Raw genomic sequence first — 68,552 nt, forward strand, 5'->3', positions numbered from 1 at the left:
GCTATACGTATAGTTTTCACCCTACAGGGATTGTACACCTAGACCCACTCGAATAGGAGCTAGCCGGGGAACAGCCAACTGGACGACGAGACGTCGGTCTACTAAAACAGAAACTAGTAGCCTCAGTACCATCCGGCTTTCCCGGATCTTGGGCGCATCCTTCTGCAAGAGGTCGTCCCGGGACTGTGAAGCCTCCTTGCGTCTTGGGGGATGTGAGGTCAGTACCTCCTCCCCCTGCACCGATACTCGATACTCCTACTAGCTTGGTACCGTACTTGCTAGCCCCGGACCGGACCCACCCGCATAATGGGTAAGTGGTGTGCACTCTTAACATAGTTCCACTTATCATAGTTACCCTCAACCGGTCCTCATATGTCGGAGTGAGCAGCTTCGTCACATGCATATTCACCGCAGTGGTCCGCTACTGCACCCATTATGGGTGCCTCCAACTCCTCGACCAAGTATCTACAAAAGATGCACCCGCCACAAGTGCTCCATAGAGTATGCCAAGATACACACTCCTAGCCCTGGATCCCTGCTAAATGCCCTATTTACCAACTCCTCAATAGTGGTTCTCCATTCATGCCAAGACTATCCATCAATTTCCACACATACACATGCAAGTATAGCAAGGCTGTCGGTGTTTAACTGGCTGCCCACCGAAGGATATACCCAAGATGGTAAGTTTTGGGTGAGGAGACGCCGAGATCAAGAACTCGAAGGTGCAAGGAACACAAGACTTTTAGACAGGTTCGGGCCGTACGGGGCATAACACCCTACGTCCTGTATGGTGGTTTGTATTCCCTTTGGTGTAGAATGACCTAATGATCTTCTGTTTTGAGAGGGGTCCCTGACCTCCCTTATATACCCGAGAGGCCAGAGTTACAAAGATGCCAACCAACCTCCGCTGAGGGATCATACCAGAACATATCTCGAGTAGATCCCCTCCGTGTTGGTTAGCTCTATCTCCTATTTAAACGGGATAAACAAGAGATAAACAAAATGAATAAGAGATAAGACGAACTCAATCTCTTAAACCTCTTTAAACTACGCTACGCGCCCAACCCGGTGGCCCCAGGTCTGACAAGCCCCCGAGCTCTTCGTAGTTGAGTACCGCAGGCTTATCGAGTACTTTCGAAGCAGTCTTCGACTTCTTCCGAAGCTTCGTCTTGAAGTCCATCTTCGAGTACTTGCTTGGCTGCATCGAAGCTATGAGGTGCTCATGCTCCGAACTTTGTTATGGTGTGCGATTTAAAAATCGCACTCCATATGAAGTAGCCCCCGAGCCTTAGGTTGAATCGGAGAATCAGGCTGAGGGTCCCATTTGTCTGTAATCCTACTTATCCTTCAAAAAATTTGAAAAATAAGTAGCCGATGCCACGTATCCCGCAGCCCCCGAGCCTTGAATCCAAATCCCACAAAATTTGGAGATAAGGATCCGAAAGTCGTGGCATGCAGTATTACTCTGAAATTCCAAAAAAAAAACTCTTCGCCTTCTGCATAGTGAAATTAAGCCTCCCGCTGGTTTATTTAACCGCGCGGTGACTTAAGGTTTCTTCTGCACTCTCAGTATTCATATGAGTCGTCTTCGAGTAGTTTTGCGGCGTCCAGCCCCCGAGCTTACGAGCCAGGAGAGCCAAAGGAATCATGTCGAGTAGTGCGCATCACCCAGCCCCCAAGCCTGGGAACTAGCGGAACTGTGATGGCACGCCCTGCTGCCTGGAGGGTTGTTGCCGAAACTTGATCTGAAAAAAGACAATGCATGCATTATGTAGCATAATGCGAAGATACCGAGTAGTACTCAGTAATAATATGAAGGAACCAAAATTTATTCGGTGTAAAAATTTCGTATCTTGCTCTTGCTAGGCCATGTAATTTCCCCGGGCAGTTAGCCTGTTACGTTTAATCACCTGATCCCTGATGGCCGTAGACCATAGCATAGGGAACTTTGTCGCATGCACGCGTAGAAGCATAGGCTTACAGAAGAGTCGAGGTTTCACGGATTAAGGCGTGTGCTACCCGAGTACTTTAGCAACCGTTAAGAGAAGACAAAGAAGTCGTCATGCGACAAAGAGGATGCGCGGTGCGCATAAAGTAGTCGGCGATGTGTAGCTCTGGAGGGTTTCGTACCCATCGAGAGACATACACGCATAAGTAGTCGGCGAGTGCGTGTGTGGCAACACGCAAAGATCTATAGTTCCATAGGGTGTAGTCCCATGAAGCCTCCAGCACTCAGAACACAACCTTGTGGCGTAGCCTCCGTAGTCAGTGTCCTAAGGCCGTGGCAAAGCCGCCAGCACTCGGTGCATTAAGTCTGTGACAGAGCCTCCAGTACTCGGTGCACCAAAGCTGTGGCTGTCGGTCTAACATCCCAGGAGTAGTCGATCAGGGCGTAGCCTCCGAGGGTTTCATGCCCATCGAGAGGCGTACCCGAAAGGGTAGCCGATTCTGTGGAGAACAAGTCGGAAAAGGTAAAAATCACTTAGCTGGATTCGTGGATGAATATCGACGAAGCCGAGGAGCTCGTTAATGGAGCTGCGACGGTTTGTTGATGAAGCTCGACTAGTCGGAGTCGATTCCGACTAGTTTTCAAGTCGAGACGAGTAGTTGAAGTAATCGTCGGCGAGCTGCCGATCGTCCTCGCGAAGTCGAAGTAGTCGAACCCGTCGCTGCTGCGCGCGGATACTGCGGCACAAGCCGAAGTTGAACCGGGTTGTCGAGGTCGACGGCCACGGTGCATCGACGTTGCAGCGCAAGGCGAAGTCGAGCCGAGTAGTCGAGGTCGATGTAGCCGTTCGCTAAAGGATCCGATCTCGAACTCGATAAATCGATCCACCGATGCACATGCATGAAGGTAGCAATCCGCCACCTGGTGAACTAGAAAGATGCCATCGAGTTCTCCAGCGGATCTTCGACGCGCCCCCTATCTGGCGCGCCAGCTGTCGGTGTTTAACCGGCTGCCCACCGAAGGATATACCCAAGGTGGTAAGTTTTGGGTGAGGAGACGCCGAGATCAAGAACTCGAAGGTGCAAGGAACACAAGACTTTTAGACAGGTTCGGGCCGCACGGGGCGTAACACCCTACGTCCTGTATGGTGGTTTGTATTCCCTTTGATGTAGAATGACCTAATGATCTTCTATTTTGAGAGGGGTCCCTGACCTCCCTTATATACCCGAGAGGCCAGAGTTACAAAGATGCCAACCAACCTCCGCTGAGGGATCATACCAGAACATATCTCGAGTAGATCCCCTCCGTGTTGGTTAGCTCTATCTCCTATTTAAACGGGATAAACAAGAGATAAACAAAATGAATAAGAGATAAGACGAACTCAATCTCTTAAACCTCTTTAAACTACGCTACGCGCCCAGCCCGGTGGCCCCAGGTCTGACAAAGGCATCTCATATTTATCAAGTGTATAGGATAGCATGGAATTCAGGTAACTAAATAGGCTATGCAGGTTTATTTTATCACAACACATCAGGAAGCAATAGCATATCTAGCAAGCAATGCCTAATAGGTATTTGAATCGAAGATGGGTGTGAACCTGGCGGCTCTCCATAATCCTTGTGGGCCTCCGGATAGTCCTGGCCGTCGGTCAGCTCCTCGTAGTCAGAGCCTATTCGTAAATATAAGTAAATACAGGGGTCAAAGTGCAAAAGTGCACAAAAGTATCAAATAAGATTCAAATTACAGCAAAACCTACTCTAGTGTGTAGATCATGATTTTAGAAGAATTATGAAACTGGTTTCATAATTTTCGGAGGTCCAGTTAATTTGTTATGAATTTTCTAAGGAAAAAATGTATTTCTAAAATTGTTAAAAGATTATCGGAAAAAGAAAATACACCGCAGTGACATGTGGCAACACCAGAGCGTGCCACCTGGCATACTGACATCATGCTGATGTCAGCATGACGTCACCAGGGGGTCAGGTCGGTTGACGTCAGCAGTGGGCGCTACTGACGTCAGCGTTGATAGGTCAATGTTGACTGGTCAATGGGTCAAGGCGGGTCCACGGTCAGTGGTCCTAGAGGATGACAGGCGGGACCCGTGTCTCAGACGGGTTAAAAAGCGAAAAAGGAAAAAGGGAAGGCGGCTCAGATTTCTGGGCTTAAAGTCGTTGGGCCGGCTCAGTGGCCCAACTTGGTTCAACTTGGCTATGCAGGCCGACTTGGCTTCGGCTCGACTAGCAGCGTCACGGCCTGGCTCGGTTCATGGCTCGTTAAACAGGCCGACTCGACCTGTGGCTCTGCAGACCGGCTCGGGCTTTGGCAGGCCGGCTTGGTTCGCGGCTTGGCGGGCCAGCTCCTTGGCCCGTTCACTTCTGGTCCTCCTCTCCTCCTTCCACCGACAGGCTGGGTCCACGCGCCGGCCTCAGCCGGATCCGGTGTGGCAGCGCACGGATCCAGTGCGGTAGCTACGTGGGCGTGTGTGCGTGTGTGTGCAGCGGGTGTGTGCGTGGTGGCCGCACCCGGAGTGCTCGGCGAAATGCCCCCAAGGGCTAGCTGCGACGCGGGTGCGACGTCGTGGGGCCGTCACATGGTCCTTGGCTGGCTATTGGAAGGTTCATCAGCCGAGGCCGGCAGCACAGAGGAGGGGGACGAGACATGGCGGCCTACCGGCTAGGTCGAAGAAGAACGGGGTGAGGCAGGGACGTATCGAGGCTGTGTCGTGCCGAGCTGTGGCGACGATGTCGTCATACGGGACGCAGGCACGGCGAAGCTTTGGTGGCCGGTCCTCCTCCTCGAGCTCCTTCTCCTCCTCCTTCTCTCCTCCCTCCTGGCTTCTCCCCCCCTCGGGTTGTGGCGGCGGACAAGGGGAAACCCTAAGGGCTAGGGTTTGCGCGGCGCTCGGGGCTCTTATAGGCGAGGCAGGGGCTAGGGTTTAGCGCAGGTCGAGGTGAGAGGAATGTCAGCGATTATCGGTGTCCGTGCCACGAACGCATGGCACGCATGGCGAGGTGCTCGGCTAGGGTTCGCGGGTACGCTGGGTGGTCAAGGGTGAGGGCGCGGGGTCACGGGGGCTGTGGCGGCGCGGGGCAAGGCTGTTGCGCCTGTTTTCGCAGAGCGGGGGCAGCGTGGCTAGCGCAGGCGCCGCGGGGTAGAGGCGAGGCTGGGGCGGAGAGGTGAGAGGTGGGAGGAAAAGCTGACGAGCGGGGTCTGCTCGTCAATGACGGGTGTGGGAGGCGGTGTTGGGCTGGGCCGGCGCATCAACGGGCCGTGCGCACGGAGGTGGTGTGCGAGTTAGGTTGGCTGGCTTGGAGCGGGCGCTAGCGGGCCGGTGTGGGCTGTGTCGGCTTGGGCCGGTGCTGGGTTGGCATGGGGGTGTAGGCCGAAAATGGCCAGGCTGGGCTGGCTGTGTGGGTTGGGCTGTGAGCGGGGTAGGGTAGGATAGGTTAGCATTTGAATTCGAATTTGAAGGGCACACTTCGAATTGAATTCCACCCAATTTCAATCAATCGAAACAAATCCAAACAACACCAACATATTCAAATAAACAAATTCAAAGAAACTTGAATAACTTCAAAATAAATTCACACTACCATTTACGATCCTTATCTCAAATTTATTCAATATTACTTGGAATTAAGGATAGGAAGAGTCCAAGCTTATATGAGATTCTAGCTATTAGCACATGCACGAAATAGTTTTTGAAATTCACGATTTTTCAACTTATAACATTCTGGAAAAAAAATTCGGGGATGTTACACATCTTATATGCAAGATCACTCCTCCCATGCTAATAAAAAATTACTCATCTAGAACGAAATATTCTCCCGGATCAAGACAATTTGCGGTTGAAGAAAACTGACAATTACAATCATCTCGTTGACCGTAGAGTAGTATGTTTTATAATATAGAGTAGTATTTTTTGTGCTTTATAGTAGTTTATAACTTGTGAATCATGCAACCGTGAGGTTACTGCATCTTCTATGTTTGCAAATGATTATTACGGTTGCCGCATCAATCCAACGCGTTTTTACGGCCACAAGCGCTCGTCGTAGCTCTGCATGCAACTTTAATCCCATCGCGGGATACGCCCAAAATATCTCGTGGCACCAGCAAATCAAAAGGGCATTAAAATGGGTGCGTAATATAGGTTGGATTCGATTTTAACTACCGCTTATGAAAATGGAGTAATTTTGCTGCCAGAATGCTCATCGGAATTCAGGTGGAGCTCCACCAAATAATACGTGCTAAATAATATTTAGCTCATAGTCTCTCTCTATGTATATGGAAGCTAAACCGGTTTAGGGTTTAGATTTCCATATCTCGTAGACTTAGAGACTAAGTCACCGAAAAATAAAACTGCAAAACAAAGCCGCGCCCGCGCAAGGTGAGAGGCTGGATTTCGGCGGGCCATTCATGCAGGTGCCACACGCCCGTCGCCCCGCCCCGGCGAGGCGTCGCATGCTCGCACGTGTGCTGTTTCTCTTTTCTCCCCCATCACATAGTTTGGAGGAGCAGAGACAACCTCCATATTTATGTTGGCCATCCTACTTCTCCATTAGCAAAGTAGGATTAAACTTGCACCACTTTCTCTTGCATACATGAGCCTTTGAGATTTATAGGAATTTCTGAAATTTTTAATGGGCCAAGCCCACTTAACAGCTCAAATTCCAGCATATTTTGCATTTTCTTGTTAGTTGTCAGGCACAGATAGTCAAGTAACCATCTCCTAATACTTAGCAGAGCGAATGAGCAATAGCTCTCAATTTCACAATACACATCTTCATTTCACTCCCGACGACAGAGATCATATGTGTGCTTAGACTCACTGGATAGAAATAAAACCAGGGAACAGCAAGGCACAAGCTAGTAAAAACTAACAAAAACAACATTTCCTGTCTTCCTGCGCCGTTCTCAACCCAACCATGGATGTAAAATAGAGTTAATTTGGAATATACAGATTAACCGGATCTGTATGACTGAAAATTTAAAATAAATGAAAGAGAAGGACCTTTGCAAGTGGATCTGTATACATAAGTAAATCCAATGCACTTGCTTATTTCATCTTACCTAGATAATTCTTATCTTAACATATAAGAAGCATCCATATACTGCGGTGAGACCACCTGTGAACCATATACTGATATTGAATATGTTGTGAAAAAACGAATTCTTAGAATGAAGATGGGAAAAGTCATTGCGCATCACTAGCATGATTGAACTCTTTGTGACAATGAAGAAGACAGTGGAAACTGCGCAACAAATAATATCGGCTTGGTATGCATTGTAAATGCATACATTACTAATCGAACACCTTGTATTATGCAATATAAATGTAAGCACTAATAACTGAATATTGTGTAGGTTGCACGATAAGAGTCTGAATACAAAAGACCTGAACTCGTTTGTACGCATATTTTTCGGGCCCCTGCATCGCTCCTCGCACGGGCGACTCGGGCGGTGGCCAAACCTAGCCGCCACCACCCTTTCTTCCCCTCCCAGCCGCCGCCGGAGCCAGCCGCCGGAAGCCCGCACAGCTTGCTAGGATGGCGGCGGCGAGGCCAAATCATGCGGATCTGGCCGCACGCCTTCGGTGTTGCATAGGCAGCAGAGCGTGGGCGGCCGCAGCAGCGCTCGCGCAGTGAGACGCGTCTGGGGGTTGCGTGAGGCCGGCTTGCGGCGGAGGTGGTGGCCCCCTCATCATCGATGTCCGCATGCACGGGCGGGCTGGCGCCCGGATCTGTGAGGTGCCGGCGTCTGGTGGCCACGATAGGGTGGCACAGCGGCGCGGCCACCGGCTCCATCAAGCGCCAGGGCGTAATTGAAGGTGGAGAGCACCATGGATCTGCTGGCGGCGGCGGCGGTGTTTGTGGGCGGTCGTGGGGCTGCTTAGCCCCAGGAGGGGAGATGGCAGGGAATAGCGGCTGGTACAAGGGAGGCTGGGAGCTAACTGCACGAGCAGGTGCAGCGGTGGTGACAGCGGCGCCTGGCTTGAACGGCTGGCGCGCGAGCTTGACCGCGTGGCTGTGTGTCCGGGCGACGGTGTACGCAAGTACGTGCTCGGGGAGGCTCCTCACGTGCCGAAGTGGAGATGGCGGGTGCATCCATGGTGGCTCTAGTGGGTCGGAGACAGAGACAGTGACAACATGACGATGACCGACTTTGGGTATTGCGGACGGTAACGGCGGTGGCCTTCTAATCAAGCAGATGGGATGGATGGGGGTCTTGCTGGTGGTGGCTTGCGAGAGGTTGGCGATAGCTGGTTGGCTGCGGTCTACTTGGACCAGCACCGTGGCAACGGGTCATGCGTGCCAATGACCAATGACCAGTTTGCTGGGGCTGCAACAATCTGCTAGAGGTGGCTCTTTGCCGGCGTCGACTGTGCGGGAGTGCCGATGGCAAGGACTTGAAGCTTGCTGGTTGGTCAAGTGTATTGGTGGCAGAGGCGACTGTTGTCACTATACAGCAACTCGGTGGGATGATCTACAGAGGCCGGATTTGGCGGGTTGGAGGCGACCTGTGGGGGTCGGCGCAATGGTGATAGGTTACGCATGTCTGTGACCTGATCGGTATGGCAGCGATGGCCCGCTGGCGGCGGCTCTCTGTGGGCGTTGTTCATGGCAGCTGATCTCGCGCTGCAACGCTCAGTTCGGTGTGGCAGCGTTGCCCATGGTGGGGTTGGGGTTGTGGTGCTTTCGAGCGAAGGTCTTGCTCGGTGTCCTACCCTGACCAACATTGGTGACGCCTTTGGCGCCACGAACTCGTTGGAGGCTATGTCGTGAAGCCCTCTCAAAGTTTTTCGGTTGGCGTTGTTGACGGCGTCTGTGGACATAGTTTCTCCTCCTTGGAGGCATCTGTCCGTGTTTAACCGGCTGCCCACCGAAGGATATACCCAAGGTGGTAAGTTTTGGGTGAGGAGACGCCGAGATCAAGAACTCGAAGGTGCAAGGAACACAAGACTTTTAGACAGGTTCGGGCCGTACGGGGCGTAACACCCTACGTCCTGTATGGTGGTTTGTATTCCCTTTGGTGTAGAATGACCTAATGATCTTCTGTTTTGAGAGGGGTCCCTGACATCCCTTATATACCCGAGAGGCCAGAGTTACAAAGATGCCAACCAACCTCCGCTGAGGGATCATACCAGAACATATCTCGAGTAGATCCCCTCCGTGTTGGTTAGCTCTATCTCCTATTTAAACGGGATAAACAAGAGATAAACAAAATGAATAAGAGATAAGACGAACTCAATCTCTTAAACCTCTTTAAACTACGCTACGCGCCCAACCCGGTGGCCCCAGGTCTGACAAGCCCCCGAGCTCTTCGTAGTTGAGTACCGCAGGCTTATCGAGTACTTTCGAAGCAGTCTTCGACTTCTTCCGAAGCTTCGTCTTGAAGTCCATCTTCGAGTACTTGCTTGGCTGCATCGAAGCTATGAGGTGCTCATGCTCCGAACTTTGTTATGGTGTGCGATTTAAAAATCGCACTCCATATGAAGTAGCCCCCGAGCCTTAGGTTGAATCGGAGAATCAGGCTGAGGGTCCCATTTGTCTGTAATCCTACTTATCCTTCAAAAAATTTGAAAAATAAGTAGCCGATGCCACGTATCCCGCAGCCCCCGAGCCTTGAATCCAAATCCCACAAAATTTGGAGATAAGGATCCGAAAGTCGTGGCATGCAGTATTACTCTGAAATTCCAAAAAAAAAACTCTTCGCCTTCTGCATAGTGAAATTAAGCCTCCCGCTGGTTTATTTAACCGCGCGGTGACTTAAGGTTTCTTCTGCACTCTCAGTATTCATATGAGTCGTCTTCGAGTAGTTTTGCGGCGTCCAGCCCCCGAGCTTACGAGCCAGGAGAGCCAAAGGAATCATGTCGAGTAGTGCGCATCACCCAGCCCCCAAGCCTGGGAACTAGCGGAACTGTGATGGCACGCCCTGCTGCCTGGAGGGTTGTTGCCGAAACTTGATCTGAAAAAAGACAATGCATGCATTATGTAGCATAATGCGAAGATACCGAGTAGTACTCAGTAATAATATGAAGGAACCAAAATTTATTCGGTGTAAAAATTTCGTATCTTGCTCTTGCTAGGCCATGTAATTTCCCCGGGCAGTTAGCCTGTTACGTTTAATCACCTGATCCCTGATGGCCGTAGACCATAGCGTAGGGAACTTTGTCGCATGCACGCGTAGAAGCATAGGCTTACAGAAGAGTCGAGGTTTCACGGATTAAGGCGTGTGCTACCCGAGTACTTTAGCAACCGTTAAGAGAAGACAAAGAAGTCGTCATGCGACAAAGAGGATGCGCGGTGCGCATAAAGTAGTCGGCGATGTGTAGCTCTGGAGGGTTTCGTACCCATCGAGAGACATACACGCATAAGTAGTCGGCGAGTGCGTGTGTGGCAACACGCAAAGATCTATAGTTCCATAGGGTGTAGTCCCATGAAGCCTCCAGCACTCAGAACACAACCTTGTGGCGTAGCCTCCGTAGTCAGTGTCCTAAGGCCGTGGCAAAGCCGCCAGCACTCGGTGCATTAAGTCTGTGACAGAGCCTCCAGTACTCGGTGCACCAAAGCTGTGGCTGTCGGTCTAACATCCCAGGAGTAGTCGATCAGGGCGTAGCCTCCGAGGGTTTCATGCCCATCGAGAGGCGTACCCGAAAGGGTAGCCGATTCTGTGGAGAACAAGTCGGAAAAGGTAAAAATCACTTAGCTGGATTCGTGGATGAATATCGACGAAGCCGAGGAGCTCGTTAATGGAGCTGCGACGGTTTGTTGATGAAGCTCGACTAGTCGGAGTCGATTCCGACTAGTTTTCAAGTCGAGACGAGTAGTTGAAGTAATCGTCGGCGAGCTGCCGATCGTCCTCGCGAAGTCGAAGTAGTCGAACCCGTCGCTGCTGCGCGCGGATACTGCGGCACAAGCCGAAGTTGAACCGGGTTGTCGAGGTCGACGGCCACGGTGCATCGACGTTGCAGCGCAAGGCGAAGTCGAGCCGAGTAGTCGAGGTCGATGTAGCCGTTCGCTGAAGGATCCGATCTCGAACTCGATAAATCGATCCACCGATGCACATGCATGAAGGTAGCAATCCGCCACCTGGTGAACTAGAAAGATGCCATCGAGTTCTCCAGCGGATCTTCGACGCGCCCCCTATCTGGCGCGCCAGTTGTCGGTGTTTAACCGGCTGCCTACCGAAGGATATATCCAAGGTGGTAAGTTTTGGGTGAGGAGACGCCGAGATCAAGAACTCGAAGGTGCAAGGAACACAAGACTTTTAGACAGGTTCGGGCCGCACGGGGCGTAACACCCTACGTCCTGTATGGTGGTTTGTATTTCTTTTGGTGTAGAATGACCTAATGATCTTCTGTTTTGAGTGGGGTCCCTGACCTCCCTTATATACCCGAGAGGCCAGAGTTACAAAGATGCCAACCAACCTCCGCTGAGGGATTATATCAGAACATATCTCGAGTAGATCCTCTCCGTGTTGGTTAGCTCTATCTCCTATTTAAACGGATAAATAAGAGATAAACAAAATGAATAAGAGATAAAACGAACTCAATCTCTTAAACCTCTTTAAACTACGCTACGCGCCCAGCCCGGTGGCCCCGGGTCTGACAGCATCGTCATGGAGAACACCCCATTTCGCTGTGGTTGTTTCGTGTTTATTGGCATGCCGATGCAGTGTTGGTTTTGCTGGCAGTTTTAGTCATGGTTGTTGTGTGGTCACCTTTGTTGTCTTCTTTGGTGGTGGTGGTTGTTGTTTTTGGGTGTGTGTTGTTTTTGTATTTTCCCCTTCTCTACCAGCGTTGTTCAAAAAAGAACTAGTTTAGATCATTGAAGTTAGATTTAGCAGAAAAATTCAGGGAGTCCAGGTTCAGGAGAGAAAGCACAGATGTTTTTCCCCATCTTTATCTGAATAAAAGCATATATGCGAGATTTTTCATCCGGATCAATTAGAGAGTACAAAAAGGGAAAACCTAGGTTCTTTATTTTTTCAGTTAATTCAATATATGCCAACATACGGCCTTGCAATTGAGAAAATTGAATTTTTGCCATCACAAACGTTGGGCTTCGCAAATTTGGCACTTAAAACATTGACAACTTGATTTTCCTACCCTTATCCCTTATTTCCTGTTTTTTAATTCCTTCTCTATTTCCCAGGCCATCATATGGACGAAAATGCCCTTGTCGTATCCGCTCAGCAGCTGCATCCTTGTTGTTCGGTCTTGGCAGTACGAGGCTTGACAGCCCGCCTCTCCTGGCACCGTCACGCACCTCTCCCCTCGCCGTCGCGCATGTATCCCCACGTCGCGGCCGCTGCTTACCTCTCCACCTGCCGGTCTGTCTCCCGGGTGCGGCGGTGATGCGTGCATGGAGGCATCGCCACATGCGGCAGAGCACCTGCCGGAGACGTCCCCCAGGGAGGCACTCGACGTGGAGGAGCCGTGTCCCCGATGAGCACCTGCTGGTCTGTCTCCCGGGTGCGGCGGCGACCGGCGATGGGGAGCTCCTGTGCAGGTGCTGTTGTAGTTGGAGAGAAAGTGAATTGAGGTGCTTGTGCAGGTGCCGAAGAGTAGCAGTGCTGAAGAAGCCCAGTGAATTCATATTAGAAAATATTGACAATGGAATTTTGAGGATTGTTGCCATTTTGCTACAATGCAAGTGGAAAAGTACAGGATAACCAAGGGCATTTTCGTCCATTTGGGTGCTTGGAAAATGGAGAAGGAATTAGAAAACAGGAAATAAGGGATACGGGTAGGAAAATCAAGTTGTCAATGTTTTAAGTGGTAAATTTGCGAAGCCAATGTTTATGATGACACATTTGCAAAGCTAATGTTTATGATGGTAAATTTGCGAAGCCCGACGTTTGTCATGGCAAAAATCCAATTTTCTCCACACATGTTTGTATGTCAGATGAGATGAGGGCCTTCCTATAGCTGCAGAAGTTTCCACACCCATCATACGCGAGAATAACCCGCATCCTATGACCCGCCGCTAATCACGACTTCCTTCTCTATGACTCATGTTTGTCTTGTCTCTTTCACCGATTGCAGTTTTTTTTTTCTTGATAAGGACCGATTGCAGTTTCTTAGCTATCTTTTTCCATCTCGCTATGAGAGTTCCTCCCTACCTGTATTTCGTAATTATTGCTTAGGTTTGCATTACAATTTCTGAACCAAAAGGCATATCGTTTATGAGTCTTTTTTTTCAAAAAAAAATATTCAAGGATACTTGTGTCTGACGTGGCTCGCTACAGAGCTAAATCTGTATGACGTGGCCTGGGCAGCCTCGTCATTTCGCAGCGGTAAATGGCAGGCGGCGGCGGGGCGGCGCACCCTACGGCCCTACCCAACCAGCCCCGTTTCTGGGCCGCTCCTCCACTCGACCCCAGTCGACCGTTGGGCTCGCCAACGTTCCAAATGTCACGTGATCTCCCCTCTCCCTTTCCCACCTCCTCTTCTCTCACCTCGCGCTCCTCCCCCCCCCCCCCCCCTCCTCGTAGATTACCGTTGGGGCGAGTGCGGCGCAGCCAAACCCAGCTGCTAAACCCGCGACAAGGACAAACAGCTCAGAGTTGCCTCGCCTCGTCCAGCTTGATCGCACTCGACGACCACACCACTCGCTCGCGCCGCCGGGGATTGTTCTTGGAGATCGATCGGCCGATTTGGTTTCCGTCGGCATCGGGAGGGCGCTCCCTTCTTGTCTTGCCCACGCCGCAGGTAAGTTCAATCTCTCCTCGCTGTTTTCGGATCGCTTCTCAGTTCCGTCGGAACGATCCTTGCGGTTTGTCTTTCGTTGCCTTGCCTGGGTTCTTCTTGATGCCAAAGGTTGATTCTGTTGGAAGTTTCCTCGAGACGAATCCTCGCGATTCTAGTTCTTTCGGTGCGAAATTGGCTCCGGTTCGATCGGGCAATTCCGTTCGATTTCGTTTTGTTTCGTTTCATCAACGATACGTCGATACCTCGAACTGAATTTCTTGCTCTTGTTTGGGGGAAGAAAAAAAAGCCCTGTTCGATTTCACCAAGAACAGCGTTTGCGAGGGGAATTCATTCTGTAATCGCCTGAAACTAGATGTGCTGTAGTTCTAATTCCTCTCTTGAGTTCTGATTAATCGATCTCCACTGCCAAGTTAAGGTTTCCGGCCGCGGATCAAAAGTTCAAACATGACGACGCTGTCGTCCGGCGTCCTCCTCAAGCTCCTGGACGGCATGAAGACCGGCGCCTCCAAGCCCGTGGGCGAGCACCGGACGGCGGTGCTGCAGGTGACGGACATCGTGCCGGCGGAGCTGGACGAGAAGGACCTGTTCCCCAAGCACGGCAAGTTCTACGTCAAGGTCTCCGACGCCTCGCACTCCATCTATGCCACGCTCCCGCTGGCGCAGGCCGACCTCGTCCTCTCCAACAAGCTCCACCTCGGCCAGTTCGTCCACGTCGACCGCCTCGACCCGGCCTCCCCCGTCCCCGTCATCGTCGGCGCCAAGCCGCTCCCGGGCCGCCACCCGCTCGTCGTCGGCACGCCGGACCCCGGCGCCAAAGCCAAGCCCGCCGCGCCGCGCAGGGGGTCCTGGGGCCCCGAGCAGAACGCCAGCATCAAGCCCACCACGCTCAACTTCGACGCCGAGAAGACGCCGGTCAAGGAGCGGCCGGCCTTGTCCGCGGCGACTCCTGTCAGGGAGCGTGTGGGCGCGGCGACTCCTGTCAGGGAGCGCGGGGTCGCCGCCACGCCTGCTAGGGAGCGCGTCACGGCTTCGCCGTCCCTGAGCTCTGCATCGGTGAGGAAGAGCAGCAGCGTGGTGCCAAGACTGCTGACCAGGAGCAAGAGCTTCGTCGCAGACAGGGACCAGCATCCCAAGATCCCCAAGAGCCCATTCCCCACGGTACGGTCAATCTCAACTGAAAATATTGGGGGGCAAATTGCGCCCTTGATTACTTTTGGACGCGCAATTCAATCTTGATTTCTGACAGTGAGCTGCAATGTGCATTGCGCAGGAGAAGAGCTCCGTGAGCTGCACAACCTCGCGGGCGACGAGGAGAGTGGCGAAGGTGGAAGAGCCCTCCTCGCCTCCTTCCGATGATGAGCTCCGCAGCTCGGCGACGTCCTCCAAGAAGCGACCGTCGACGGCTGCTCGCGTGCCGGTGCCAGGGAAGCTCAGTTTACTTGGGAAGGTACGATCGGATCGAGCAGCAAAGTAGCACATCATGGCCATGAAATCGAGTCATGTTTGTCTGAATTGGTTGCTTTCCGCTGTATTCAGGACGCCATTGAGCAGAGGGAGCAGGCGCAGAAGGCCGCTCTCGAGGCGCTGCGCAATGCCTCTGCCACCGACAACGTAGTCAGGATCTACAAGTACGTGTGATTTCTCATGGCGATCTGGTAGTGATTGCGCGTGTACAATGCAGTGCTGGATGAGTTTGGTGGCCAAAGCTTGATCTGACGATACCCTTTGCTGTTGCTGAACAACATTGCAGGATCTTCTCTGAGCTGAGCAAGACGGCGAGACCGGACACGCCGGCCTCCTGCTTCGACAGCTTTCTCAGCTTCCACCAGGAGGCCGTGCAGGCCGTCACCGACATCGAGGCGATCCAGGCGGCCACCTCGATGGCCGCGGCCGTGGCGAGCGACGAGCTGCCCGAGGATGCGCCGCCGGTCCTGCAGGAGATAGCCCAGAACAGTGCGGTCGTGCGGCGGAGAGGCATAGGCGGCGGTGGCGGCGTGTCCAAGTCCGTGTCGTTCGCGCCCGGCACGTTGGACCCGAGGCAGGATGACGGCGGCGGCAAGACCGGCCGAAGCTCGAGTGCCAGCAGAAAGTGCCTCTCCATGGACAAGATCGGCGAGGACGGCGGCGACGAGAAGAGATCGTCGTCTTCTTCTGCTCCTCCCTCTGCCACCACCACTGCCCACTCTGCTCTGGGCTCCTCGCTGAAGCTGGCGAAGCAGATACAGGCCGAGGCGGGGAGCTGGTTCATGGAGTTCTTGGAGGCCGCACTGGAGACCGGGCTCAAGAAGAGCAAGGCGTCGGCGACGGGGGACGGGCGGAAGCAGAACAGCTGCTGCTGCCCGCAGTCGCTGATGCTGCGGGTGATCAACTGGGTGGAGATGGAGCAAAGCGGCGGCGACAGCAGCGGCAGGAGGCCCGCCCACCCCAGGGCGGCCGCCATTGCACGGAAGCTCAGAATAAAGGCAAAGAACCCTTGATGCCCTGCTAACTAGTAATCAGTGTTGCTCTGATTCTTCTAGAACGGTAGCTGCTTGTGCTAGAAACTGTAGAAGGCAGCTGCCTCCATTTTTTAGGATTGTTTCAAGTGTTCTTGAAGTAGGATGACCAGCTCTCAGCCGCAGAAACAAACGCCTACTCCTGCAGCAGGTGGCCAGGGGTTGTATTCAAAGTACAGTATTGATTGTGCGTTCATTTATTATTCATTCTTATTGCTTAAGTCAGTGTCTATATTGCCATATTATCAAAACATCTCCTTTAGAGCAGTTCCAAACAAAAACTATGCAGTAGTATCTATAATATGCGCTAGATATCACTTAAGAAACTATATTTATAGTTCCTAATGCTAATGCGTAATTTATAGTTCCCAATGCGTAATTTGTAATTGTGGTTATAAAATAAATTCCTCCAATGACCTTTGTTCTCTCTACCAATTCTTTTCCTTCCCACTTTTTAATTTTATCTTGATATCTGCGATATCCATCGCAATGGGTATCGTGTAGTTTCTTAGACTTCGATTTTTTGCAAAAAAATATTTCTTACATAAGATCCACTTTCTTGGCCTTTTCCTCTCCTCATTTTTAATTACATTACTAAATTAGCAAAACATTCTACATGGCATCATATTAGATGATATGGAAACCATCCTAGTCAATGTATTGGAATTTCCTTAAAAACTCATAATATCTTGGTGTGGATTTCTGTTAAACTTACTCTCTTTTCTCCACCTATTATATTTGTTCTCCATTTATTACGAAGACACCAGCTCACTCCCAATGCACTTGTATTCTCTAGCGTATTGGTTTACGTGTTGATATTGGATCCCACATGAGATCCAGTTTCTTTCTCTCTCTTATTTATTTATTATAGTGCCACGTAAGCCAAAAGTTCTATAACAGTATAAGTAATACAATGTACCTCTGTTGCAAACAGACCTTGCAATGTGGTGGTCCTTGTGCAATAAACTTTCGGTCGGCCACAAAATCTTATTGTGTCCTTATATCTGCCGAATGAAATTTTGATTAAAAGTCTGCTAAATGGTCTTTGTTCACTGCACATCTTTTCAACATCGGTCTTTTCCTATCCAAATCAACAGCCGCCTCTAGTTGTTTACACTGCTGCACTCCTTTTACATGCTACCACACATTGCATACGTACTCGTTTCTCCTTAGCACCATCTTCTTTGTCGTCTTCCATGAGCGCCCCCATCCCGTTTCCTCTCCTCCGTTTCAATAGCCATCCACCCACCTCTGCGTGAACAACTCTCAGTGTTTATCGGACCCACTAATCCTGCACAACCTGCCCTCCACCGTCATTGTGTTCACCCCCAAACCATGATTTTCTTGACGATCACTATGCATTTGAAAAAAAAAACCCTATGGATTCCTAGATTCCTAACCCAAACCTGGACGAACTCGTTGGAGCTAGAACCTTCGCTATAGAAGATTAGCAGATTTCAAAGAAAACCATTGTGCGAATCAATCTCCGATCATCCTAAGATCTTTGAGAGATTTTGCTCGCGGAATCTGTCGGTGGATAAATAAGATCGTGCGCTCTTTCGATTCTCAAACAAAAGGGAAGATGTTGCTACCTCTGTGCCGTTCCTCCGGTGAGCTCGCCTGACGGAAGATACGTTTGGAAACAGGACCACCACAGGTTCTGCCCAGCCGTCCAGGTCAGCCATCACCCGCCACCTCAGCGAGCACGCCTGGCCTTAATGCCGCCAGGTGAGCAGCACACGTGGCCCTGTACGCCAGCTGTAAGACGATGTGGCAAAACTTTGCGTTTAAATGAAGGAAAACAGTGGGTCCCACAGACAGGATTGTGGAACGGAATATACTTCCCCCAATGTAGCCCCCCTCCTCCCTCCTCGCGGTTCGGTTCCCCCACTTCCCCTTCCATACCTACAGCACGGCAGCTCACGTCACTGACTGCCAGGTGGCCCGCGAGAACCTTGGACCCACATGGCATCCCGATTCCGGGAAACAAGCGAGTCGCACGACTACCGGAGCCCTTTTGTCACGGCACGTCCCGGCGGCGAGGCGAGGCGGAGGAGCGAAGCAACCGAAGGGAATGCCCGTGCCCGGCCCCACGCGCCGCCGCCTAATCAAAACGGAAATTAGTAAATCCCGTTTAATCGAGCTTCTGTAACCTCCAGAATCGATCTGAAGTTCTTCATTCCGTCCCGCGCCGAGGATCACGAACAGCATGGAGTAACCGCCCCCCATGGGCCAGCTTCCGTTCCGTTAAATCCGAAACCCTCTCGCTACGCGGCCGGCCTCACCCTTTTCATGTCCTCCCCGCTTCCTCGCCCGTTCCAGCTTTCCATCCCCCCACACCCACCTCCGAAAAGCGCAAGCCCCACCCGCTCGCTCGCCCGCAACGCGCCCCACGCAGCACGAGCGCGCGCGCGCGCTCCGAACCTTCGGGAACCCCGGAGGCGGCGGCGGGAGAGGAGAACCGAGCAACCGCGGCGACATGGGCGAGTACTGCGCCTCCCCGGAGGGGGACTCCGCGCTGGCGGCGGCGGCGGCGTCCCTGACGTTTCCCTCTCCCTCCCCTGCGGCGGCGGTTGCCAGGCCGCGGTACGGGAGCTGCGACCGCCGGTACGTGAAGCAGGTGTTCGACAACCTGCACGGGAGCATCTCGCTCGACCCGGTGCGTCTCCGCTGCCTCCTTCCTTCCCCGCCCCGCCTCTCCTGACTCGTTGCTCGCCGCGGATTGATTGATGATCCTTGCTTCGCCCTTGCTGTTCGGGTGTGGTGGAAATCGGTGGATGATGCGTTCGTTGCTGTTATCTGTCGGTTCGGTTGCGTATTGCGTTGCCCCCACAATCCGCATTCCTTGTTATTTGGTGGTCGCCGTGCAGGATTGTGCGAAGCTTTCGTTATGCGTCTGTTATGTTTGATTCTACTTTTTCTACTGCCTGCCGATGCCGTTATTTTGGTCGTGTGAAAGCAATAATCTGCCACTCTGGAAGGGTTTGCTCCGCTCCTTCGATTTATCGTGCCAACTGCCCTCATACAATCGAACAGAGAAGCTTCCCATCTCCACATGTGTTTCTAGTAGTTACCCATGTGCCAATTTATTTTTAAGGTTTTATTTAGTATTTGGGCCTGTTGGTAGTGTTGCATGTTGTGATGATGTTGGTGTGGCGCATGGATTCTCATTGCATGATTAACTGTGCATGTGGCGTCTTGTTCCTTTTTCCAAATAATAAATTCAACGGGGTAACGTCTTACGCCCATGCTGAAACTGCGCGTTACATGCCTATTTTAATCTAGGAGTAACTGAAGAATAATACTCCACTAAGGCTACCTTGACAGCGAGAGGTATTATTTTTGTTGACTTATTGGGTCATAAGTAAGTCTCAGGCGGCTAGTTTAATTGTGCTTTGACTGTTACATACTTACATGTGACTTAGTAATGGCTTGTTATGGGAGGATCTGACATGAGGTGTTGTATGGGCAATTAAAATTCGAGACAGTGTTGGCATTTCAATTCTCTATTTTTGGGTGGGTAGGCAGTTTCATCTATGCACTAACTAGTATTGATTCCACTGTGGTGAAGACTGAAGAGCAACCGTAGGTGTACATGGAAAGTCTATTTTGACCCCCCTTTTTATGTGGTTCATAGCTACTGTACATCGTTGCATTTATGCTTGGAGCATTTTACTTTCTATTGTAGATAGCCACTTCATATTCCAACTCTTAATTTCAGTGTTTTTAATAGTCATGCACCCAATGTTCTCTAAACAGCGTTACTGCATTAGCACTGGGACCATTTCCAGTAATAAGTAAAAACTATGATGATTCATATGTCTTATTCATCTTTTAGGAAATTTGCCTTTGCAGACTTCACCATTGTTTCTGTTATATAGTCGCTAGGGCTGTTCAAAAACAGGTTGGCATTAATTGTCCAACTAATACTAGATGAGCATCCTGCATGCATGCTACTAAAGTTTGCATTCATGCATTTGTTTGTAACCAGTTTGACCCGGATTGCATACCCCTAATAGTCATGCCTGGTACCCATGTTTTCACATTTCTGGCAAATTGATTTACCATTTTAAGGTTTAATGATTTGCATTTGTATTAAGGCTACCTTGGGTTTGATGTGTTAAACTGACGTCTGACATATAATTGTATCCTCTAACTTGTTATAGCATTATTCAAGTAATTTCTACTGCTCAAAACATCCTTGTATATGAAATAATAATAATTATTACAACCTCTGCTTTGCAGCTTGCTCTGCAGTTTGTGGACACCGAAGAGTTTCAGAGGTGAGTATGGTTTTCCTTAATTACTTCCGCTGATTTATCTGTTTGATGGCCTGATCATTATTTGGTTTTGATGCATCGTGACATTTAGGTTGCGGGACCTAAAACAACTTGGTGAGTTCAGTCGCTCTCTTGCTCCCTGAAATCTTGGTAGTTACTTGATAGAAATTTTGAAAACAAATGGAGTTCCATTGTCTGTTATTTGTTGTTTGTCATCCTTGTGAAGATATATTTGGATTTTACTAGACAAAACTGGGTTTTCATAATGTTTAGTGCTGTACATGATAACTATATGTCCAACAACTTTCATATCTGTTGCAAGTTTAGCCATGCTAGGCATAGTTGACTGTTTACATTTGTGCAATGCCTTGCTCTGTTTTATCATTTGCACGGACATTGAGATGTTTTAAGAACACATCTGAGAGCTCTTTCTTTATTTGTGAAATCCAGTTTAGGTCTACTTTACATTATCATTTGTACTTAGATTAGATGTTTACATAACATGCTTTCAATAATTTATCAGGTCTTACATATCTGGTCTATCCTGGAGCTGTTCACACACGCTTTGAACATTCATTAGGAGTTTATTCATTAGCTGGGAAGGCAATGAACAATCTTAAAATGTATCAGGTGTGTACAATAACAATTTCAAATTGATTGAAATGCTGCAGTTTTATAGCTGAATAATTAAGGGGGTACTGTTTTCTTTTGACAGGGAGAAGAGCTTGGTATTGATCGTATTGACATGCAAACTGTGAAGCTTGCAGGTTGGTGCACTCACCTGTGTCTCCATTAATTATTGAATATCTTTATGATCTTTGTCATAATCTTATTCAGGCCTCTTGCATGATATTGGACATGGCCCCTTCAGTCATTTGTTTGAGCATGAGTTTCTTCCTCGTGTTGATCCTGGCTCCACCTGGTGATTCTCTTTCAGCATTTGGCACGTTTCATATATGCTTTTAATTATTTTCAAATTTTCTACTTTCACTGTCCTTTAGTTATGGTTAGATACTTAGATTCCATGGCTCGAAAGACAGGGCCTAAGGTTACTCTACTGGCATAGCTGTTTCATGTGTATGCATGTATATATTCCCTTATCTGGTGGCCGTCTTTGTAGTGAATTTTGTTTTGATGCTACTTTAATTGTTATGCATTATGCCTTTTGACCTCCTGATATTAGTTTCCCTTGCTCATCGTGCATGCTTGTTGGCATGATGATATAGTGTGGCCATTCCACCATTTATGTAGACATGCATGTTGCAATGTTAAATCTACCTGGGACTCTGGTTGGTCTCTTAATTACTTCTTTACGCTTTTTTTTTTTCAGGTCCCACGAAAATATGTCAGTGCTGCTGTTGGACAGTATTGTTGACAAACATGCAATAGATATAGAAGATGATTATCTGAAAATGGTCAAGGTAAGCTTCTTCTTTCTTTCAGCCATTGTGCGGTGCACACTAATTACCACCACTTAGGAAATTCTCCTTTTTCTTCATTAACATAGGATGTTTGAAGTCTCTCAGCATGTCAATATTGATGAATTCAGTTTAACATGTTATGTGACCTATCTGTTCTCTTTATATATGGAGTAAGCAGGGGATTACATGAAAAAAGTAAAATCAGTGCATACAGCTTGTTTACTGATCACAATGTGCATGTAGAAGCTACCAACCAACAATGTTAATTCTGAAATGTTTTGCAGGAGATGATAATTGCCAGCTCTAAGTCTGCCACCACAAAAGTATGTATCTTGTTCTCTGTTACCAGCTTAATTATCTATCCATGTTGGAAATGCATTGCTTACTTTGTATGAATTTTGAAACCTATTTCTTCAGAGTGCAAAGGATAAACATTTTCTTTATGACATTGTTGCTAATGGGCGCAATGGTATAGATGTTGACAAGTAAGGGCCAACTTTCTATTGAACTCATGACATTTCCTACTATACGCCTGCATTGGTTTATGCTATCATTTGGTTATGTTATAAGACAAGAGTAACTGCGCAGGTTCGACTACATTGACCGTGATTGCAGAGCATGTGGTCTTGGATCTAATTTCCAGTACTGGAGGTACATTTCGTTTCTGTTGTTCTACCTGTGCTAAATTCCTGTTTTCGGCCCTGCTTGTTGAGAATATGAATTTATATAACCAAGCTTTGTACAATATTTCACCTCCATGTAATCTAGGGTGCTTCTTTTTATATTCCCATTAAGGTGCTTATTTTTTCCTTAAATTTTATATGATCAAATTTCCCCATGACAATTGCAGCATTCTTTTCAGGTGACTTCATTTATTATAGGTTAAAATGACTATATAAATAAAGTACTATGATTATATGAATGAATGAGCATAGCAGTCAAACTGAAAACATGTTAGAAAATAGGTTTCCTTTTCTTGCTTTGCCATGATTCTTTCCATGTCTGTTCCCTTTGACATTCCACTGAGCAACACTTGAAGTGTATGCCACTTGTATCTGCACAGAGAAATGAATCTTGATTAGTTTCTCCATTGATAATTTTATAGCTTGGGTTAGTCGTACACTACAATTCAGACGAGCCCTTGGTAACTTTTATTGTCAAGTATACTTGTCTTGCAAGCGTCGTATTAGTCTTGGTTAATAATTTAAGAAACTTACAGGTGTTTAGATATATGACACGTCCCTACAGGTGTTTGTAGGGAAAACCTCGTATTGACCTTTTGTTTACTGCTTTTGTACTGCAAGTCATCGTTGCATCTTGCAAATTATATTGCCTTTTCCATGCAGGTTGATGGAGGGCATGCGAGTGATGGGTGACGAAATTTGCTACCCTGCCAAAGATTGTAGGTGTTTTATATATAGTCCTCACCTGCTTAAATTTGATCTGGTCTATTTTTCCATTATATTAAGACATCAAAATGTGACTTTTCATATCTCCACTGGGAATTATAGACTTGAGCATCCATAAATTGTTTTCAACACGTGCTGATCTGCACCGGACTGTCTACACCCACGCCAAAGTAAAGGTATGGATGATTATATTGCATTACCTATTGTTTGTTTCGACGTAGCTTTGTTTTATTTACTATGAAATATATAAAAAAACATGTTTACATCATCTTGCAACACCAAGGTAAAAAACTATGAATTAGTCCAGCATGGAGACAATATTTCTGTGACTTCTAAATCAATCAGGATTCAGGTAAGGTCCTGACTGGATTTCCTGTTACCACTGTTACATGATTGATTCAAAGGTTTTCTTTCGATTCTTACAGTGAGGCCCATATAGTGTTATATCATAAAAGGTGATAGATGAAGCCTAGTAGAGTCTTTTGATTGGCCTTCCGTTGAGCTTTAAGTAAACGAGTGACGAGTCTCATGTTTCCAAAAGTTAAATTTGTCGTTTTGTAGACATTTTAGTTGCTGGTGCCTTTTAAGTTATTACACTTATTAATTTTTTTTATGCATCAGAGTTTACATTCTTGTTATGGTATATTCTGGTTCATTCTCTAACAGTACTAACTTTAGGCTGTTGAACTCATGCTCGTGGACGCACTCATCGCGGCTAATGATTACTTGGGAATATCATTGCACGCAAATGATCCAGAAGATTTTTGGAAGGTTTGGTGCCAGTAATTGTTACTTTATTGTGTTCATAGTTGTTTTCCAGTATATCCATATTACTTCGCCTGAAATTCCAGTTGGATGACACAATCATTAAAAGCATTGAAACTGCCCCCAATAATGAACTGAAGAAAGCGAAAGAAATCATTCAACGTATTCGCCGAAGAGAACTCTACAAGGTAGTATGATTTTTGTCAATGTACTGCTTCTATATAAGTGCTATTTGTCATGTCATTTGTCACGTGGTTGCATTTGTACTTTAGGAGAACCTGTTTCTTTTACACATTCAGTTGTGTCTATGTCCATGGAATTAATTTGAATTAATGAACTCTGCTCAATCTTATACGTTGAAATCCTGCATACTTTATATCACAGCTTTGTTAGAGAGTTTTATGTTGTAAATATGGTAATTCTGGCCTGTTTCATCAAATCATTGCTGCTATAAAGTATACTCAAAGACGTAAGGTTGTTTTCATTTTGGGAGATCTGAATGATAATGCCTACATGAAGAAATATACAGCTACTGTAACCTGTCTATGCATCATGTAGACTGCTGTAGTATAGCAATTCTGCTCTTTACTAGATAGGTTATTGACATTTTTGCTTGAGTGATTTTGAGAACTACTTTTCTGTTGAATAATTGCATAATATGTAGCATCAGTGCTGTACTGATGTACTTATTACTTAAGCTAAGCTTCCTGTTTGTAGAAGTATTAAGTTATTCTATTTTGTTGAGTTGCAGTTTTGCAATCAGTATTCAGTTCCAAAGGACAAACTGGAGCATTTCAAAAATATAACTTCACAGGACATAGTTTGTTCACAGGTCTGCATCTACTTTTGCTCGTTATTAAGTTGGCTGCAGTAACTGACCTCTGAAGAATCCACACTTCCATTTTCTAATGTTGATGCTACTGTCTTTAGAAATCTTCTGGGGTGCTGCTGAAGGAAGAGGACGTTGCTGTCAGCAATGTTAAGATTGATCTTACTCGTGGAAGAGATAACCCTCTTGAAAGGTTTTTGATATTTGAATGCTACTTAGTTTCTTTTATTGATTTAATAGGACATATCAAACTTCTGACCCGTTACTTTCCTTGGTGTGCATAACAACCATTCTCCAGCATCAAGTTCTTTAAGGTAAATAGCTTGCTTTTGGATAAACTCTTCATGTCTTTGATTGGTAGAGCTGTTAATTTAATAACTACTATGTTCTTGCAAAATCATGAATATATGCCACCTTCCATCCTTTATTATTTGTTTTTTCTGTAAATCTCAAATACTAGTCAGCGATTGTTATTTGATGGAATCAAGTCTCACTACTCACCCTTTTTTGGCTACTACCTCCTTTTTTAAAATATATGCTGTTCTAAACGTCATCTATTTAAAAATGGAGTACTATTTTGTAGCTGCTGACAGAATATAGTGTATTAAGCCATTGGGTATATATACATATAAAGTCGTGAGCACAATACATTTTTACTATGGTCGCATATTTTCTGTAAAGGCTGAAGCATAGCTCTCGGATGTTGAAAGTGAACCAGGTTGAGGCGTAAGATCTATGCCTGTTTTTTGTATTGTCTTAGCTACACGATTCATAACTATAAATGACACATGATACATGCCCTGTAGGAATGCTCTGAATTAAGATATCTCCTAGTTTCCCATTTGTCTTGAGCAGAATTTTTTGTTGCACCAGGATTTTGGATGCGATGAGAAGTTCCCCATCACAGATGACCGGGTCAGCCACTTGCTACCTGCCTACAATGAAGATAGAATTGTGAGGGTCTATGCTAAGAAGCCTGAGCTGGTCAGTGAACATTCATTCATTTGGTTCCAACCAATTACAACCAGTTTCATGATGTTGGCGAACACGTTGGTTACAGGTGGAAGCGGTGTCAGAAGCCTTTGAGAACCTCCAACTGAGAATGTATGGCGAGAAGACTCAAGTGCACGAGACACCCAAGAAGAAGCGGATGAGATCCCTTTAGCAAGTTGGATTTTTCAAATATCAGTCTTTAGATAGTATACGACACAAGAATATAGCTTTGACAAACGAGAAGAAAGTAACCTCTATAGCTAAAACATCCCACTATTCACAGGTTTTAGATGGTAGTCTGCACTGGGAAGGTGTGGATATTTTGTACAGGTGACATGCATACAGGCAGAACCTTTGTCTGAAGTGCTACCTTATGCTGGCACAGGATGGGTAGCTAGCCTAACACTGAATGCTATGCGGCTCTTCCTTTTTAAGCTTACTCCATGGTGAATTGTTGATCGAATTCGTTAAGACTTGGAAGAGCTGGCAGTGTACAGCCATCGCAAAATGGGAAACACTACCATATTATTGTTTAGGCCCTGTTTGCATATGAAGTTTTCCGAAGTTATATAAAAATGGAATGTTTAGCATTGGAAAACTATGAGGTGTTTGGAAGCAATATGAATCTTGCAGTTTTGAAAACCATAGTATTGTTAAATCTGCAGCAGTTTTCAGTTTTGGCAGACTTGGGGTGGGGATCGGTTCTCTTTGTTGCTTCTCGTCTTCCTTCCTTGCTTTGCGCACCTGCCTGCCAGCTTCTCAGGTAGCAGCATTTTTGTGTATTCGGAACTTGAAATGCCTGTCTCAAAAGCCCATCCCCTTTGATTAGATACATTCTCGGGTTCAGGTCCATTATGGCATCTGTCAATATCGGTTTTTGGTCTGTTCGTACAGGAAGAGTTGACGGGCGTGTTTGTTCATGGCCGAAAAATACCACGCCACCCGGTAGGTCACAATTTTTAAGCGGTTATTTGGTTCTTAATCACATGTGGCTTGTCATATTTTTAGCCCACTTACCATATACTTATTCCTTTTCTAAACCATGCCTTAGATACAATTTGACTAAAAGGTGTTACAGTATTTGCCTATTTAGCTATCATTCAAGCACGCCTGGTCTATCATGCGGACAAACAGTTCAGCAGATGCGGTTAGATAGGGACACTACGCGCGGCCCTCCCATAATAAAACCAAAGTAAAATAAACGAGATCCGTCCTTATTGGTTTCGTTGGATAAACCCAACCCAAACCATATAAACATAGGTTATAAAGAATCTTATGAAAAGATAGAAGAAGTGTGCTTTTTCATTCAGATGAAACTTGGTACATAGTGGCCTATACCTTGGAAATGAAATAAATCCCACTATGAGCAAATTGTTTCATAAAAAAATAAATTGTGCATTATATTATTGTTTCATTTATCAACCAAAACATCTTTAGAAGATGTAGAACTTTTAGAAAACCGCGAGATAAACCCCCAATAGAAATGACCTAATTACTCATGTTAGTAGTGTTTAAAAATTGTAATATATGGTTGGTCCTCTAGATCTTAAATAAATGTGCATGTGGTAGAATCAGAAAAGTAGCGTCAATTAATTATTTGATTGGCGTCATGCATTTGTCTGTATTGTATTTTCTATTGATGCTTGTGTTACTTTTATTAGATGTGCCCACTTCACTGCTTCGGAAACTAAAAGTACTTATTTTGAGATGGAGAGAATACTCATTAGCAATTATTCTATCTCTTTTAAAGGTGGAGGGAATACTCATATAAGCAAAAGTTAGATTTAGACATATTTAGCAGCTAAGGTATATTGATGGGAAAAAAAGTATTATACTCCTCATTTCCAAAATAAGTGTACTGTTAGCTATATCTTACATAAATCTATTCTAAATTTAATCAAATTTATAAAAAAATGTACCACGTCCATTATGAAATATATTTTTGTAATATACCTATTTAGCATTATAATGTTAATACTCTTCTCCATAAATATAGTTAAACTTCAAAATAGATTGACTTGGAATAAAATTAGAAGTGCACTTATTTTGGGGCGAAGCAAGTAGATATCTTGGGATTTAAAAGCAGCCAATTAAGAAAATATTATAGATATTTTGGGCAATTAAAGCGGGTAAAATACTGCATCTTATTTTGAAAAGCATAGTATATACAATCACATACCCAATAAAAGCAGATACACCTACTCTTTTGATCATCTTCGATAGACTTCGATGGACTGACTAGTAGATGTTGAGATTGATGAAATCACTATAGCCGTCTCACTTAGTCGATGATTTAAATCTAGATGGTCAAATCGAATTTTGACTAGAACTTTCATATGCTTATTTTGAATTTTTTACTAGAATGGTTTTGGAATTGCAACAAGTTAAAGAGGAATAAATATCTCTAAATTCTGTTAGACCGGCAAGGCAGTGATATAATGGCCTAAGTGGCAAAGAGTGAAAGTTTCTAATTTCCAATGGATAACGTTTGACACTCCATCGAGTAACGGCAAATGATGGGCTTGTCAACGAATTCAGCGCGAAGAAAAAGCCGGGAAGCGGAGAAGCGTTCGCACCCGCACGGCTGATTCGCGGGGTTATGCTGCGAGATGGATATTCAAGTTGGCAATATTTACCTGCACTTGCCAGTGCTATGATCCCCTCCCTCCCTCTCCCCGTTCGGTCCTCTCCCCTGGCCGACTCCTCTCACCCGCACCGCAGAAACCCAACCGCTAGGGTTTCGCGAAGCGGCCCCCGGCGGACGGGGATCCCACCGGCTTCATTTCCGCCCGCGCGGATCTGACCTCGTTCTTCCCTCCTCCCTTCCGACGGGCGCCGCCTCCTCAACAGTGTCGCGGCTCCTCCCGGGCCTGCGCCACTCGTCCTGCCCGGCAACGCCGTGCCTCGGAGGCTCCGACCTCCTGGGCTCTGTGGCCTCGACCCGTCGCCGTGGCACCCCGTCCCATTCAGCTCCTCCGTTCCCCTAGTGCCCGGCTCTTCTCCATCCCAAGCAGAACCTGTCCATCCGCGACGCCCCCTGCTCAAGGTAGAAGCGAGTTGCCCTCTGCATGTCTGTGCAATTAACCGATTTCTACGTGTGTGCGTATGTGCCTGCCAGCCTCTGTGTGCATAGCTAATATTTGTTTGTGAGTCAGTTTGGGACAGCAATGTTGGGGATCGGGGATGTGTCTGTGGGTAATTTCGTTTGCATGTGGGGTTTTTGGGGGCAGGTTTAGTCACCGATGTCCGTCGTTTTGGTTATCGAAGGTGTTTGGAGAAGGGAACAGGTCGTGTTCCCGGACGTTGATTTCATTTTTCTCGTGCTGCCAATTACTAGCTACGAGCACCGTTTCTGTTTGGTTGGGAGGCTTTCCTAGGATCCTTCAGTATTCTATTGACAAAGCTCTGAGATTTGTGCTAGTCTCCTGGAGACATGTGCCTCTTCGCTGATGGATGCGAAAGGTTGCCTGTGCTTCTGGTGTCACAGAGTGTGCATATGTAGTGTAGCTGCATAGTTGTGTTTGTGTGGATGGGTGTGTGGTTGCAAGAACATCCATGTGTATTTGATGACTCAAGAGTGCCTTTTGCACTGTTGAATATGATTTGCCTTTGAAGATCAATTTTCAGTTATTGGTCAGGTTCCTACACTGTACCATGATATCTGAAATTGTTTTGTATTTTTTTATTCAAAGAAAAACTGTGCTATGATTCATGGAGTAGTGATATTTGAACAAACATTGACAATGCATTTTTATGCAGGCAAGCTTGTGTTGTCTGCATGGAGTGACGAACTAATGATTATATGTGATGACATGTAAGTTTTCCTCTTGACATTTTAAAACCATTGTACACTTGCTCATGCTTTGTTCTCTTATAATTAATCATCGTTGCTAAATTAAAAAATTATATATGTATATCCATGAATCTATTTATTTGGCGTTGCTGCATGAATTTTTTCCCCACTTCATGCTGGATGACAAGAGTGCCTGTGGGCAGGGGTGACGGCGTGCTGGAATATTTTCCACTAACTAGGCTCATAATCACCATATACTTCCTGCAAAATTATACAAGTTCCTTGAGCAATGCACCGTGTTCCGTTTAGCACTAGCTTTGCCCCTGCCTGTGGGTGACTAGAACAGGGTATTATTGTATGGGATCATGTGTTTGAACTGTGGATGTGTCATAGATGTCAATATGTCATCAGTCATCACTTGTAATGCTGTTAATACTGTAATGTGTAAGTATTTTGCACTTTCCTTGCAAGATATGCTTGTTATTGTGCTTTCCCACATATTTGTGCAATGTTTAAATCTGTAGGTGAATTATTTTAGGAAAAATTATGTGCGACTCTGTGAGCCAGATAATAATACAATCTCTTGAACCTTTGCTTATGCACTTGTTGAAACTGGAGTTACCCCTGATCAGATTCTTAGGATGCATTTTTAGTGTGCAGCAAGGAAATATTGACGTATGTTAAGTAGTGAATATATAATGCTTTTCTCCTTAATCCATGGTAGATCTACTCATTTTTCCATTGTATCACCAATATTGAAAATTTGCTGATTTTGAATCTAGTGAGCACCAATGACATCTTGTACTTCTTAGAGTTTAGAATCGATCTTGTTGCTGTCTCGTTTTTGGTGCCATGTCAAAATGATTATAGATACAGTAGAGTAATAATATCCCTCCTCTTTGTTCCAGGGAGTTTAAATTGACCTCTTGGTATAAATTATGCTGACATGTTTTTATTAACTACATTGTTATTTGTTGCAGAAATTTGCTGTTGATTTTTGTTTGTGTATGACCATGCACCGTCAAGATTTCTGCAAACTAAATTCCACGTCCTGTTCTTAGAGAACTACTGCAGTGGTCACTGATATACTGTGCACTAGCCACTCCATAATTTAACATTTCTGCCACGGGACCAACTACTCTCTTGTTTTCATGGAGTGCAACAAAGATGAGGCTGCTAGAGCAAAAGCTCTGGCAGAAAGAAAAATGCTGGAAAAGGACTTTGCTGGCGCAAAAAAGATGATTATCAAAGTGCAGAAACTTTCCAAAGAAGTGGATGACATTGACATTTCAAAAATGTTAACTGTTTGTGATGTTCACTGTGCTGCTGGAGCAAAGGTAAATGCTGAGATTGACTGGTATGGAGTACTGCAAGTACCTGTAGATGCTGATGATGTCCTGATAAAGAAACAATATCGTAAACTTGCCCTTTTGCTACATCCTGACAAGAACAAGTTTGGAGGTGCAGAGGCAGCATTCAAATTAGTTGGAGAAGCAAATATAACTCTTACAGACAAGTCAAAACGTGAAATGTATAACATGAAAAGAAACATCTTTAGAGGCGTTGCAGCCAGACCCCCTCATCAGCATTCAAGAAGAACTGCACCTGCTAGACCTAGTTCTACTCCTGTGAATCTCCATAATAAGCATCAGCAGCAGCAGCAGCAGCAGCAGCAGCAGGCCACAAATCCTGCAGGGCCACAAACCACATTTTGGACAATCTGTCCATCTTGTGGCATGAGATATCAGTACTACCTTTCAATCTTGAAGAAGGCTTTGCGCTGTCAGAATTGTTTGAAGCCATTTATCGCGCATGATTTGAAGGAACAAGCTATTCCTTCTGGGGCAAATCAGCGATCTGCTGGGGTTTGGAAAAATGCAGGCACGCCACAGAACTTTCCAGGTCCTCAAACAAATGTCACTGGTCAGAAAGCTTGGTCAACCACTCCAGGAGTTCATGTCAACATCGGTTCTCATCATTCTGATGTAAATACAAAGAGGGAAACTGATGGGAACACAGGTGGGCTAAAAAACAAAATGAAATCTGACCAGACCAACAGAAAACATTCAAAAGCTAAATCATCTTCAGGATTGAAAAGGGGCAGGAGAGCTGTGATTGAATCAAGTGAATCAAGCATGTCAGAAACTAGCAGTGACAGCGAGGAAGAGATTCTTGAACATGGTCCTGCTGCAAATAGTGCCGGGCTAGGTCAACAAACCCGCAGATCAAGCAGGCAGAAGCAAGAAGTTAAGTATAATGAAGATAGTGATGATGAAGATATTGAAGATGACACTAAGAAGGTTGATGATGATTTTGTGAATTCTCCTGTTTTAAAGAGGTTAAGGAAAAGTGGTGTGTTCCATGGTGATCACAGCAATACAACGGCAAAGCTGAACAAAGACATAGCTGGTCATAATGGTCCAAGAAATGGTGTTAAAGAATGCAGTAACACAGTAGATGAAAAGAAAGGTGGCACATCATGTGGAGAGAAGACATTCAATGGAATCGAGCAAATGAAGAGAGGAACAATGCACGCTGGAGAAAATAGTGATGGAAAAGAAAAGGTATTTCATTCTGTCAGCAACAATGGTCTAGGTCTAAACGATAATGGTGCTCCAGGTGATCATCCATACACTTTTATAGATCCTGAATTTTTTGATTTTGACCAACATCGAGATGTTAATCAATTTAGAGCCAACCAGATCTGGGCTGTCTATGATGATCAAGACTGTATGCCTAGATTTTATGCTCGAATCACGAAGGTAAAAACTACCCCAAAGTTTATGCTGCATTTTGTTTGGCTGGAGTTTGATCCCACAAATAGAGCAGAGGAGGCATGGTCTTACGGAGGTCTGCCTGTTGCTTGTGGACGCTTTAAGCATGGACAGTCAGAGACAGCCAAAGAAACTGCTATCTTCTCCCGAACTATATCCTTTGAGAAAAGCAAGACAAGAAACTCTTATGAAATATATCCAAGGAAAGGTGAAGTTTGGGCTCTTTTTAAGGGATGGGATATTGGTTGGAGCTCAGATGCCGACAGTCATAAAAATTTGAACTACCAGTATGAAGTGGTTGAAGTTCTATCTGATCTCACAACGAGCACTAGCATTATTGTCATGCCGCTTGTGAAGATAAAAGGCTATGTCAGCTTATTTATACAGTCTAGAGAGGCAGCTCCATATGTGATATCTCAGGGTGAGACACTGAGGTTTTCTCATTGTGTCCCTCATCATTTGATGAGTGGAACTGAAAAGGAAGGCATTCCAGAAGGATCCCTTGAACTTGATCCTGCAGCTCTTCCCCTTAACTTGGAAGAGGCTTTTCCTTCTGTTAGCCCAGAATGCAGTTCTGTAAGAAGTCAGGGACGCGATGCCAAACATGCAGGTTCGTCCAGTGGAAATAGTTCCCACAAAGGGTCTAGGAATGTGGGGGAGGGGCAGCATACAGCATCCATGAATGTAGGGATCGCTGCAAAGACACCAAAGGAAGAGAATAGCAAGCATAACGCAGGTACTGCTGAAGCTACCGATGTCGATGATGATAATGTTTGCCAAACAGAGTATGTCTGTGCTGAATCAGAATTCTATGATTTTTCAGAAATAAGATTGCTTCAAAAGTTTTTACCTGGGCAGATCTGGGCTCTCTATAGTGATTTAGATAAATTCCCCAATTATTATGCTTACATACAGAAAGTTGATCTCAATAATGATAAAGTGCAAGTTAGATGGCTTGATGGTTGTCCTCAAGGAGAAGAGGAGAGAAGATTGCTTCAAGAAGAACGGACAATTGGGTGTGGAACCTTTAGGCTTTCTAGCATTCACGAGATGATGACTTACACTGGTACAGACGCCTTTTCTCATCCTGTAGAGGCAAGATCTACTGGCAGAAAAGGCGAGTATGAGGTAATTCCTCATCTGGGTGAGATATGGGCTGTTTACAAGAATTGGAGGGCAGGATGGACTGCACATGACTTTAAAAACTGTGAATATGAACTGGTGGAGATATTTGGCCATACTGATTCGTCCATACAGGTTCAGCATCTGAGGAAAGTGGCTGGTTATAGGACGGTATTTATGCCATACAGAGCAGAGGGATCTGTGAAGACAATAAGGAAGGATGAGTACCCCAAGTTCTCTCACAAGATTCCTTGCTTCCATCTGACACATGAAAAAGGTGGCAAGCTTCGAGGCTATCTGGAGCTCGATCCATCGTCAATACCAGAGGAATTCCTCTTTACTGATTGAATGTGAGATAAGCCTTATCTGCAGTGGATCTGAATCTTTCTTGTGATGCAAGTTTCTGGAACAGAGGTTCTGTGAATGTTGGATGGTTTCCACAATCCTACATTGTTCTTTTGAGTGACACTGACATAAGGTGTCTGTAGCACTAACGTTATGGTGGACTAGATTGGGACTTACCAATCTGCACAACGAAGGCATTAAATTGAAAATCTGCTGGATGGCTATCCGGCAGCAGACTGCAGTTCAGAAGCCGAGCAGTTTTTTTTGCAACTGCTGTTTGTAGTTAGCATTAGCTGTATCTAGTGTTTTAGTTCTGATGTAAAAACTGCTGCTCTCCCTTTATCTCGTAGTGTAATCTAAATGGTAGTACTGTATTTGAACTTTGGGAGGCCAACCTGATGAATTATCAGAAGAGGCATTCTGCCTCCCTTCCCTGGAACTGAAACATGAAAGCCAACAAGTCAGGTTTGGCTGACCTATCGGTGTGATGGTTATGCTGGTGTTTCCGTGAAGGTGATCGACAGGACACCCTCCTGCAGCTCGTGTTATGATAACTTTATTTCTGCCCGAATCTCCTTTTTTTTTTTATAAAGTTGCACCTGTGTCCTGATTTTGATAACGTCCTTTTCTGGAGCTCTGTTCATTTGCTATGGAAGTATCAGGCGCGTCTCGTGTCAAACTTATTGAAATTCTGTTACAGGATATAATCATAAAATGTTTTACTTTTATATACGAAGCTTTTCTTTGTTCACAATTCGCCCTGTTCTATCTATTATAAAGCCTCCCGTGTAAACATCATGCTTGCACGTTGCATGCTTAAAACCAGGTTATTGTTTAAGATTTCAAATTGGTGCAATACTGTTTCTTGGATCATGTTTGGACGTATTGTTGCGAAATGGACGGCTGGTCAGAACTTGCAACAATGCCTCCAAGAATAAGATCAGGTCCATGTTTGGCATGTTTAGTATGGTAACAATTTTCATCTGTTGCTTCTCCTAAGAGGTGTTCTTGCGTGATACTAACGTTTCTCAGGTGTGCACCGCCGGCAGGATCCGTCGCCACTGCGTATGCCCTATCGCCCACGCCAACTCGAAGTCATAAAGCCCTCAAAAAAAAACTCGAAGTCATAAAAGACTGGTATATTGGTAAACAAGCCTTGCCGGCAGTAAACAGAAAACTGGTGCTAGTGTCATCATGAATTGATCATGGGCCCTTAGTCGTTCAACAATCAACACGGCCCATTTACATAGAACCGCCACAGCTGATAACGGCCCATGAGAGCTGGCCGGCTAGTCACACCGCAGCCCAGTTGCATCCAGCGCAACCCAAGCACCCAAGCTCCTAACGGACTATTCACTCCTCTGCCAGAAACGACGTTTTGGAGAACTCCCATCCATAGCTTTCAGAACAGGAGACGTTGCTTCTAAACTATGTATTCAAGAAAACATCGTGTATATCTAATGGTCCTAGTAAAAATCATTAGACTGTATTAACATTCCATACCACAAAAGGAAACTATAGAATTTATGGGCAACCAATATTCTGATATTAAACAGTGGCTAAAATACCCATAAGAGGTCGTTGCATTCCAAAACATACAGTAAGTTTCTCGCCAAAAGTTGTAATAGTAACTTTAACATAAACAAGAATCACGCCACGGGTGGATGGCAAAAAAGATGGTCAAAAGCATTAAATCAATAAGCATGAGGAAAGGAGAAACATCTCCCCAAGGGGGTGCCTCTTAAGAAATTATGGTATCTGATGATTGATCAACCAAACGAAGACTACATAATTGTTTGACACGGGTTTTAATCTTGACTACATATCTTCAATGCAAAACGACGGCAAAAGGAACAGAAGACCTATACCAACAGCAACAAATGATGATTAGTTAAATACTTGATGGAACAGACCTACCATCGAATAACCCAGTGGATGGTAACCAGAACAAACAACATGCTCCTAATACATATATACACATCTTTCAGCACAACAGAGCTGACTGCGGTGGCCTACACACTCGCTTCACTTTGCTGTATTTACCCTATGTATCCTCCCAGATGTTATTCCAAAAGGGCACCCCGCGGAGAATTATCGATGGAATCACCACCATCGAACTCCCGCAGATTCTCATTGTTGAAGCGAAGGAGCTGGTTGCCCCAGCAACATCTACATGCTTAGATACAATGATGAGGACTGCAAAGGGGAAAAGGACACCAGATTGTTATAGATAGAAAACTGTTGTCTTGTCTGAAACAAAATTGCTGAAATTGAGTCTGGAACAGCGTGCTGCCATGATGCAATATTTACAGAAGAACAGGTAGCCCATTCAACGACTGATAGTGCATCGATCAAATGATGCACAAGTTGGAAGCTATGGAAATTACCATTTTTATGCCAAATGACCCTATGGTTTGGATAGGAATCTATTGAAGCGCAGCACTTTTGCAGCATATATTTTTGAAATCCGTGACCTGTCAGGCACGTTCCCACCATGCAAAACTTTTCTCCTCTTCCGTAAACGGAACAAGAAATCTTCAGTATCGAGGACATATGAGACCTGCATTCATGGCATTGCCAGATTACTTCATTCTCTATCCCCGACTAAAATTGCATGTGATGGAATGTCCAGTCAAATCAAGATGCCCCATACCTTAGAAGTCTTGCAGGATATCTTGCATTCAAGCCCGTTTACAACTTTGATACCATCCATTGCCTTCAAAGAATCTGAAGGCTCATCATTATTTGAATGTTTTCGCTTATTCCTGGGAGAACAGGACACGATCAGGCACAAACAAGGGAAATGGAACCAGGAGCTTCAATGCGAGTACGAGAAAATAATACCTTCCAAGGTAGACACCTTCAGATAATTTTTTGTCTGACATACTACACAGATACTCGCTAAAAAGATACGAAGAAAAATTTGGATCAATTGACACTGCTGTCACTTCTGGCTTTTCATGACCATATTCCATCAGTTGAATAGACAACCTTGTCGGATTTGAGCACTGCCATTGACAGCACAAACTAATCAATATCATTCCACAAAAAAGAGAGAGAACTATGAGTTGTCAACAGTATTGTAGACTTGAAGCATATGTAGAGCAATCGTTTTGGCACGTGTAGAGGAGAATACAATTAGTTTTGAAGCATGGAAACTATTATAAACTGCAAAAAAATGATGCTTACACATTCAAATCGGTATATGCTCTCGTCATGGAGGAGGACACGGGCATTCTCATGATAAACTAGGTCAAAGAACCTTCCAGAAGACCTTGATTTTTCATATAAATATAGTTGCAGAAGCTTATTGTCCATTTCGTCTGTTGCTATTGCTTGAAGCTGGCATCACAAAGTTGATAACGAATCTGTCATCCGAGCACGAACAAAACTAACAGAACAAGGGATGAACCAGTTTACCTGCTTCACCACTTTGTAAATCAGTTTGTCTAAAGTGAAGAGAACATATGATTGAGTTCCAATAATTGCTCGGCAGTCATCCTCAAACTTGGTGTTGTCAGAAGAACCGTCAAGCAAGTTGTACAGCGCACTCATAAATCTTCATAGGAAAGAGAAAATACAGATCAATAATTCATTATATATGGACACGATGCATTGTAAACCTTGCAGAAATGCAAATATTACTTTGCATAGAGATTGGGTGGGTTTGTATCCTTGGAAGTCCTCCATTTCTTTTCCGCAGTAAAAGAGTTTATTTTTGCTGACAGTAGTCTCTCGTATAAGATCTGCAATAGATGCTTATTTAGCAAAAAAAGGAAATGCATACAGAGAGGAAAAAACAGGGGGTAGTGGAGACCTGACCTGATGTAGCCTAAACAAGACATAAAAGGAATCATTTCCATAAAATATCCGCGAGGATTTCTCATCGCGGTCATGCAAAGCTGTAGGTACATGCTTGGCAAGTGGTTTAACTGAGTACAGAAAGCGTTCTGAAAGCGGTAGTGATATTCCTCCTTCCACATCATGTGTCTCAGTTGTTCCTTCTGCCTCACCCTCACTTTCAGCCTTCGCATCCTGATCATCATGATCCATATCCTCCTCTTCCTCATCATGGTCTTCCCGAGAGCATTCCTCTCCATCACCAGATTCACTGGCTGAGGCATCTTCACCAGCCTCTGAGGCATTTTCACTGTCCTCAGTAGACCTCTGAGCACTTTCCTCGCCTTCATCATCAGCATCAGCATCATTCTCACCAGCTGCCTCAGAAGATGGTACCACTTCCCCAGGCCTACCTTGGAATGGTTTGCTTGTGGAACCTTCCTTTGCTTTAGATGCTCCATCTTCAAAAGGAACAAAATGGTCCTCCTCAAAATCTCCATTCGGTGATAATTCACCCTCTTCTCTTTCAACTTTTGAAGTATTATTATGGGGCGCAGAGCCTTCATTATTCAGGCGCCCTTTATTTCCCTCATTGGTGCCATTTAAAGATGATCCTGGCCTCCCTGTCTCCCCTCCCTGTCAAAGAAAAAAATAGAAATATGGGCCAAATAAGTTTGCTGGATGCATTTTTTTTAGGAAAGAAGTGAATACATAAATATCCGACTATTGCCAACATAGCTGGAAAGTAAATTATCTGATGAAAGATCTCGTACCTCTGCAGAAGCCAACGTTTCATTGCCAGTCCTGCCTTCACCAGCTGTCTCAACCACATCATGAGAACTCCTAGATGCATTCACACCTAGCAATCCGTTCAATCCATAAGAACTGGCAATATGAAACCTAACCAACTTATGTACTACAAAGAATATCGAAGAAGCAGAACAAACCTGCTGTAAGTTCCAAATTAGTCTTCTGTTGTTCGATCCTAACAGCAGTTGCATTCTCTGCGGATCGGTCAGTAGAAGCCATGTTTTGGGCACTTATGGAAGGCATTTCATCTGCAGCAGATACAGCACCATGCAATCTTCCATTTAATGCAGCGTTTGATTGTTCCTCACCTCTACGGGCAGTTCGATCTGCATCGTGGAAACCATTTTGAGTGTCTGCTGCAACTCCATTTGCCAATCTAGCCCTAGATGACGGTCCTTGTTCACTTTCATCACCATTCCCTTGCTTGGCAACAATCCCTGCTCCAGTATTACTTTCTCCTCCGACACTTGCAAGACCAGATTTTGCTGTTCGGCTCTTGGCCTTAACTAGGTCTGGATCCTCAGAACCATGCGTTCGAGGCTGAACACCCAAAATTGGCTCTAGAAAAGTTGTCCATATCCTCATCACTTTATCTAATTGATCCGAAGAATTGCAGACTTCGCCACAGGAGTACTTAATGATCTTATGCAGATCTTCATGGATTTCCGAGTCTACATACTCGAATGACATATTTGGAACTATAGGCCGCCTATTGCCAGCAGCAATGGCAAGGAGCACGTCATCTTCCTTCCTTTTCTTCTCATTAATTTCTTTTATCTCCGTCAGGAGAGCTACACAAGGAATGAAATGTTATAGTTTAGCACCATGCAAAGGTGGAACTACAACCAGAAGAAACATTCACATGTAATAAAAGTTCTACATACATTTTGTGCTCAGGTTCTTCGTATCTTGCTGCTTGAAATAGAAACTACGATGGTCAAGTGACTTGTGATAGTTCTTGGCATATATTTCTGCCCAAACTTTGTTGAAATCTGATCGGCACCTCGACCACTCTTCCTGCTTTTGTTTGAGCCTAGTTAGGATAACTGGCAATGCCACACTAGCATTTTTGCGAAGAACATCCATCACATCCAGACCATGATCACCGTACAATCGCTCAATGCACCTCAGGTTCAAAGCTGTTAATGGGATCAACCCACAATCAGTCAAGCTCCATTCAGTTCAAGCATCACCAAATATTATTAACCTATATATCTGAACAAATACTTACGAGTTAAATGCTCATCAATGCGTATAGGACTCTCAGGTTTTACTGAGTTGTCTTGCATCTTTTCTATCAACTCTTCAACACGCTTAGTTGCTGCATTAACTGATTCCAACAGCATATCCAACTCAAACCTGAAAAAGTTAAGAACAAGTTCAAGCCACAGTTAAGAATTGAATAACATAAGCTGCACTTAAACAGGCTATAAAGAACAAATAATATCCATAAGTCATGATGCTTTGCGAACAGGGAAAAATTCCAGAGGTAAACCAGCGAGATACAGTCGTATCAGCCTGTTCAGGTAAAATTTAGTGGTCTGGGTTTTTAGCCCTTGCTGGTTAGATGGCATAATTGCAAAGAATTATTTTAAGATAATATATGCATGCCTATCACATGCAGCACATCTCGATTTGTAAACATAGCTCTGTTCTTAATCTAACCAAGCTTACAAAAATACATCAGCAAGACAAATTTCTGCGGTACAACAACTTCAGTTCAACTGCCCAATTAATACATTATTAGTGCAGGAGCAACTGCTTTCCACTTTGATCACAAGCTAACAATTTAATCTTTCTGAGAATCAACTGGCACCAAGAGATACAGGTTTCCACTAGCACGATGTCTTGTTAATGGTTTACAACAAGTACTTAGAGCACAAGTAGTCGGGAGAAGGGAATGAGATTATGTGAGGAAAGGTAATAAACAAAAGAAGGAAAGATATAGCATATGAACAGATACCCAGTTCAGAATGGTTCAACAAAAGAAGCATGGGTGGGATGCACAAAATGTCAGGCTTAGAAAATATGGCATGTAATATGGACCATCCCTTAACACTAAGCCAACCCCCCTTAGGGAGCATGGTTTATGCATATGCAGCTTAAAAAGATAAAGAAAAAGAAAATACCATTGACTAATTAAAGCACGCGCACAAACAACCTAGAAAATGGTTCTTTTTATTTTTTTTGTTTCAACCAAAATACAGGACTATTACTTATGCAGTATTCACGTAAATAAACACTAGCCAGCGTGGATACTTAACATTGGTGGTAGGCTGGTAGCTCTACAGGCCCTTGCTAATGTGAATGGTGAAAGATTGTTCTCATCAAAGTTCATATGCTCACAACTATGAAGCTTAATGCCTTATGTATGGCAAAGATAAATCAGCACCTGTCATCCTCGCATCTGAACAAGCTTTCTTCATACTGATTCTTCCGCATGTGCTTAAATGAATAATCTTCACTTCCTGATGTCACTGATACCCAGTGATCATTTAGAACAGAGGCTCCAAGATCAGTCCTGTTGCTGGCCGGGGGCATGGGATACTGAAACATGATTGAACAAAAATGTTATGTGAAACACAGTACACAAAGAACTACATTATATGAATTAACTTACATTTTTTGGTAGGAGACGGTAACTGGGAGTGCATCTTTGACAGTTTGAGAGATCAAGCTCTGAAATAGGTTTTGAAAGGTTGTACTTTTCTTTGCCAGAGAACATAGACGGTTTGTGGCTAGCACCTTCCTTTGAATTGAATGTTGATCCTTTATCAAGTCTTTCACGTTCCTTTTCTCTTTCCTTTTCCCGATCTCTATCCCTGTCCTCCCTATCCCGCTCTCTATCCTTTTCTTTATCCTCGGTCTTAATAATCCTTGCAGTAGGCCCTTCACATTAGATAATCAATGTTAACATGATATTTTGAAAGAATTAGACATCGTTATACAAAGTTTCAAGCCAGCAGCCACATACTTTTGTTGAAGACTCCAGCAAGAAATCCATCTGCGACAAGGTACAAAAAACTTTGAGAGTTCATTCGTATTACAAGATGATCATCCATATCTATGAAGATGTGTAAATTACCTATATTTTCACAATGCTCCAAGAATTCATTGAACCCTTCCATAAGATCTGGATAATGCTGGAGTATATCATTCACCTGCAAATCAAATGTAACTTATTCATGATTCAACTTTTGTTAAGTTAACTCATGCAGGTACTAAGTTAGTAAAATAAGAAAAAATCAAGTATTTAGCATGAACAAGCAAATGAATGAGTGAATAAATAAGAAACCAACCAAGTTCTTCAGTTCACTTCTCGTTATAATCTCTTGGCTGTAGATGTGTAGACATTTCAAAAATTCTTGGTAAGCATCATGCTCCAGCTTTTCCTTTACTTTCTCGCAGAAATGGAACTCATGTGTGTATACACCTGATATTGTAAGAGAAAGCATAGGCATAAAAAAAACAAGCGGAGAGCAAACGAATTTCTCTAAATCTCAAAAGATACTGATTGTATTTAACAGCTAAATTCAACCAAATAGTACGTAACTTAAAAGTGGAAAGCAACAAGATCTACAGTACGTGAAAGAAACCAGCAGAACCTGACAGCATAAGTACCCAAATAGTAAACATGTTTGTGCATTATTTCTCAATCAACATGCCACGACATCTTAAGTATTTGAAATGACAGAGTAAAGTAGTTTTTGCAGACATGCATAACAGACCAATGATATATATAGGACAAGTTTTATCTACACTCGCTTGTAGCTACTCTCACTATCAGTATACCACCATGCGTATGTCCACGTACTCATTTATCACTTTGACTATATTCATATACTAATTCTAAGATACTTCAAAAGGATATGTACGAAAAATTTCAAAAGCATCCCTATTTTTTAAATATATCATGATTACACATTAGTACTAGTATATAAAAATGAGTATGTCCATATACTCCATGTATGGTCACATACTTAAAGTATATACCATCACAGATGGTCTAGTATGATCACATACACCTCGTACATACCTTTTGTTGGGCCAGGTACGCCCTACATCATGAGATACACATGTAGGAGTAGCTACAAGCGCATGTAGAATGGATTTTTCCTATATACATATATATCAATGAACATGTCTGTGCATCAGTTTTTAACATCTACAATCCAGCAAATTTAAGGTCCTGCAGCACCCATATCGCATTTTTACTTTCAATGATGGTACTCAGGGGGGCACAGCCTTTGACTGTATGTCCCAGCGATGAAAATGGGAGGTCCATTGATAACTTAAGCAGGAGATTGAAGAGTTCTGAAGTAGAACTCGTATCTGAAGTAGCATATATAACATACAGAGCATAAATAACTGGCCCAATATACCAAAATACTTACTCTTTAGCGCATCCTTATCATCATATGATGAAGCAGATACGCTATGTATTCCATGATTCTCACTGGGCGCTCCTTGGTGTGTCTCAGCACCTGCAGTATCCTCCATCTTCCTTGGAAAAGGCTTGCGCTTACGCTGTCCAATCTCCAGCTCTCTGCTGTCATGTTCACCATCTTTGTCTTCTCTCTCATAATCTCTTCTGTCCCTTTCCACCTTCCGTTCTTTTTCTTTATCAAGACGTCTTCTCTGGCGATCATGCTCCACATCAGGACGGTCAACACTAAAGTCACGATCAGCATGCGACAGATAAGCCCTGTCCCTCTGAAGAAAGAGAGAAAAAGTGGCATGTAAACTATCTCTGTAGCACAAGAGGTGGTGTCTAGACACAGAAGTACATAAAATGCTACGTGACAATCAAGTTACCGTGTTATCCTACTTCCTGCAAGCTAACTATCCCTTAAATTGAAAACAAGTAGAGTCCGCAAAACTGCACGTCATTTTTACCTTATCACTGTGAAGGGCCCTGTTGGCAGGAGGCACTAGAGAGCTCCTGTCCTCCCGCTTAACCAAACCACCCCTTGAAGATGCCACTGCTTGTGGAGCCACTGAGGTATCAGGCAGGAAGTGCTGGAATTCTTCAAGCAAATCTTTATGTTCAGCGAACAGCATAGCAACCTGCCAAAAAGACAAGCAAATTTACAAATTTTAACGCAAGCATAGACATACAAGCAAAAACCAGCAAGAGAAAATAGTACCTCCTGGTAAACATCTTGGATGGACTTATTATCCTTGCGGTACATGTTGAGAATGTCCAAGAATGCCTTGTAAACTTGCTCATCGTGCTGAAACCGATTCTGTGAAAGGAAAGCAATGGTGCAGTAAATCGCTAGTTCGCTACATATCACACCTTCAGACATGATAGATAGACCTATATGGGTATACATAAATTTATACCTTTATCTTGTTCACAAAATTGATAGCTTCCACAAAATCTACAGGCTTCTTCTCCTCTTGTAGCTTGATCGCATAGCCCTTGGGCAAGAAGGCGTTGAACCCAAGGATCAGCTCAGGGTACCCGTTGAAAAGGGTTTTGACACGAATAATCACTCCATTGGTGTCAATCCTGCATCCAACAGTTGCACCAGCACACGAATAACAAGTAGAAACGTCAATATTTTGCTCCAGGGGAAACATGCGAAACGTCACGGATCGGATTGGCCAAAAGGAGGGCCAACAGCATGGACCAACCTCTCGCTCTTGAAGTCGCGCATGACCTCGAGGAACTCCTCGTACTTCTCCCGCTTGTCCTGGAACTTATCCTTGACGGCCTTGAGGTACACGAGCGCATCGTTGGTCGTCAGCTTCTGGTTGGCCGAGCCAGCACCAGACGGCTGCTGCGGCTGCGCTGGCGGAGCAGCACCAGCCTGAGGCGGTGGCGCGGCCGCCGACGCTGAACCGGGCAGAGGCATGTGCTGTGGCTGTGCGGCCCTGCGACAGGAGAAAACCGGACCGTTGGATCACAGGATAGAACCGTAGAAAAAAAACGCAAAAAGAAACATTCTACAGCTTAGACTTCAAATTGGGGCAAACAGCCACGAAATCGGCGAAAAAAATCAAACAAATCCCAGACAACCCCCGAATTCGTCCGGCAGATTCAAATATTCTCGCTCGCTCGCCGACTCCACCGAGCAGGACCGGAACCCCAAAAACGAGAATCGCCCGCAGCAAAAACTAAAACGAACAAGCAAGCCAGCACGGAAGCGAGCGCGCGGGCGGCGAGGAACCGGGCCGGAGAGGCGGCGACTCACGGATCGGATCGGGCGAGGTTGGGGCGCTTGAGCTGTGACCCCATGAGCGCGTCTTCCCTGGCGCCGCGCTTCATGCCCCCATGCACCGGCCTCCCCGCTCCTCCACCTCCACGCCCTCCTCCTCACCCGCGCGCGCGAGCCGATTCCTCCCCCGAGCACCCCCACACGCTCCCTCTCCCCTCTCCACCGCCGCCGCCGCCGCCGCCGATCTCACCCCGGAGCACGCCGGCGCCGGATCTGCCGGCCGCGAGCACCCTCCGGCACTCGCGGCGCCTGCCGGACGCAGCGCCGGGACAGCACGAGGCGGCGCCGAGCGCGGGAGGGAGCGGGCGGCGGGAGCTAATCGCCAAGCGAGGGGGGGGGGCGAAACGCGAGAGAGAAAGGGGGGGTGCCGAGACGCGAACGAAATGAAAGGGAACGGCTCGGGCTCGGGCTCGGGAAGGAGGAAAAATTGGGGGTGAGGGCTCCGCGAAGTAAACCTATCGCGGAGGGGACGCCGCCCTCGGCCGTTGTTGCGCCGCCGCCCGCCGCCGGATCCAAGATAAGGGCCACGTGGACGGCGGCGATGCGCGCGGCCGGGGCGGGGCGCGGTTAGAAGGGCGGTGAGCTCACCGGGTCCCGGGGTTGGCTTGCCCTGCAGGTAACAGAATAACACACCGGCAGCGGGTGCGGATACCACCCTTGGGAAAATTCGGGGCGGCGTGGCGGTGTGGGCGACGCGCGGATTGGAGAGAGGGGGTCAGGAAGGGATTACCGCGCGCCGGGGCCACAAGTCAGCGGGATGTAACCGGGCCGGGACACGCGTCCGGGCACACCGCTGCAGGTTAACCTAGCGACGCGAGGCTGCGCCGCGGTTCGTGTGCGTGTGCGCGCGCGGGGAAGTATTTTCGTTGCGGTTTTTCTTTTGGAAAGAAATGCGAACAATATGCCTGTTTGGGCTTCCCTGGCTGAGGGGAAATGTACTCTGTTTTGTAAAAGAGTTGCAAAAGTTGCGCAAAGGACCGTGTAAGGTGATGCTATTATGGATAATCACGACGTGGCAAGTAACGTGCACGTAAAACCAAATAAGAGTAAAAAATTTTACTCGTGATTAATGTCTTGAGTTGAGGTGTTTGGGTTCACCTTGCTATACTCACCTGCCTGTCTTGCTTCCTTCTTCGGTGTCATTTTCGCCTTCTCATCTTCATGACTCCTTTTCTTTTTCCTATTTATGCATACTCCGTAGGTCGTCTCCGTTCCACTTGCTCGTGCCCTTCCTCCACGCGTCATATCATCCTACCGATTTCGTGCGTTCTTCAACTGTCATTTCTCTCGCCACTGAACACAATTCGAAGACGGCAAAGTTGCGGCCACTTTTCTACAAAGCTTTTTAAAAGCTCTGTTATTTCCTCGTTGGTTAGCAGCCAACGAGGTAAGCACTGAAGCATAAAGCCGTACTTTACTTAAGGAAATGGTGAGTTACCGCTCTGAGTCACATGTTGTTCAACTACACCGTGAAGACTTCATACTTTGTGGATTGTTGTATCTGGACACATGAAAGCATTTGTTACCGAACTATATATAAGATTGTACGGGTATATGAATTCTTGCATAATTCTGACCCCCGATGCTGCGCGTTTCGATTTGATTGGTGATACCCATTAGCAGCATCGCTTTGATCAGGCGCATTAGTAGCATCTGTTTTGATCAGGCGGCCATCGCAGGCCCAGCGTGCGGGATTGCTGCTGAACCAGTTTCTTTTTTAGGCAGTAGTTGACCTGAACCTGACAAAACTCCGCCGGCACGTTTCGTGGTGAAACCGTAAAAGGCGGCAGGGCCGGAGGAACTCTATCCCGGTGGATGCAATTCCTAGCTTGGGGAGCGGGCTAGCCTCCTATCAGCAAGGCCAGGACTCGTGCAAGTCGTGCAAATATGATTTTTCTTTCAGAAACCAGATTCTGTGTAGCTTAAGGACGCCTATCCAGGAAAAGGTTAAGCCACGGCCTAAAGGCTGCCTTTTCCATTTCCTCTCTTTCGCCACGATGTAGCCTAACTTTTATTCATCATCACGAATATGCCACGCAACTAACCGCTAGTAGTAGTAGGGTTTGGCAGCAATGTAGACCGTGCCCTGTTTGGAGAACGAGAATTAGAACCAGCAATGGATTCTTTTTCTTTTTGTTTTGTTTTGTTTTCGCAGATTTGAGTGGGATTCCGCGAGCAAGGATTTACCAGCGGCAGCGGCACGCGTGTCACCTAGCTCATCCAGCCGTGTGCTGGGTGCACGAGCCGAGCAAGAGATGAGGTCAAAACGGGGGCCGCGCGGACCATGTCGTCCTCCGGTCTTTCCCATCCCAGCCCGCTTTGCGTAGCGTGTTGGCGCATGGCGCCTGCTGCCGCGGCCGCCTGCCGGACCCGGACCCGTCCGCGGGAATCTGTGTGCGGCGTCACTCACCACACCAAGTCTCTCGCTAGTCTCCTCCTGACTTTGACCTCCATTTCCCAGTTAAAAACTTTGGGTCTGTTTGGTTTCTGGCCTACGGCCCCACACCACGCCGCACATCCCGCGCCGCAGGTGCGGCGGTCAAATCGGCCGCCGCACCTTAGGCACGGTGCGGCGCCGTAGGCCACGCACCAAACAGGTGCCGCTCCGAGTAAATATTACTACTAATTCCTTAATTTGCAGTATTGGTGTGCAGGCACTAGGTATAGTTGATTTGGAACAAATTGGATTAGACCACTGAATTGGGCTCCGCATCTATGGCCGCCATGGTTGGAGTTAGAACTAGGACCTGAGCCATGCTATTTTTGAGCAGGCTATGGCACGATTTTTTTAGTACAACTCGAACTCGGCACAATATGAGCACGAGGGTCGTGCCGTGTCTAGGATCTTAGCACGATAGATTGTATAGCACGGTACGTATTTTAGGCCGTGCTTGGACCAGCAAGGCATGAAAATGACCCCCGATCTCCGTGCAGAGTTGTTCTAATATCAATCAATTTATGCTACTTTATAATTAACAACAGGTACTCATGATTTTTCATTTTCTATGCATAGAAATCTTTTCAGGTAACGACGAGTACTTAAATATATAAATATCCACGGAGTATACCAAATACCGTGCTTGGGCTGGCACGACATGAAGACGTGCCGTGGGCCGTGCTTGTGCCTAGTAAAAAAGATTGTAGTGTCGTGCGGCACGCCTCACGTGGCTAGATCCGATATGGCACGAGATACGGGCCGGCGTGGCCCGGCCCTAAGTCCCACCTCTAGTTGGTGTTGGTGTGGCGAGATTCGCTTGTAGCGCTTCTGCACCCACCTTACTAGGAGTCCTCCTGGCTTCTCCGCGTGCCCTCCTCTATGCACCAGCCTCCGGCGGCCAGCCAAACCCGAGGCGGCGGCGGTGCTAAGCAGCATGAGTCGAAGAGGGGAGGAGGAACGACGAACGAGCGAATGAAGCGTTTCCGCAATTGCTTGCTCAGAGGCTCGGTGTGCTGCCGTTCCTCCCTAATTGGGCCAGTATAGATAGCAGGCCGGCCGACGTCCTCGTTAAGTTCAGAGAAGCTTTTCATCTTATTTGGGCTCAAATATCCGTAGTTTATCCAGTTACGAGTATGAGTGCCTATATGTAAATGCGTCATAACTAAATTTTTCTTTCCAAAATTATTGGGTGTACAGATGTACACCATGCACCTCTACTGCGTCCGTCCCTGGTTTTACCCCCTCCAGTGCTCCCGGGACAGTCAAAACGCGGCATCCTGGTTCATACAAAACTACAGTACTACGGTTGGAAGCTCAGAAACCAAACCTCCTTCCAGTACCTTGCGTTCGCCAAGCCCTAAACTACTGAAGGTATGAGCACGAAGCAAGCGCCGGGCTGACTGTTGGTATTGCCTAGGCAGTGAGCACTCATAAACCCGGCGTAAAAAGTTGGCTGCAGCGCGATCTCATCGTACCGAAGCCATCTCACTTTAACCATGTGTTATTACCTCTGACACGGCTATTTACTCCTTGCCACATTGCCTAATGACTACGGTACGGCATCTCATACTGTCGAGTGCCAAGACTGCTTTGGTACCTGCACTCAGAATGACTGAAAGTTCAACTCATCACGAGCAGTCCATTGTTTCAGACTGAAAGTTCAGCTCTGATATGGAGTCTTAAAGGTCATGTAGAGGGAAAGTTCACCCCACTATTCGGTATAGCACTACTTAAAAACTCATCTCACAGGCAACCTGATCACACCAGTTCCCTCCAGAACGTCTGGATCCAGCATACTGCATACATGTGCACGACAGTGCTGATCACGTTATCATTGATGGAACAAGCAGGAGGCACACCGACACCTCGCAGCATAACAGCAGCACCAGTCTTAGTTATAGCAGGAAACAGAGAGAAGCCATGGAAGTTTGGATTTAGCACTTGAACCCAACTTAAATGGAGATGAGTAACGTTTGATGAGACTTGCACGGTTGCACGACTAAATTTCTTGCGAGAACCGAGTTCCTTCCAGAATGCCAGTCTAACTAACTATATACATATATATAAAGGCTATCAGTTCGATTATGATGGGGCAAATAATTGGAGGTCAACTGCATATATATATGTACTGCACTGGTGCTTGAATCACGCGGCCAAGTTTTCGCCAATAGTTTGTTGAACAAACCACAGTACTGGGTTTCCAAGCGCCGGGATTAGGCTTACTGCGACCAATGGGACGGCACACACGAAAATCCAGGGCCAGATGTTGTTCGTTGCGTGCTTTGTAGGCGCAGGTGGTCTGAACTTCTCAAGCTCTTCACACAAATCTGGGTGATTTCGAAACAGCAGCTGTAACTGGAGAACAAAAGGAGAGAAAGGATCACACATAGTTCACAAAATGTGCCAAAGGAAGGAGAGGGTGACACTCATACCTCTCGGTAGGCATCGAGCTGGGACAGTTCCATTCTGCCAAGAATATCAAATAGTGACAAGTACAAAATGTAATCGTGGGCCTGAGAAACAAGGTCATGAGAAGCATAAGATTTTTAGAGTTCCTGGTCAACAAGCACCGGTCCATCTTATTGCATGAGGACCATAGTTCATACAGCAGTTCCAGTGTCAGAGAAAACAAAAGTAACTATATATTTGTCGGACTATCACTATCTCCAATCAAATAGCTGAATTACCAGTTACCTAGCATAGAAAAAAAAGTAAGAACTATAGCTGTAAATTAACTGTAAAGAGCATCATTCAGATGTAAGCATCCTACTTTGAGGTTGACATAAGATAAGGTATCAGGTACCAATTGCATGAATGCAGAAACGATGCCTAATTAAGCATGATCTAGAAAAATATACCCAGAATTTAGCCGATATTATTAGAAGCAGTCTAAAAATTAGCATGTGTGTCTGCAGTTCTGTTCCTAATGACTGCAGAAGAGGTTTTGAAATGAGTTTCACAGTCAATAAGATCTTTTGGTAGTATCTTCCCAACATACCTTTGTATTCTTTATTTAATCACTCTTTTATTTGCCAGTTAATTGTTTCAAATGACTAGTATATTTTGTGGGATAATCCACTGTTCATAATTTTGATAAAACTATAAACTATTGGTTGCAATTCCTAGGTAACGAGCTAAGAGACTACTTGACGAGTATTCACTATCACAAAGTTGCAGAGTGGGCAGGCAAGTTATCCTGCTGGTAGCTATCTGCTATAAGTTAAAAACCACATTTCAGAATGTTTTTTTGTTGAACGAAGACACTCCAGAATATGGTACATTCTAAATACTACAAACTTGGGTATCCGCAGGATCTCACAAGAAAGGAAGGCCTACTGCCTGCAAGCCCCATTTAGGATAGCACATGTGCACACACACCACCATGACACTCCCGGACTCACACCTGAGCGTGCCTCCTATAACATGGATTTTAGATAATCGGTACTCAGTGCACATCAAAATATGAGACAAGAAGATTCAGTATTACATTCAGTACATGGTACCAGCAACTTATTAGACAAGGCAGTAAAGCAGGATTGGCACTCAGATCACTAGGATGAAAATCATGTAATGGCAACTCATATATTATGAACACATTCAGCTCACCTTCACTTTCTTGACAAATCTGAGGGATTCTTCAAATGTCAGTTGCTGTGGTTTCGATGTCAAGGCACCAAAGACCACCAACATTCTTGAATCCGCCCTAAACATCTCATTAGCTCGTGGCATTGTACCTCCCTTGCCTGGTGAGCTGCAAAAGAATAAGCAATTGCCATCACTGAAGATTGAAGTAGTAATATTACCTCATCTATTCTCAGATAACAAGAAGTCTTAACTAAGACCAACAAACAACTGCCTTACAGTTTGCCTATGAACTGCGACCAATGGAAAAGCAGAACAGCAGCAGCTACCAGGAAGCGCCACTGAAGCTTGCAACCAACGTTTTTTTATATGATTGGCCAAAGCCAGCAGACTAGAGGTGAATTTCAGTACATGCCAACCGCAACACCAAACACAATAACAAAAGCACCAACCACGCCTGCTTTCCATAATGACGTGAGGTCATTCACTTCATATGCTAAAATCAAGTATTGTTCACATCAAAACAGAAAAGAAGCTTAGGTAAAACGTGTGAACAAAGTCATTTCGTTAGGATGGACAAATCAACCGTGCACAATACTGAACAGGAACAGAAATCCAGAAGCTAGCATATGAAGTGAACAAGTAAGAAACAAGTAAAAAGAAAAAAACGAATAACATCACTTCAGTAATCTGAAAGAAAATAGGCTAATAATGTAACAAATTAAAACAGCTAATGTCGTAATTCTGACTGTCGAAACAATAGAGCAGCAGCACAAACTGAATCAGGACAGCACTCTGCTTTCACTGCCGAAGAACGGCCGTTCCACCAAAATGCATTTGGAATAAACCTGTTACAGTCCCAATCGGCAATCGCAGCACAGGGCAAAACTGGATAAGAAAACAAAATACAGCCTTGGCGCACTAGCTGGCAGTTAGGCCGCTAAACCCAAAATGCGGAACTACCTCACGAAACTACGAAGCAAATGCCAACGACTAGAAGCTAGCTCGAACCAAGCATAAGGCAATGGCAGGAAACGCCGCCGGAGGGCGGCAGGAAACGCACCTCGAATCGGCGGGCGCAGCAGCCCGCAACCGCAACAGCTAGAATGCCCCGTATTTAAAGGGCGAACAGGCAGAGATGGGGGGCAGACGAGGAGGAAGCGGCGCACCTGTTGGCAGTCGACGGAGGCAATTAGGGTTCCGCGCCCGGCTCCCCTCCTCCCCTCTCCCTCTCGCAATCGCAAGCTTGGAATATTCGAACGGCGGTGGTGTGGTGTGGTGGTGTTATGAAAGGAGAGGGGAGGGGAAAGGGAAGACGAAGCGGTGAGGCATCCTTCGACGCAGCCGCACGTGCATAAAGCGGTTTCCGTTCATGACATGTGGACCCACGGGCGGTTGTCGGCGCCGGAGGCCACATGTCAGTGACGGTAAAAAGAAGGGGAGTGGGAGGTGGGTGGTGTTCTGCTGTTACAGGCCGTTCTTATCGTTGGGAGGTCAACGAATAGTTGGGAACAGGTCACAGGCCCGCCGGTAGCTCCTCCGGGATTCGTGCGTGTGAGTGACACGTTACATCCTGGCCCAAGCCCACTATGGGTTGAGAATTCAAAATGGCCCACAAGCCACAATGGGTGCGAGTCGTTGTGGGTTGTGGCCTTTGTTTCTCCGAAATGCTGAACAACAGACAACTCAAATCCTCTAAAAAAACAGACAACTCAAATTTTGATAAATTCTAGTAGAATTTTAAACCATCGATCGTTGCATAAGAATGCGTCTCCCTGCCTAATCCAACTGGTAACTGTAGATTGTTCCTTAAAAAACAAATAAATAGCGTATATTTTTTTCCTAAATTCTAGAGAACGAAGAAAATCTTTCATTTTTTCTTTTATGGCATCGACAGAGCTCATGATATGTACATGCGACAGCGACGTCGGCGATTACAATAGGAAACAAGAAAAAAAAAGAAATATGCATGGAAAACAGGAAGATGGATGATGTGCGGTGAGCACACGCAGACACACATCAACGTATGGAGCTATGGATGGAGTCGATCAATGGCCGCCGCCGCCGCCGCGGCCGTCGTCCAGGTTCATGTCCCGGATGAAGTAGGCGGCGAGCTCGTCGACCCCGACCTGGATCCTGTGGCCCTTGGGCAGGAAGACGTTGAAGCCCAGCGCCAGCTCGGGGCTGTCCCGGAACAGAGCCGCGGCGGTGGACGTCACCTCGTCGATGCCGACCCGCTGGTTCCGGAAGTCGTCCATGACGCGGAGGAAGAGGTGGTACTTGTCCGGGTGCCGGTCCTTGAACGCCGCCTTCACCGCCAGCACGAAGCCCAGCGCGTCCTCCGCCGACGGCGACCATGCCTCGGCGGCCGCGCTCTTCCTCCCGCCTCCTACTGGCCTGAACCCAGATCAGACAAACAGGTTAGGACGCATCGATCCTACCGGAAAGGACTCCTAGGAACTGAGAGATCGTGTATACCTACCGGCCACTGGAGAACGACGAGTAGGTCATGCCCAACGATGCTGGCCAGAATTCAGATACAGGCAGATCGATCAAAAAGTGCAGCAGCTGAAGTGGATGGACTCTCACTGCACTCTGCAGGCTGGTACGGGAGGATCTGTGTTCCTGTCGATCTGTAGGGAGTAGGGATTAGGAAGGCAAGATCTTTGTACCGTGAAGATTGCCCTGCCAAATTTATAGAGCCATGGATTCAGCAGGGATGGATTAGGCCGGCAGGCAGCTAGCTCATCGACTGAAGATTTGGACAAGGACAATGCGGAGGAATGGGACTGGTGGATAGATACTGACCGGGCAATGCCGAGACCTGGCTCCTTGCGCGCGGGTTCAAGATCCACAACGACTTCCCCTGTTCTGCGCCTCTTCTTTAGCTGCTTTTCAGTCCATCTCGCCAGCAACTGAACTCAACTCAGTCGTATGCATGCGGACAGATATGCAGTTTTTTTTCCTTCCATTTCCATTTTCATTTTTGAAAAGGATTGGCAGCCAGCCAGCAATCTAGAGTCCGGCAAGTAGGCCCAGTAACTTGGTACTCTCTCCAACTCGGCCCCAACGTGGCTACTGGGCCGCTAAGTTCTAGATACTGGGCCATTGTGCAAACAGCCGCCGTGGATATTTTTTTTTTCAGTCACAGTAATCGGTTGGTTTTACTTTTACATTTTGATTTCAAGTAAACCGCAACGTAGTCTTTGGTCTTTTACGTGACGCGGAAGGTTGTGATGGTTGTTCTTGAAAAAGATTATCGTTGAAGACATGAGTGTACTTCAAAGGCTCACTGTCGACAGACGCATCGTAGCGCCATTAATTTCTGAAATACATTTAGAAAAATGGATGGACATGTTCCACCAAACTAACCAAACGAGTTTCAATTCGCCATGTGCCCTTTTTGACTCACCTAAGGTTAGTTTAATTCTTTTTTTTGGAGGAAAGGTTACTTTAATTTTTGATTGCTGTGGTGTGGGATAGTGCATGTATGGCAAGGTTTTAAATATCCTGCTAAGGTCTTTAGCGGTTACCTTTTCAAAAGCTAAGAAAAGGTTATATCCAGCTATAGCCTTAGTTAACCCATTTAGCTGTTTTGCAAATGAAGTTCACAGTTCCAGAATATTCAGTACATCATCAATTCATCATGTAGAGAAACAACATAGGACTTCAACTTCATGCTTTCACAAATCTAACACAAAGTTCAGATGATGCAACAACCATAAGTTAGCGGCCTAAATGATGCACTGTGTTTAGTAGGCCGGCCAGAGACAGCGACCCATTCGATCTCCAGTCAAAATTTAGCGGGCTAAGAGATGGTAATTTAGCTGAATTAGCTGGCTATAGCGGGTTATTAGCGGGCTATCCTGCTTAGCGCCAAATGGACCTTCTCCTAACGTTTATGCTCCCAAAAGGCTAAATCTGTGCCGCTATAGCCGGTTATTTAAAACCTTGATGTATGGTGGAATAATATACACATGAAGGGTATTATTTCTAATCAGCAAAACTATACTCCATCTGTTTGCAAACATATGATGTTTATGTCGCAAAAAAATATAATACTTATGATAAATTAATTAGTTAATTAATTAGTAAATGCTATATATTTAAAAGTGGGATAGTATTTTCTTGTTAAGACTCCTACAATATGCGACCTAACTATTCCATCAGGATACATCCGGGTATCAGAACATCACCGTACAACCGCGACGTTGAACGTCGCTTGCAGCACCTACACGACAAACCCACGCGCTCTGCGTGGATTGGATTAGCACATAAGTATGTGCATTATGCAAAAGGAGATGAGAGCATTGCATGCCTGAGCTCAGCAGATGCTTCATGAAACATTTCAGATCGTTCGCAGCCCACTCGCTCCACCATCAGAGCTCCACTTTCAGGGACAGGGAGCTACAGCTAGCGACGGAGATCAGAAGGGAACCGATCCGCCCTTGCTCCAGACTCCAGAGTGGGAGTCTATAGGATTATTCCGCATTTTCCAAGGCGACATGCAAATCTTATCTCCAGGGTTTTTGCATCTGACTAGTAATAAATTATGATATACAATGTGTTTAGTTTTGGAACGTGAAAGTCATGTATGCTTAGAGAAAAGCTTGTTTACGACTATAAGTTTATTGGTTTTATTATTAATAAATCCATGAACAGATGTTGATTAGGTTTCTTACGGTGAAATTCGCGCTCGAGGCCAGCCTAACATGTCATAGACTTAGCAAGAGTGCTTGTATTTTTTAAAAAAAGCCATTTATAAATTATTGAACATCATTCTTCCAGTAGTAGGCGGCATAACAATTATAGTGACTTCTGTCAAGTTCTCATAATTGGAGGATGTAATATTATCCCCACATATATATGTCAATTGTTAGCTACATATACGTTTGTCAATTCCTACTAAGTGAGCAGCATTAGATCAATTACGAAATATATTCTTATAGTTTACTTATTTGATGTGTTAATGTATTGTTCTCTATAAATTTGGCTAAATTTAGAATAATTTAGCATAGAACAAACTTAGAATTCCTCATATCTGCGTGGACGGCTCATCAGCACGCACGCAATGCAGAGTCATGGACACGTGTAGCGGTAGTGGACGCCCGGGAATCAGGATATATGCACTGCGTCCATGACTATGCACTGCGTCAGCAATCCATGCATTATCGATCAAGATCTTTACCTGCCCTTGCAGGCTAGTAGTACCGGCCTACCTGCTGTGTGGGCTGTGTGGATAGTGCTAGCTCGATGGTGTTACCTAACCGACCGATCAGATTCAGAGCATATATACAGTACGCATGCGGAGCAGCTAGCTGCTGCTGCTACTTGCTTGCAGCTCGATGTGGTACCCCGTATCCGAATCCGAAGTGTGATCCACAACAACATGTAATCCAGGCCCCCGCTGAAGTGATGTGGGTGGTGGCATCGATCCATCCCAGCCATGAATGCATACATATATGTGTCATTATTTTTTTATTCTTGTAAAGGTTAAAACATTATTGTAGTACTCTTTACTAGGACAGAGACACAAAAATTTAGCCTATAGCTCGGCAGCTTTTCTAGTTACCACTTCTACATGTCCATATCTCTCATGTCGATTCTGTACCGCGCATGCATCATCTACCATGAATGGAACATGATGATCTGAAAATGAACTGAATTCCCTGATCTTTTTTTATATGTGATTGATTTATTACTGATGGATGAGCCCGAAGCATCATTATACTCTATTGTATGCAAGAACCTGATACCCGATTCCATTATTGAGGACGAGAGGGGAGCTGACGGTGCAGACATTCAGAAAAGATCGGGGGAAAGAATATATATGTGCAGCGCAGACAGCATTTTCGCCATCACGACGGGACGCTGCAAGCTAGGGTAGCAGGGCTGAGATCTCCGATCCATCATCAGATGAGCATGCTGTGTGAGTGTGATAACTGGCCACTTGCATCAACTGAACTTTTCCTATGGACACACAATGGAGCAACTGAAACGAAGAAGCAGCAGAACTGAGACAGGTTTCTGACCCTGGGTCGTCGATTACTCACTTCCACGATATTTATTTGTTTATTTTTTTACCATTACAACAAAAAGTCTAAAATCATGCGGAGAAAGAACGCGAATTAGAAGAGCAGCAATAGAGCTAGACAACTAGCTAATAGCTGGAGAAAAGTAGAAAAGGAAAAATGAGACCAATTTAAAAGACCTGCTAGCTGGTTTGTAATAAAGAGATAAAGCAGAAAAAGGTGCAAGAGATGACAGAGTGGAAATATGACAAATACCGCACAGCCGTACCAGTATCCTGCAGATCTGCTTTCCAGTTTGTACCAGCTGCAAGTTAAGCGAGAGCTAATCGCAGCTCGATAGGTGGGACGGCAAAAAGGTTTGGAGGGAGCCATGCACGCCATTGACAAGCATGTAAGAGTAGTGACCATGATCAGAGGGCAGGCACACACATAACTATATAGTTTGGTACTACGCTGGCTTCGCTTCAGCACAACGACATATGTACTTATCTCTTGGACAAAGTTGACTTGTGTATCTCCATTTAGCCCGTGCCTCCTCCTCCTCCTCCTCCTCCTCCTTCGCCGACATTGGGATGCGTTCCCATTCAATATTCAATGTAGGGTCTTTATCGGCCGGTGCTTGGAGAGGCAACAAAAGGGTCCGTCCTACTACAGCTTTCGCTCTAGCTAGCTCTACTCTCGCGAAAGAATTCCCTATTCGACACCGGTGATAATTCTTCTTCTGTAGCTCTGAAAATTTCAGCCTCCCTTATTTGACACTAGATCTAACTTTTGTTCTCAATGTAGCTTCCTTCTATTGAATATCTTTGGTAACGCAACATAGATACGGAGATACAGATTGTAGATGATCAAGTATTAGAAATCGTGTGTCAGTATCCTAATTACACGGCAAATCAGTTTCTTCCTATCCGATCCATTTCAAATCACCACCTTAGTAGGTATTGAGTTATGTTCCAAATTCAGTTGCACATAAAAGGCCGACTTGCGGAGGCCCGTCGCCGGAGGCTTGGGCCGGAGCGAAGCGGCGGTACAAGTGGCCCATGTGGTTCGACCCAGCGTCACCTGAGGGGGGTGCGGGGGGCGTACATATTATATATCTGATTAGGGTTTCTCTTTGAGGTTAATCTTTTTGTAAGCCGCCGCACGGCGTTGTAACCCGACTCTTGATATATTGAAGTTCTTGCTGGCTGGCGCCCGTGGTTTTTTCCCTTCCGCATTGGTTGGGTTTTCCACGTTAAATCTCGTGTCCCCTTTCAGTTTGATCTATTTACTTTCATCGTTTATTCGTCATCGTTTATAACAGTAGGGTCCTTGAAGCTAAAGGCCTACAAAAGATCGATGTGCATTCCACCACGGAGGATACATATATATATGGGCCATCGATCTATCTCCGAGCTCCAGTGCAAAAGCTGTAAAAGAGCCTACCGCCCAACGCGAAGTGGCGAGCAGTCCGTGTGTCCAAGGCGAATGTACAAGGATTGATGTAGGCGAGCAAGGATGCACATCGTGCAGTGCGTGCCAAAGTTAGGTGCGGATTAGAGCCACCCACGATCGAGTAGCTTGCTTGCTTGAAGTAGGGCCAGCCGAGCACCATGAAGAGCTTGCTCCATGATCTTGTCTGCGCAACGATCAGCAGCTTATAAAGATCATGCCGGTGGTGTTTACGTGTAGGAGGTTAGATTTGATTTACCCGGAGCACTATGGACAGAAGCGTGTTGCCTGTGCCCCTGTTGCTTGCAGGGAGCACAGGAGCAGGGCCTATGATTTGCCTGCTTGTTTTCCGATCTGGGCACCGTTAATTTCACATAGATTAGCATTGGTTGCTTGTACATCTCCCACAGATTAGCATACCCTTAATTTCACATATAATGGCATAGATCGTGTCTTTAAAGCTAGCTCACTGTACCTTACTGTAGAACCCATTACTCCATTGGTTGCGTGCATTTATATATGTAGTGTGGCAAAGCCAAGGTAAAATAATGTCTTCAAGTTGTTGATCGACTTATGTATGTTTATTGGATTATAAAAGGGGCTACATGGACTTTGAAAACATTTGGATTTCATCTGAAGATAAAGGTCAATGAATCACATGTTCAGTTCATACCCATTACAATGATGATGCACTTTAACCGTTGACGTGTGTTGTGCTAGGAGGAAAGCGTACGTCTTCGAAGTCATCAACTATGACAAACTTTATTGATGCGTCGTACGTGACCAGACTCTGCAAAGTAACATGTGCATATTTGAAATACTAGTCCATCAACTTGTGCATGTTTAGAGACATAAGTATTAGAAATTCATGAAAAAATTATGGCTCATGCATAGATAATAATAAAAAATGTTTACCTTGTTATATATCTCTCGTTGCTTAAATATTCTAACACAATACTCATATAAATACGCACTTATGTTTGTCCAGTTGTTATTGGATTAAGTTATTAGCAACTACTCTATACATCTATGCACTTTTTTATCCACATTCATAGTTTTTTCACTTTGCATTCCACCTCCATATGTGTTTTGACTCAATCTTAATTTGAGCTAAGTGTTTAACATGGACGTTGGCATCGCTAGCTTCCTGCACACATGTATACATGGTCTGCAAAGTGACATACATCATGAACGTGCTTTAGAAATTTTCTTTTAGAATGGTAGAAGCATGAATTGAGATGCATATTTAGGCATTACCTTATGTTATTTTTAATAATGGTAGATGAGGGTAATATAGATGCAAATTTAAGGTTTTACACTAGATTATTTTTTATAACAGTATAGGTGGATGAATTATGAAGATTAAAGGTTACTTTAGGTTTTTTATAAAGACAGAAGATCATAATATACTTTGTTACTTTAGACTATTTTTATAATGATAGAGGTGGGCAATATTTTAGAAATTATAATTATCAATGATGATTAGAGCCTAACGGATTGATGGCTATATGTATTGTTGGTTTCGGAGATAGCCGGCGGCTAAACCTACTCGAAGTGTGTATCGTGCACCGTGATCGGAGGTGGCCTAGCATATAACGACTCAAGATTTATACTGGTTCAGGTAAATATGCCCTACGTCCAGTCGGGGGCCATTCGGATGTACTGCTTGAGCCCAGGTGCTCGTGAGAGTTGAGGAGTTACAAGCTTTCGAGTGGAGGATAAATCTTTTGGATTTCGGTCCAATCCTCTTTCCTAGGCGGCTGATCCTCCCTTTATAGTCTAAGGGGAGTCATCTTTACAGGGAACTAGAGGTAGAAAAAGATAGGTAGAGAGAGCGAGAGTTCATAGCCCCACCGGTTGGGGGTCGTCAGCTCTATCAATCGGGATCGCCAACTTCATCAGTCGGAGTCATCAAATGGCCACCGTCCAAATCCTGTCTCGCAGTTCCGTCCCTGTATGTCGTGTTCTGTCCGTGGGGGGGTGGGCGTGCATCGATAAGTACGGTACGGCAGTCACGCCCCGTCCCTAGCTCCACGCGCTGTCACTCCATTGTGACAGAGGCATGTCCGTCGTGTCATGATGATGTTGCGCCCCGTCCCTTCTTGAGGACGGAGAGGTGGAATAGCGTCCCTCTGCTGTAGCAGCAAAGGGGACCGTAGCCCCCGTGGAGGGAGTGGTTGGCCCTGTACGACAAGTTGACTCCTGCATCCGCCATTATCCTCAGCACCTGCTTTCGAGGACCGTTGGTGCATCAGTGCGCAAGGCTTGGCCGCCCCCGACCTCGTCAGTCGGGGACAGCGACACTTGTATGGTGGAGTCCGGTCAGCCCTTAGTTCGGGATCATGGGCTTGGGCGGCCTAGACGAAGCCGCAGCACGCGAAGGTGGGCGTTCGTTCTGGGTGTTGTATTTGGGCTAGTCTGAATGTCAGCGGGAGGCAGGTCCACTGGGGACCCCAGGTCCCTGGACCCGTCGTATATAGTCTTTTTGATAATTTCTAGAATTTATTTTTTTTCTCTAGCACATCTCAATGAGATTTATTGTGGAGTTCCAAAAAGGATCTAATTAATGCTTGTAAGATATATAAATATTTTTAAATATTTAATCACATGTCTTTGAATGCCATATTTTTGTAGGATTTGTTGGTCAAAGTTTTATCTTGTAGACCATGTGGATGCTATAAATAAAATGTATTTTGAATCAGACGAAGTAATAAAAAGAAAGGAGAAAGTATAAAAAGATTAAAAGTCAATGTTTGGATGGCAAACTCTACCTTGTACTTGAAGCACATGCATAAATGTTGCTCATGGTTCTCTTATCATGCAAGCAAAAATGTTAATGCATCAACAACTAGGCACACAGAATGAAGACCCTATGTGCATTAGGCATCACATCTCATACTGCAAAACAATGGAAAAATTATTTCCATGCTGTTGTAATTATTATTTTGTACGGTCGATCATCTGCCACTGCCAATGACACAGGTAGACAAAGATGTCATAAATAAGGGCTTGCAAAAATTGGCAAACAAATAACTAACACCTAGGTTGTTACTATGACGTTAGCTCTCTTTTTATATGAATTTTGCACCGTAACTATTTGGTCATATTTAAACAATAAATAATTCATAAGTACTATATTCTCTATTCATTTAAAAATTTATAATACTATATCAACACATTCTCCAATAAGATATACAGAACAATATCTTATAAAACAACTATATTGCAGTAATATCTTTGACAAAAAAATCGAAGATGTTTTGTCTATATGGTATACACATAGTATATTTTTTATTCAATTAATGACTTAAGTTAGAGAACTGCGTACCTCATACAATACCATACATTTACAAACATTGACTGACTGACCAATAAGGGATTATGGTAGGCTACGAGCTGCGACAACAAGTAGGGACGAGGTGTTCGAGGAAGATAAAGAGTGCAAGAGGAGTAATACAGAGATGAGATGGAGAAGGAAAGCAGGAGGACACAAAGATCCGGCCTGTGCCATCCTACTTTGTTACTTTACATTTTCCAATGCTTGTGAATGGAGGTATAGTACATAACGATACTAAAGTACGTTGCACTATAAATCTCTAACAATATGATTGACATTCACCATTTTCAAAAGGCGACATCTAAGGGCTAAGAGCAGAACAACACCGCCTTGTCTAGCGCCTAGCACTTTTGAGACATTGATGGTAACCATGCCAATGAAAGTTTATTAATTAGTACCCAGAATTTGAGTACCAGAGTCAACAGAGGAGAGCGGGAGTACTTCTCAGAGACGAACATAACTTTTCCTTAGCTCTTGCTTCTCTTTAATAACATTTTGTTGATTTAATTTATTGGGCTTTGAGATCAGTTTGAACATGCATGGCACTTTCGGTTCTGGGTTGTCTAATAAGCTATGTTATGCATAAAATCTATTGTTAAATTAAACTGGATCAACCAGGGAGGTTTCTGAATTGGCAGCAAAGGCGAAAAATCTTCACACAGATTTCTTGGAGAGGAATAAAAAAGAAGAAGACCTTTTCTATAAACTGAAAAAAAGAACCGAGGGACAAGGAGGCATGCATGGACCATAGGGCACTAGCTCGAAATAAAGTCGTTTGGACGATTTTGGAGCATACCATATCCTGTCAATATCTTTCCTTAGCAAATGTCTGTTAGACAAAAATTAAGGCCACAATTACAAAGTTAATCGCAGACCAATCGACGCACACCATTTTTAGGGCCTCCATCTGACAGCACACGAGCAAATTTCTGCACTGCAATTCGATGAAAGGGGCAATACGCATGGATTTGATTGTCCTGTGCTTCACAAGATAATCTTGTTTTGATTAAAAGGGGGCTCAGGTTATATTAAGAGAGGGTGAGTGGCCTTTTCTTTTTGCTACACTGCTTGATTGATCTTTCTATCCTGATCGATCATGTCTATGTGTCTCGATTGGATACTTCCACGGCTGAATGGACACGCATTCATGCATGTTTGAACCTTTGCGTGCAGTCTTAACTATATGGATGCACATATTTCATACCCCATACGTTACTAACTCCTCCCTCACAACCACAATGGAAAAAGTGGAAGGCCAAACAAAGTGTTACACTGCAGTGATGGCCTGCTCAGTGTTAGTTCTAGCATAGGCGGCCCTTGTGGCCTGTGCTGAATATGGTCAGCCTTTCATGTGTCCAAGGGCCATATTTTCGGCTGCTAGGGAGGATCATGCATTAGCTTAGATGAATAAAATTGGGTATCTTTCCTTGAAAAAGAAAAGGAGAGTTTAAAAGGAACACAGGATTGATGACAAATTTTGGAAATTTATCATTTTAGTGGTTTCAAGTAAATCTATATATGTACCTAGCTAGATATAACGGGATTTCCGAAATGAAGTCTGGTTCTGCAACGTGGGAAGCATAATTATTAGGAAAATGCTTGTGTTCTCATTTCATGCCATTTCACAATCATCTTAGGTCATGCCTTGATCAAAAGTGTATGGGGTTTTCTCGAATTAGTCCAAAGCATATGCAGACCTATTTGAAAAAGAGAAAAAAAAACCACATTAATAAGTATATGCATGCATTGCGGCACACAGTAAAACGGTCTTGTGCACATATTTTGTTTTCCATCAAGAGATGGCTGTTCTTTCGTTCATATCTTTCTATGTGGATGTGCTAATGACCACAAGTTACAGATTACCTATTTTAAAAGTTAGGCAGCCTAATTAGGCACACTCCAAAAAAGATTCGATGAAAAGGCACCAATGCGTGCTCCAACCGAAGTATATATGCAAGTTCCCTACATATAATACCGTGACATGTGCAAAACCTTTGCAAAATGAAAAGAGGAATCAATGGCTTCCCCAGTTCAATCCTGATGGCTCATAAATCACATCTTAGTTCTAAAGCAGGCATGCTTTGTTTAACTAATTCGCAGAGAAATTATTGCTACCACATCATAACATTATTATGCATTTATGCCTCAGCACGCGGTATATATATAACCCACAAGGAGTTCAGCCCATGCATTCTCTTTATCGCCTGTCGGGTAGAGCAGAATCGGTCTCTCGGTTTCGAATGATCTCGTCGATCTACGAGCTGTGCACACTGGAAAGTAGACATATTCCACATCAGCCATACATAAACTTGTTTGGTTTCTGCAGCGGTGTAGCTTCCTTCTTACACTGCTTCTGGAATATATGCTGCACGAGTGAAGACATAGATGTGCTTGGCATTTGGCATCTGGTGGTAGTTCTCTTTCGTCGTTGGAGCACCTTGTTTTCTGACCTTTATATTGTGCACTACCACAGCATTAGTTAGTACATGGGTGTATGAAATGAATATACGTAGAGCGAAACAGAAACTTCTAAAGTGAAAGAGCACATGTGTTTCTCCCATATTGAGCAAATAATTTGCAGGAACTTTGCATGATATTGACGGAGACCAATTGAAATCTGGATCCTTGAAAATATTCACATTTCGAATGTGACATAAATAAAATTCAGTTTTTAGAATAGAGCTGACTAGGTACGTTGTTAGGCTAGTGCCTCAACAATGCTGTGGATTTTTTTTTATCTTTGACCAAATAAATACGCTATCTAACGTTCATCGTAGATTTAATGGCACTAATTTGGTTTTTAAGATACTGATGTATTTTTGTACTAAACTTGGTCAAATTTAATTTGCACGAACTGTACTTTGTTCTCCAGTGAGCTAGACAACCAGAGCGAAAAAAAAATAGGAGTTGGTGGATAATTGGCGCCTACTTTCTGCCACCATGTTTGCTGATGGAGTACTTGTGCTCTACACCTATACATACCCAGGTAATGGTGTCTGGACCAAATGATAGGATTGTCGAGCACCATGCAATTAGCATGAATGGAGGGCCCACCCACTAGCAGCCAACCCTGCTTCCTCTCTGCTGTGCTACCACCTCTCCACTCGCTCAGACACTCACCCCTCCCTCTGTGCTCGACCTCAGGCCACCATATATTCATGCACCACCATCTCGATCTCTCCTCTCTACGGGAGCAGTTTCATCGTCCTTCTCTGTCCTCCCCATAGCACCAACGCCTTCTTCCTCCAGCTTCCACCGCCCTGCTGGATTTACCTCCGTAGCTAGCTTCGATATCTCATCGATTCCCCCCCTGCTGGTGGAATCCAATCCGATGCGGCGGCCACCACCACCAGCACCACCATTGCCAGCCCAAGTGGCGGCCTCGTGAGAGGTTGGCAGCGAGCAACACATCACCGGGGGAAGCCTAGGACGCAGTATATCTCGGAATGTGCTGTCCCCCAGCACCCGCGACGCGATTCCCCCGCCGCCTATAAAGCCACCGCCATGGCTCCCCTCCCAACCCCCACCAGAGCTAGCTGGATCGGTCTCGCTCGCTCCATCGAGACGACGGCGTCGACGACGTCGAGACCCGACCATGGTGAAGTTCTCCAAGCAGTTCGAGGGGCAGCTCGTCCCAGAGTGGAAGCAGGCCTTCGTGGACTATTGCCTGCTCAAGAAGGACCTCAAGAGGGTTGAGCACGCCCTGCTGCTTGGCCGGCATGCCACCGCCGAACGTTGCGAGGCCGGCCTAACCGCCGGCGGCGCACAACCGACAGCCGATCGACACGCTGAACGTGCTCCCCTGGCCCAATGGCTCTGCCACCAACTCCCGGCCGGTCTCTTCGGCTCCAGTGCGGCCAAGGATCATGGAGCCATACACGTACGGACTGGCACTACTAGCTTGCATCATGCACGAACATGCTCAAGCATCCATGAAACTATTCTGTTCTCCGATTAGTGAATCTTTTGCGCGCTCGTCGTGTCCAGGTGCACCGGAGGCCGATGGCGGGGCCGGCGAGCAGAGGCGGCGGCGGTGACGAGTACGAGACGGAGCTGCTGGAGCCGCTTGCCGCCGCCGACGCGGCCGCGGCGCGGGATTTCTTCGCGCAGCTGGACGCGCAGCTCAACAAGGTGAACCAGTTCTACAGGGGCAAGGAGAAGGAGTTCCTGGACCGGGGCCAGTCCCTGCGGAGGCAGATGGACATCCTCGCCGGCCTCAAGGCGGCGGCCAGGGAGGACAGCAACCCCTCCCTCTCCTCCGGCGGCTGCTCCGGTGAGCACGAACACAGCGACTAGTTAGTAGTTACATTCCCGCCGGCGCAGCTAACCTAGGAGACACCGGCCGCCGTAGCTAGCTGGTGCGCGCGCGCCGCGTCGTGCGGCCGGCCGGTGGCGAGCCAGGTAGCGTGAGACGGCGCGTCACGTAGGCTCGCGCCCGGCGCGGCGATTGGGGGCGCCGGGTGGTGACTGCTGACTGGTGCGCCGCGAGGTCCACCGCCCGTGGCCACGGATCAGGCAGACGTTTCTGAGCTTTGAGGCGTGTGAGCAAGAAGTCACTAAGCCCTGCCGTGCCCAGGAACATCGGGCATCCCTTTTTCTATCGTGTGGATGTCTTTAGTTAGTTGTGTCTGCATTTGGCATGACCGTGTATATATTGCTCTTATCCTGGCTTTACTTTTTAGTACCTCTTTTTTTTTAACACTTGCCAACCTGCAATTCTTCGTTTTTGATTTGATGGGCCTGTGTTGGCAGTACATGATGAGCAAAAATATTAGTAGTCGGTAGATAACATCTGGATGCCTGCACTGATTCTAGAAAGAAGATAAGAAGCATATGCTGGTAGAATTATAGAACATGACTCTTGAAAAAGCAGGATTTCTTCCTTCAATAATACAGAGCATCTCCTGCTTACTACTCCGTATGCTTTCTCAATAAAAAGAATACTTTTATATGATTTATTTAATATCATCTTTTTCCTCGTCCTACTCGAAAACAGAGGATGAGTCCACACGGTATGCGATGACGTCAGCAGCAGACACGGACCAGCTGAACGAGCCAGAGACCACACCGACCAAGGACCCAAGTGGCACGGATCAAGAAGACCAGCAGCAGGAACTAGAAGGTTCCAGAACATTCCGGAAGCCGGTGCCGCAGCCGAAGAGCCTGGGGAGGTCGGCGAGCGGCTGCGGGAGGAAGAGCCTGAAGATCAGCATCCCCCTGACCAACCCCTCCAGGACGATCGCGGCGCTGACGGACGTCCTGTGGGACGAGCTCGCCGCCCAGTCCGGCTCCAAGAAGTGCAGCAACCCCGACGGGAGCGCGGGCAAGCAGGGCGTCAGCAAGACGAAGCTCCGGCACGCGGAGAAGATGATCAGGGGCGCCTTCGTCGAGCTCTACAAGGGCCTCGGCTACCTCGCCACCTACCGGTAAGCGCCGCGAAAGCATTCGTTTGAGGGGGCGCTCAGAATTCAATTCAGAACTGCATGATCGGATTGACGCTGACATTATTCGGCAACGCGCAGGAACCTGAACATGATGGCGTTCGTGAAGATCTTGAAGAAGTTCGAGAAGATCAGCGGGAAGCAGGTCCTCTCCGTGTACCTCAAGGTGGTGGAGAGCTCCTACTTCAACAGCTCTGACGAGGCACGCGCACGGTTTGCTCTGTTCCACTCTCTGTCTCCCTGTTATCTGACTGACAGTGGCAGAGAGCTTGGCCAATGTGCTATTCTGAATGGAACTGACGGGACGGCATTCTCACTGCAGGCGCTGAAGCTGATGGACGAGGTGGAGGACATCTTCGTCCGGCACTTCGCCGGCGACAACCGCCGCAAGGCCATGAAGTACCTCAAGCCGGCGCAGCGGAAGGAGTCCCACGCCGTCCCCTTCGTCACGGGGCTCGCGACCGGCTGCTTCGCCGCGCTCTTCGTGGGCTACTGCGCCATGGCGCACATGGCGGGGCTATACCTCTACACCGCAACTCCACGCGGGCGCGGCGGCGACGGCGGCGGCGGAGGAGACTCGGCGCGCTTCATGGAGACGGCGTACCCCGTGCTGAGCATGTTCGCGCTGCTGTTCCTGCACCTGCTCCTGTACGGCTGCAACATGGTGGCGTGGCGCCGGTGCCGCGTTAACTATGGCTTCATCTTCGAGTCGTCCCCCGCCGCCGGCGGGGAGCTCCGGCCCCGGGACGTGTTCCTCGCCTGCGCCGCGTCCATGGCCGCGGTCGCCGGCGTCATGTTCGCGCACCTCGCGCTCGTTCTCAGGGGCTACCACGCGTCGCCGCACGTCCAGGCCATCCCCGGATTCTTGCTCCTGGTGAGCCCTCTATCTACTAGTACAATTTGCTGTTGCCCTGATGCTCTTCTCGTCGTGACCGATGGATCATCCAAGAACATGCTTCACATATGTTCCTGCAGCGACTGAACCTGATCGAGAATGGGAATAACGGAATGTGTCCTCTCGATCCATGCAGGCGTTCCTGCTCCTGCTGTTCTGCCCTCTCAACGTCGTGTACCGGTCGAGTCGGTTTCGGTTCCTCAGGATTCTGAGGAACATTGTCCTGTCACCACTCTACAAGGTACAGCATCAGCAGCATTTGATGTTGTCCTGATCAATTATTCTGATAAGTCTTTGCATTATCTTCATGGAACCAAACTGGACCAATGCAAAGCCTGATGGTCTCTGAACATTTGCAGGTTGTGATGGTAGACTTCTTCATGGCCGATCAGCTATGCAGCCAGGTGCCCATGCTAAGGAGCATGGAGTACTTGGCTTGCTACTACATCAGTGGGAGCTACAGGACGCAGGATCACGGCTTCTGCATCAACACCAAGCACATCAGAGACCTGGCCTACGCCGTCTCCTTCCTGCCCTACTACTGGAGAGCCATGCAGGTGACTGCAAGTTCTATCATGCCAGCAGAGTCCCTTCCTGAATTAGTACATCACTGCAGTTTCTGAACTCTGAACGTCT

The 68,552-nt window shown here is 46.0% G+C and overlaps 7 protein-coding genes across 8 annotated transcripts in view; 4 read left to right on the forward strand and 3 right to left on the reverse strand.

The window, feature by feature from the left end:
* Positions 1 to 13,476: 13,476 nt before the first annotated feature.
* On the forward strand, positions 13,477 to 16,354 carry LOC112894844. The gene is made up of 5 exons (XM_025962672.1): positions 13,477 to 13,661; positions 14,077 to 14,819; positions 14,932 to 15,108; positions 15,198 to 15,289; positions 15,412 to 16,354. Exons 2-5 carry the CDS (start codon positions 14,106 to 14,108, stop codon positions 16,136 to 16,138), a joined length of 1,710 nt encoding a protein of 569 aa, XP_025818457.1. The 5' UTR covers positions 13,477 to 13,661; positions 14,077 to 14,105; the 3' UTR covers positions 16,139 to 16,354.
* Positions 16,355 to 18,241: 1,887 nt separating this feature from the next.
* LOC112894985 (deoxynucleoside triphosphate triphosphohydrolase SAMHD1 homolog) lies at positions 18,242 to 26,388 on the forward strand. The gene is made up of 19 exons (XM_025962840.1): positions 18,242 to 18,815; positions 20,402 to 20,439; positions 20,528 to 20,550; positions 20,960 to 21,066; positions 21,152 to 21,203; positions 21,274 to 21,358; positions 21,767 to 21,857; positions 22,142 to 22,180; positions 22,275 to 22,342; positions 22,446 to 22,508; positions 23,204 to 23,259; positions 23,369 to 23,442; positions 23,945 to 24,037; positions 24,118 to 24,219; positions 24,783 to 24,863; positions 24,962 to 25,053; positions 25,159 to 25,174; positions 25,734 to 25,844; positions 25,921 to 26,388. The coding sequence occupies exons 1-19, from the start codon at positions 18,636 to 18,638 to the stop codon at positions 26,023 to 26,025; spliced, it is 1,476 nt and encodes a 491-aa protein (XP_025818625.1). The 5' UTR covers positions 18,242 to 18,635; the 3' UTR covers positions 26,026 to 26,388.
* A 2,106-nt stretch (positions 26,389 to 28,494) lies between these two features.
* Positions 28,495 to 34,470, forward strand: LOC112892989. The gene is made up of 3 exons (XM_025960119.1): positions 28,495 to 28,899; positions 29,613 to 29,667; positions 30,627 to 34,470. The coding sequence occupies exon 3, from the start codon at positions 30,798 to 30,800 to the stop codon at positions 33,888 to 33,890; it is 3,093 nt and encodes a 1,030-aa protein (XP_025815904.1). The 5' UTR covers positions 28,495 to 28,899; positions 29,613 to 29,667; positions 30,627 to 30,797; the 3' UTR covers positions 33,891 to 34,470.
* A 1,121-nt stretch (positions 34,471 to 35,591) lies between these two features.
* LOC112891462 (paired amphipathic helix protein Sin3-like 4) lies at positions 35,592 to 45,105 on the reverse strand. The gene is made up of 23 exons (XM_025958342.1): positions 44,738 to 45,105; positions 44,178 to 44,417; positions 43,884 to 44,052; positions 43,685 to 43,783; positions 43,434 to 43,604; positions 42,932 to 43,250; positions 41,837 to 41,970; positions 41,623 to 41,698; positions 41,512 to 41,541; positions 41,158 to 41,426; positions 40,930 to 41,084; positions 39,769 to 39,896; positions 39,422 to 39,676; positions 38,675 to 39,328; positions 38,501 to 38,586; positions 37,710 to 38,363; positions 37,533 to 37,633; positions 37,308 to 37,446; positions 37,077 to 37,229; positions 36,732 to 36,895; positions 36,541 to 36,652; positions 36,275 to 36,447; positions 35,592 to 36,083 (listed from the first exon to the last, which is right to left on the reverse strand). Exons 1-22 carry the CDS (start codon positions 44,809 to 44,811, stop codon positions 36,295 to 36,297), a joined length of 4,335 nt encoding a protein of 1,444 aa, XP_025814127.1. The 5' UTR covers positions 44,812 to 45,105; the 3' UTR covers positions 35,592 to 36,083; positions 36,275 to 36,294.
* Positions 45,106 to 49,114: 4,009 nt separating this feature from the next.
* On the reverse strand, positions 49,115 to 52,090 carry LOC112891615. 2 transcript variants are annotated; one of them, XM_025958518.1, is made up of 4 exons: positions 51,950 to 52,090; positions 50,805 to 50,949; positions 49,631 to 49,711; positions 49,115 to 49,553 (listed from the first exon to the last, which is right to left on the reverse strand). In XM_025958518.1, the coding sequence occupies exons 2-4, from the start codon at positions 50,925 to 50,927 to the stop codon at positions 49,344 to 49,346; spliced, it is 414 nt and encodes a 137-aa protein (XP_025814303.1). In that variant the 5' UTR covers positions 50,928 to 50,949; positions 51,950 to 52,090; the 3' UTR covers positions 49,115 to 49,343. The 2 variants fall into 2 exon arrangements, with proteins under 2 accessions (XP_025814303.1, XP_025814305.1); XM_025958520.1 differs by having other exon boundaries at positions 51,844 to 52,082.
* Positions 52,091 to 52,828: 738 nt separating this feature from the next.
* LOC112892773 (paired amphipathic helix protein sin-3-like) lies at positions 52,829 to 53,421 on the reverse strand. The gene is made up of 2 exons (XM_025959888.1): positions 53,263 to 53,421; positions 52,829 to 53,177 (listed from the first exon to the last, which is right to left on the reverse strand). Exons 1-2 carry the CDS (start codon positions 53,289 to 53,291, stop codon positions 52,829 to 52,831), a joined length of 378 nt encoding a protein of 125 aa, XP_025815673.1. The 5' UTR covers positions 53,292 to 53,421.
* Positions 53,422 to 64,649: 11,228 nt separating this feature from the next.
* The window catches only part of LOC112894162 (phosphate transporter PHO1-1-like), a 5,015-nt gene continuing 1,112 nt past the window's right edge, over positions 64,650 to 68,552 (forward strand). Inside the window, exons 1-7 of the mRNA XM_025961783.1 lie at positions 64,650 to 65,460; positions 65,568 to 65,853; positions 66,577 to 67,006; positions 67,103 to 67,223; positions 67,344 to 67,895; positions 68,053 to 68,157; positions 68,276 to 68,473. Of these exons, the coding sequence (XP_025817568.1) occupies positions 65,176 to 65,460; positions 65,568 to 65,853; positions 66,577 to 67,006; positions 67,103 to 67,223; positions 67,344 to 67,895; positions 68,053 to 68,157; positions 68,276 to 68,473 (1,977 nt within the window). The 5' untranslated portion in view covers positions 64,650 to 65,175. The remainder of the gene's footprint in view (positions 65,461 to 65,567; positions 65,854 to 66,576; positions 67,007 to 67,102; positions 67,224 to 67,343; positions 67,896 to 68,052; positions 68,158 to 68,275; positions 68,474 to 68,552) is intronic.

The sequence above is a fragment of the Panicum hallii genome, chromosome 5 (genome assembly GCF_002211085.1).
Source record: "Panicum hallii strain FIL2 chromosome 5, PHallii_v3.1, whole genome shotgun sequence".
NCBI classification, from domain to species: domain Eukaryota; kingdom Viridiplantae; phylum Streptophyta; class Magnoliopsida; order Poales; family Poaceae; genus Panicum; species Panicum hallii.

Excerpts from the sequence above, each read along its gene's own strand:
- LOC112891462 (XM_025958342.1), bottom strand. The coding sequence starts at position 44,811 with ATGAAGCGCGGCGCCAGGGAAGACGCGCTCATGGGGTCACAGCTCAAG. Across the intron at positions 38,587-38,674 it reads TAATTTGGAACTTACAGCAG|GTGTGAATGCATCTAGGAGT; the intron begins GTTTGTTCTGCT and ends ACGGATTGCTAG. Across the intron at positions 37,447-37,532 it reads CCACCCAATCTCTATGCAAA|ATTTATGAGTGCGCTGTACA; the intron begins GTAATATTTGCA and ends TTTCCTATGAAG.
- LOC112894844 (XM_025962672.1), top strand. The coding sequence starts at position 14,106 with ATGACGACGCTGTCGTCCGGCGTCCTCCTCAAGCTCCTGGACGGCATG. Across the intron at positions 14,820-14,931 it reads CCAAGAGCCCATTCCCCACG|GAGAAGAGCTCCGTGAGCTG; the intron begins GTACGGTCAATC and ends TGCATTGCGCAG. Across the intron at positions 15,290-15,411 it reads AACGTAGTCAGGATCTACAA|GATCTTCTCTGAGCTGAGCA; the intron begins GTACGTGTGATT and ends ACAACATTGCAG.
- LOC112892989 (XM_025960119.1), top strand. The coding sequence starts at position 30,798 with ATGGAGTGCAACAAAGATGAGGCTGCTAGAGCAAAAGCTCTGGCAGAA.
- LOC112891615 (XM_025958518.1), bottom strand. The coding sequence starts at position 50,927 with ATGCCACGAGCTAATGAGATGTTTAGGGCGGATTCAAGAATGTTGGTG. Across the intron at positions 49,712-50,804 it reads GATTTGTCAAGAAAGTGAAG|GCCCACGATTACATTTTGTA; the intron begins GTGAGCTGAATG and ends CTTGTTTCTCAG. Across the intron at positions 49,554-49,630 it reads AGCTCGATGCCTACCGAGAG|TTACAGCTGCTGTTTCGAAA; the intron begins GTATGAGTGTCA and ends TTTGTTCTCCAG.
- LOC112894985 (XM_025962840.1), top strand. The coding sequence starts at position 18,636 with ATGGGCGAGTACTGCGCCTCCCCGGAGGGGGACTCCGCGCTGGCGGCG. Across the intron at positions 21,067-21,151 it reads ACAATCTTAAAATGTATCAG|GGAGAAGAGCTTGGTATTGA; the intron begins GTGTGTACAATA and ends TTCTTTTGACAG. Across the intron at positions 21,204-21,273 it reads GCAAACTGTGAAGCTTGCAG|GCCTCTTGCATGATATTGGA; the intron begins GTTGGTGCACTC and ends AATCTTATTCAG.
- LOC112892773 (XM_025959888.1), bottom strand. The coding sequence starts at position 53,291 with ATGACCTACTCGTCGTTCTCCAGTGGCCG. Across the intron at positions 53,178-53,262 it reads TCGTCGTTCTCCAGTGGCCG|GCCAGTAGGAGGCGGGAGGA; the intron begins GTAGGTATACAC and ends ATCTGGGTTCAG.